We start from the raw sequence: 72,089 nt of genomic DNA, 5'->3' as shown, positions 1-72,089 counted from the left end.
CAAGTGACTGCCGCTGCTGTTATTGCCAGCTGGGACCTGCTCACAGACATTCTAGAAGGATAATTTTTTCATTTGTATCGAAGTGTATTTGTTTAGCCTACAACCTTGTCATCTCTATGGGGTTCGAAATTGAAGCAGCTCAAGGAATTGAAGGGTAACTTCTGCCAATTTCGACATGCAGTTGTAATGCTCACACTACTCTAGACTTGTCAGTAAGTGAGATTTGTTTTTTATTCAGCCTTTTTCCGAGATCCTGGTCATTGTAATGGGGGCAGAGTTTGTTTACATTAAAAAAAAAACATCTTGATTTATTCCCAAGAACATCCAAAAGGTTATGCAATATCAGCAGACAACTAGCGAACAGCGATACCTTTTGGGATAATATTTTGAGTGGGCCTATGGTAGGATGGTTTTTAATTTATACAAAGTCTGCCCCCATTAGAATAGCTCAGATATCAGAAAGGGCTGAGCAGAAAAATGCAGGATCACCGGGTACTGACAAGTCAAGGGTAGCATGCTGCATGACCAATACAACAGCATATTGAAATGATCAGAAGTTCTCCTTTAAAGGTTTGTGTCTGGTGCTTTCAGAGAGATGCAATGTGTGAATACTGTGTTGGTTAATGGCATGCTTAATTGCAGCCAATTTTAAACCAGATGCCTGCGTGGTTACTGACCTTCTCCTACTATAAATGCAGGTCTACCCAATGATGCTTAGAGGCTAACCTGACCACCCACCATGACTGTGCCCACTGAACAGACTTTCTCCACAAAACTTGCGTGAATGGACCAGTGTCTTGGTCAGAACCTGAATGCAGAGGAGCATCAGGTTTTGGCTTGGTGTGAACTGCCAGCAGCTGCTGCTGCTGTCTCGTCATCAGGGGTGCTGACAGGGGGGACAAAGGGGACAGTTGTCCCGGGCCCAGGGAGAGAGGGGCCCCAGAATTGGGTCCTCATTACATTGTATGCATTGGGCTGGGGGGCCCATTCAGATTACTTTGTCCTGGGCCCTGCCAAAGCTGTCAGCAGCCCTGCTTGTCATCACCACCCACCTGTGGTCACCAGAGACTGGAGGTTGAACTCTGACCCGACAGCGCTGCCGCCACCACCACCACCACCATGAGGCTCCCCTCCTCCCTGGCCCGTGTGCCGGTGCCGGTCTCCTGGCTGGCCCTGGGCTCCATGTGGGCCTCCATGGTGGTGGTGTCACCGCTCCTGCTGGACAACCTGACCATGGGCTTCAGCGGCGACGAGGGCATCAGCAGCGGCCTCATGCAGTGCGGCGAGTACAGCAACGAGGTGATGCCCAACGGCCAGTGCCGCCTCACCGCCACCCTGCCCCAGATGGCGGAGCAGCGCTGCCCGGACATGTTCCGCTGCACCGACGAGGTCTCCTATTGGCTGCACGAGAACGAGGAGCGCAAGCAGCAGGTGCAGGACCTGAAGGAGATCATCTCCGAGCTGCTGGAGGAGCTGCGAAGCCACCGCCATCGCATCAAGGTTCTGGAGATGCAGGTGTGTATCTGATACGGGGCCGCTCAGGTGTGTGTGTGTGTACAGTATGCGTGTGTGTGGTCCTGTTGTTGCATTAAGGTGTTGAACATGCAGGTATGCACATGGGCCCATTCAGGTGTGTGTGTGTGCGTGTATGTGTGTGTGTGTGCGGTCCTGATGTTGCATTAAGGTTCTGTGTGTGTGTGTGTGTGTGTGTGTGTGTGTGTGTGTGTGTGTGTGTGTGTGTGTGTGTGTGTGTGTGTGTGTGTGTGTGTGTGTGTGTGTGTGTGTGTGTGTGTGTGTGTGTGTTTGACTATAACTTTATTTCTGTAAGTGCTTCATGCTTGAAGCTCAAAGTGCTTATATTATTGTGTTCTGGTGCTCACATCATGTGGGTATCAGGTACTGTAGGTCTTCTCTTGTCATTCAAAGATGGCAGCTCTGTAACTCTCAGAGGGTTGGCGTCAGCAGGTCTAAAGCCTTGTGCAGAAGTGAAAAAAAGACAGTGTGTTGGAGATGGATAGCACGTACTGTAGTGTCAATTTTGTAGGATACATGCAAAAGAGTCAAGACTCTGCCAGGTTGGTGGTTGAAGTAATTAACCAGTGCTCTCCCCCATCCTCCTCCATGACTGAGGTACCCTGAGCATGGAACCGTCCTGCTGCACTGCTCCCTTTCGGGTTCCGTTGGGGGCTGCCCCATTACATGGGTGAGGCATAAACGCAATTTTGTCGTGTCAAGTGTGCAGTGTTCACTTAGGCAGCTGTGGAGTGCTGTGTCACAATGACAATGGTTGGAGTTTCCTAGTTGGGCTGTGACTAATTGTCTCAAACAGTCCTCTTATCAGTGAATTCTCAATTTTCCTCGTTCAGTAAGACATGCAATAGGGGCCTCAAAATCAGTTCTACTAGAAGGGCACAGGCCCCCGTCTGGTTAGCCCGGAAGTTCCCAAACTGGGGGTCAGGAAGTCAATTTGAGTCGCAAAGGTACTGAAGGGGGGTTCGAGGACAGATCTATGATAGTTATATTTTTTTCAATATCTGTTTTAGTGTTCCACTGGTGGAACGGAGTGCATTATGGGACTACAAGAAATCTGATCATGAAAAGAGCGCATCTATTCATAATTTGAAACAAACAACATAGGTCTACTGTGTTTACTTCACTCCTATGAGGTAGCATGGTTCCACATGCATGTTATTTTTTGGGCAGGACTTTTGCTTTTTTTAAACAGTGCATGCTTCAGAGACACACTCCTCAACCAACCAACAAACCGACTGACTGACCAAGCGGCACGGCCAGTCGCTTCTTCCCTAATGCCTCCTTAACCCCTGGACAATAACTGGATTAGTCTTGAAACCTGTCCCTGTACTGTCCCACGTGCCTCCCCCGCTATGGGAGTCTGGCAGAGCGGACGGCAGGTGGCCGGCTGGGCGGGAGAAAAGATGAGTTGGCTTCCTCCTGACACAGGGCCTCCTCTGACATTTCCAAATGGCCATTTCACAGATGCTTTGCAATCACAAAAGAAAAGCTTGCTTGGAATATGTCACGCTCGCTGAGCAACTGACAGCGGTTCAGTTTCAGGATGGGCTTTGTGGCGATGATTTTAATTTGGTCTGCGTCATACGCTCAAGACCCTCTTTGGAATAGTTTCTGCTGCTGCTGCTGCTGAGTATATACTACATATGAAACTCAACTTAAATCTCACTGTCTTGAAAGACTCAAATATTTCCCTTTAGACAAAATATAAACCAATATCTCAGCTAAAAGGCTGAGCTATTTGATTAAATGTTTGGTAATTGGTCATTTGATTTAGTTAAAATTTCTGCCAAGTTACCTCAGCCCAAGGTTGCATTTTCCAGCCACGTTGCTGAAAAGTTAGCCTTGTGCGGTAACACATTATTTTAGCATTACATCTATAAGCACTAACACAATGTTAATGTCTATATAAGTAACTTCTAAGGCATTTACTAAGCAAAATCAAACATTTGTTAGGCATGTATTTGCAAATGTCTTGTTCATGCACAATTAGGTATTTATTACCAATACAACCTTAATAAGGACTAATAAACCTAGATTTCTATGTATTAGTAAGTACCGTAGTAAGTGCCAGAATACAATGTGTATAAGCTCCCGACACACTGTGTGAACAAACCCTGAACAGTGTGAAAACAGATGTGGAATAAGGTTCCCTATTCTAAAGTAAGGCAATGCTCAGATAAGGTGGATTAGAAATCTAGGCACTCGACACTCACCTTGTAATATGGTCATGGCGAGTGGGCTCATTTGCATGAAGTTGGAAACTACTGAACCTTTAGACATGCTGCTGCAAGAATGCTCTGTGGGGGCGGAGTTTGCTTCATATTGTCTCTTGATGACCCTACTAGTGACCATGGTAACACGCCTTGGGAAATGTCATGGAATGTTTGTTCATTCTGTTGCTCATTGAATTGCTAATGTTCATTACCTCTGCCAAGGAGGTTATGTTTTCGGTCATGTTGGTTTGTCCGTTTGTTTGTCTGACTGTCTGTCTGTTTGTTTGTTTGTCTGTCTGCCAGTAGGATAACTCAAAAAGTTATGAATGGATTTGGATGAAACTTTGTGGAGTTGTTGGAAATTACAATAGGAACAAGTGATTGGATTTTGGTGGTGACCTGGATCGTTTTTTTTAAAGATTCTTCACCATTGCAGAATAGGGGGAATTTTGACATTCCAGTTTTTAACTCCACAAAAAAGTATTTAAAAAAATAGGGTGTAACTTAGTCAAATGTTCTATCAAACAGCTTCCTTGGCGGAGGTCTGCACTCTCTGAGTGCATTTCTATTGCTAATGTGTGTCTGTCTGTGCAGCACCAGGCGCGAACAGGCTGGAACTCCTCTCTGGAGCACCGCTTCCATTTCCTTGAAGAGAGCTACGCAGAGTCTACACAACTGTTGAGGGTACACGGCCCCCTCATCTACAACATGCAGCGGCAGGTGAGCAGAGCTGTCCAAAATTAGCCTGGGAGAAAGCCGACTGTTGACTCCATGAAACAGTCTATCGAAAGCTAAGAGGAATCCGTCTCCGTGGAGGGTGGGAGATGATCAAGTCAAGTCAAGTCAAGTAGGTTTTATTGTCAATTTCTTTACATGCACTGGTCATACAAAGAATTTGAAATTATGATCTGATCTTACTCTGCCATTTAAATTCTTTTTAGTTCCGAATTCAAATTAAAACCCATATTGTGCTTTATTAGCATGACTGTTACAGTGTCGCAAAAGCATATACAAGACAAAGGTGTGAATAGTGTTACCTTAACCAATCAGTAACGCACTTTGCAGGTGAGTTCTGCATCACCACTCTCAACTGTTTGCTGATTGGCTAAACAGTGAGCGAACCGAGCTAGGAGGGTTTCGCCAGACTATGTGCGGAGCCAAAATCTTTGGGTGGAGAACATACTGGTGTCGCCAGGCTAGTCCAAAGTACAAGCAGGCCTACAAGTCAATTAATGATGTAGTACAAGGCTACTTGTTTTTTGGCCTAAACCAGGGGTGTCAAACTCAGGGCCGGGGGACAAATTTGGCCCGCAGAGACATTTTATTTGGCCCGCCAGATCATTTCAAATGTGTATTACAGTTGGCCCACATACACCATAACTGTATAGAGTATTAAGATTTGAACATGAAAATTCGTATATCACAGGAATATGAGTGGGCCCAGGTCATTGAAACAACTTAGACTCAAATGCAACAGAATATGTGCAGGGCAGGCACATTTGAACTATGATGAGAATCTGTTTAGACATACATTTAAACGTGCAATTTTAGTCAATTTTTGTTAATTTTTTTTTATTGAGTTTGGCCCGCGACTGCGCTCCAGATTTTGATTTTGGCCCTTGGTCAATTTGAGTTTGACACCCAGATTCTTGTGGATTTTATGCCTCTTTGCTATTTAATTTCTGCTATTGTCTCCTTTATTTCAGCTCCATTTGTATCTACTTTAGCTCTCTTATCTATTTTATTATCATTAGACATTTGCAAATACATGCCTAACAAATGATTGATTTTGCTTTGTATGCCTTACAAGTTACTTATAATATACAGGAACATTGTATGTATTAGTGCTAATAGATGTATCCCTAAAATAAAGTGTTACCATCATTCTTTTGTCTTTTACTTCATTTCATTGTTTTTGTTTTTAACATTGTTGTTATAACTCTAACTGTTAAGCACATTGAGCTACATGTGGTCTCAACTGTTAGAAGGACACTTTGGAGGGACCATTTTAACTAGACTTCTACTTCTCCCTCTTCTCTTGACTCCTGTGCAGGTGAGTAACCTCTCCATGGTGGTGGAGCGGGTGCGGCGTAACCCCGGCTGCATGATCAACATAGTGCGTACCAGCCCCCTGCTCAACGCCAACGAAGTGCTGCACCCAGGTCAGTGGCCCACACGCACGCACACACACGCACACACACGCACACACACGCATGTATGCAGGCATGTACGCATGCGCACACGCATGCACGCAAGCAGGCACGCAAGCAGGCACGCAAGCAGGCACGCAAGCATGCACGGACACGCACACACAAAGACACAGACACAGACACTCCAGGGATGGATAAGGATTCCCTTTTGCTGTTGGTGGTTCAGGAATTTCTCCCCCGAGAAAATGTGAAAATATGGTTGTAAAAAGTGCAATTATATCCTATAGTGAGAGGTGGAAAATCTACTCAAGTAAAAGTAAACAGTCCTTGCCTTAAAATGTAATTTGAGTACATCTACATAGTAACTTTTAATTAGCTTTCCTCTCAAGAATGTAATGTTTCTTTTCTTGAATGTTGTGCTCCATGACCTCCATCTCTTGCGTGGCACGAGCCATCATCCAATACAGTACATGGATCCAAGATAGGCGGGACAAGTAAAATAGTGAAAATACTGTACGCAATTCTGCATAAATTCCTTTAATTTCCGGCAGATTGCTTTATTATTGTGCATGTCATGTTGTCTCTATCAGTCTAATTTTAACCAGTAGTCAGGCCTGGTTCCAGTGTAATTGGGTAAAAGTAAAAGTACCCAGCCACCCAAGTAAAAGTACTAATCTCTCATTTCTGACTAATACTAAAATCTACATTAACATTACAAAACACCCAAAAAAGCTACTCAATTACAATACTTGAGTAAATGTAATTAGTTACTGTCAACCTAGATATATTCTACAAGTATCCATTAATTTAAAAAGCTTTTTTTGTACTGTTATGCAGTCATATTGAGTACTGATATTTAAGAAACTGTGGTGTTGAGTCAGTGGTATGTGAATTAGTGAAAGCGAAAACGAAAGCCCACCTGGGAAACTCCAACTCCCATTGTCATTGTGACACAGCACGCAAGTGTTCACTGTATACTGCACACAATGAAATTGCATTTTATGCCTCACCCTTGGAAGGGGGCAGCCCCAAATGGCACCCCAAGGGAGCAGTGTGGTGGAACGGTACCATGCTCAGGGTACCTGAGTCATGGAGGAGGATGGGGGAGAGCAGTGGTTAATTACTCCCCCCACCAACCTGGCAGGTCGGAAGTCGAACCGGCAACCTTTGGGCTACAAGTCTGACGCCCTAACCGCTAACCCATGACTGACTTAACTGCCTGACACAGAGAGAGCCATTACTGAAACGAAAATATGGCTTATGACTCCATCAGTCATGCATGTACGCTAACTGTGAAATGATTGAACTAGACACTGTGGACAAACACATAGGAATAAACCAAGATTATGCACTGTAGACCTGACTCATTTTAATCCTCTTCCACAGTGGCACAATTGACACAGTACTGCACTGTCTGCCTTACAGCAGAGAACTTGAAATGATAGTTCTGAACTACCAATTTAATAATCCTCAGTCGTTACTTTTACTTTACTGCTGACTGCTGTAATCTTTGTCTTTAGATTCGTCCTAGCATCTCTATGAGAGGGTATGTCCGTCCGTCGGCCTGTCTGTCGGTCTGTTGGTCGGTCTGTCCGTCTGAAATGCATTCTTGAAATTGTTATGCCCTCTTGCGTCCACAAGACGGCAGTGCATAGACGGACGCATCTTTGCCCGCCTGTCGGCCTTGTTTTGTCGTATTCGGTCCAGCCTCAACAGTCTCAATAAATCATGTTGCCGTCTTGTCTGCTTTATCCTTCCAGAGGTGCAGCACATAAGGAACTGCCCCATCGACTGTGCCTCTCTTTACTACAGTGGAGTCCACCGCTCCGGAGTCTTCACCATCGTCCCCTCACGAGGAGGCTCACCCCTGGAGGTCTACTGCAACATGGAGACTGAAGGTGAGCAGCTGGTGGTGCAGTGGCAGCCACGACCAGGAGGGAATGGAATGCCCAGGGATTGGGAACTAGTGTGGATGGGAGGCAGTATGGGGGGCAGCCATGGCTCAGTGGTTAGAGTGCTGGTCTTTAGATCAGAAAGTTGCAGGTTCAAATCCCACCATTATCAGCACCTTCATCCATGGCTGGTGCCCTTGAGCAAGGCACCTAACCCCACATTGCTTCAGGGACTGTAACCAATACCCTGTACCTAAAAAATTGTAAGTTGCTTTGGATACAAAAGCATCCGCTAAGTGTAATGTAGTATGTGTATTTGAAAGCACTTTGAGTCAACTGTTTACTTGTGATATTGTTCTATATTAATACATCTTACATATCGGATCGCCAGCGACCCTTCTGCAGTAAGAGGCTACGTATTAATGGGCACTACCTAATTACGCCTGTCTCCTGTTTCGATCCTTGATGGCTCTGTGTTTTATCCTTGACTCTGACTCTGACTCTGGTACTGTACATGTAGGTGGTGGGTGGACGGTGATCCAGCGGAGGCAGGATGGGAGGGTGAACTTCAACCGCAAATGGAGCGAGTACAAGGAGGGCTTCGGGGACCTGCACACGGAGTTCTGGCTGGGGAACGACCACATCCATGACCTCTCCAACCAGGGGGCCTACTCACTGCGCATCGACCTGGAGGACTGGAATGGCAAGCACAAGCATGCATACTACGACACATTCAAGTAAATTGATAAATGTTCATTCAACTCTGATTTTAACTTTTTTTTCACTAGTTCATGTCCAGCTCTCGCTGGAGAACGGGCTTCTCCTCATCGTGTGGCTCTCCCTGGAGAGCGGCTGTCCGCACAGGTGGACCAATCATCAGTGCTGCACAGGGTCGCTGGACCATGAGCACTCAAGGACAGTGCTGTACTGGGGGAGAAATAGAGCCCAGGCACTTTTGGGGCCCCTCATAATATAACTAGCGGCGCAGAATTGACTCAGAGGTGGGCTCTGCACCATGTGGGCCCCTATTTTCAGAAATGTAAAAAACAATAAACAACAAAAAACAACTTTTGGCTTAAATTGGCCCCTCTGGTGGTGCAGATTTTTTTAATTAATTTTTTTACATCTCTGAAAATAGGGGCCCACCAGGAAATGCCCGCTATGCCAGATGGCCAGTCCAAAGCTGCTCGAGGAGCTTGCAATGAGTTGGATTACGTGGTGGTGGGGTTGTGCATTGAGATCACTGAGTCCTCTTCCTCCTGAAATCCACAACCAGCTCCTTGGTCTTGGTTGTGTTCAGGAGCAGGTTGTTGGCTCTGTACAACCCCAATAAATGCTCCACCTCATCTAGACCCCCCTCCCCCCCCCATGAAGTCCTTAATCCTAGGGGTCAGGTGGGGTGTGGTATGCCAATGCCTATTAGTTTGTCCACCGGTCAGTTGGGGATGGTGGCATTAAAGGCAGAGCTTAAGTCTATGAGAGCATAACTCCCCTGCGACTCCAGATAGGCCACCACAGCATGGAGAGGTGTGGGTCGGGAATAGAACCCGGGTCGCCCGCGTAGCAGTCCAGTCCAGTCCAGTGCCCAGCCGACTAAGCCACAGCTGGGCTGGATTAAGGACTTTTTGAACAGGCCTCACCCAGCACCCACGTGTCAACACACCGCACCACATCCTCAGTAGCCCTCTTCCAGTGGTGTAGTCTACTTTTTTATGGTGGGTATACTGTATATTTGAGCATTTTCTGAAGTGGGTATACTGTATATACTTGTGCTATTCAAAACAATGGATCAATCAATTTTAAGTGGGTATACTGAAATCCCCGAAATTTAGAAGTGGGTATACTCCGTATACCCGCGTTCTACGTAGACTACACCACTGCCCTCTCCCCCCTGTATTCAGCATGGAGAGGTGTGGTCACTGCATCTCAGTAGCCCTGTCCCCCCTCTAAGCAGCATGGAGAGGTGTGGTTACCCCATCCTCAGTAGCCCTCTTAACCCTGTAAGCAAACTGGTGTGGGTCAAATGTGGGGCAGTGGGTATGAATGGCAGGATGTGCTTTGTTCTGGACCCGTTTTTCAAAGCATCTCATAACCACAGGAGTGAGTGCTACTGGCCAATAGTCATTTAGGGAGGCAATGTTTGTCTTTGTAGGCAAGGGGATATGGCTATGGTGGAGGACGTTAGACAGGATGGCACGGTGCACTGGGAGAGGCACTGGTTGAAGATCTTGGTAAAGACCCTCACCAACTGGTCTGCACTGTCTTTTAGCACGCACACACACATATCCTATCAACCCCACCATCCCCACCCGGGTTTTGGGGTATTGATAGCCTGCAGCACGTTTCTCACCTCATGCTCCTCCACTGCAAAGACAATGTTGTTGTCAGCTTTTGGGTGTTGAATTTCTTCCTCTAATTGATTTGCCTACAAACGAGTGTAGAAATGGTTCAACTCCCCTGCCAGTGAGACATCCCCCTCACCACCCATACATGATTTCACTTGATATCTGAAACTGATCTCTCACTAATTATGAGTTGATGGTAAAAAACAGAAAGTTTTCTCTTGTACCATTTTACAGTTTTTTTTCTCATCTCCTCCTTTAGAAACTGTTCTAATATGCTGTGAGCTGTTCACGGCATTACACCGCAATGATATATAATTTCTAACTCGTCTCTCACTGATTAAAATGTAATGCCTATTTTCTCTTGTGCCATGACCATCTTTTGCTCTCCTTCTTGAGAAACAGTCCCGAGGTGTAGTTGAACACAGCAGTATGCAACATTATTTCTCAAGCTTATTGTGCATTGATTGTTAAATAAATAAAATAAAACAGTTTTCTCTTGTCTCATCATCATTAGATTAGATTACATTCTTAATTGTCACATAGGTATATTTGTTTTCACATCAGACTGTTCAGTTCCATCAGTCTCAGGACTGTTCTCAGACTGTTAAGTTCCATCAGTCTCATGACCGTTTTCGCTCTTCTCTTCTCCTGTTGGGCAGGACGGAGGATGAGGACCACCAGTACCGCTTGCATGTGACGGGCTTCAGTGGCACCATAGAGGACTCCTTCGCCTGGTACCACAACAAGCAGAGCTTCGCAACACCCGACACGGGCAACATCTGTGCTGAGATCTCCCACGGGGGGTGGTGGTATAACCAATGCTTCTTCGCCAACTTAAATGGAGTTTATTACAAGGTGAGATGAGGAGAATGATATCAGATTGATAATACTTTAGAGCACTGATTCTCAAACTGTGGGCCAGGGCCCACCGAGAGGAGAAATCTCTCTTTTTTTTTGTAAATGAAAGGCATGAATGAAGGGAAAGGTCTATGTTTATCAAAATACCCAGGTATGTAAACAGCCCCTTAAAATGTCTTTTAACACTTTTTATGATACTTTTCTATATTCAGCTTACTGCAACAACTGTCCAGACAGTCTACATTTCAGAGCCATTTCAGCATGGTGTAAAGCAGTGGTTCTTAACCTTTTTCTTTTCTTTTTCTTACCTTTACATGGGGACCAAAACATGTTTTAATGTGGTTTTGATTCGGCCTAATTATAATGTTTGCTAGCAGAATTTTGGTCACAACCTCAACACAAACAATATTCCGTGCACTCCATGAAATCTCTGGCGCACCCCCAGGGGGTGCCCGCACCCCAGGTTAAGAACCACTGGTGTAAAGCATGCTTGCATTTATAATCACCTACTGTACAATGAATGTGAATGTTAACACAAAGAGAGTTGAAAAGAATTTTGGAATTTAATTTGAAAATTCAGAATTTTGCATTGTTGAACATTATTCTAGAATACTGTTTCTCAACGGGGGTGTTACAGCCCCCCAGCTCTAGGGGGGCGTTGAGAAGGACACAGCTGAGAGGGGGTGGTGCTTAGTTGCCATTGGGGGGCATTAGTCCATTAGTACATTAGTCCTTATTTTTTCAATACTAGGGGGCGTTATGATGATGTCAAAGAGGCGTTGGGAGGCCTGTGATGAGGGGTGTTTCTTCTGAAAAGGTTGAGAACCAGTTCTAGAATGTTCAAAAACTCATGGTTTGTTTTGGCCACCAGGGGGGGCGCTACTCTGCCAAAAGCAAGAATCTGCTGGGCCCCGACGGCATCGTGTGGTACACCTGGAAGGACACAGACTACTACTCCCTGAAGAAGGTGAGCATGATGATTCGCCCACGGACATTCAGGCCACGCCTCTCTCCATGATGGCATGCATGGAAGACATAGTGCTCACCATGGGTTGCGGCGGCTGTGACGTCACAGCTTGTGTGCTGACGCTGCGTTTAAAGCAACCACCTGCCATCTCAGATACACACACACACCCCAAGGAAGCCGACAGGGGTGGGGGTGAAGGGGTCAGTTGTCCCGGGCCCAGGGAGAGAGGGGGCCTAGAAATGGCTTCTCATTACATTGTATGTTGGGTGGGGCGGCCCATTCAGAGGACTTTGTCCTGGGCCCGACCAAAGCTGTCAGCGGCCCTGCAAACACCAATGTATTCATGTGCAGGACTCTTTTTTTGTTTGTTATTTTTTGTTTATTTTGTTCGTATTGAGTTTAAATGTGATGTATCCTGCACCAAAAAGCCCAAACATGGTGCACATGAACTGTTATACATTGAACAGCATTGTTCAATTCAGTTGTTCTATACTGTGTATATTTCCCTGTACATGCTTAACTTGCTCTGTAATAATAATTACTATATGGGCATCATTAGGTCCGGATCACTTATGAAAGGCACACCTTATTCCAACATACAAGAAGTGTAATCAATTCACTACATCTTTCCTTATAGCAAATTACTTTTGTCAAAAGAGTAAAAGCTACACACAGTCACACACGCACGCACACACACACCCGTAAAGTGATGCACTGAAGCATTTGTATTTAGGACAACATGTAGGTGACGGCCATCTCACTCGAGGGGAAGCTATAGAAAGGCCACGGGATTCCCTCCAACTTTACAATGCATTCCATTCCACTATGATGTCACTCGTGTTTCCATGGTTACAGTCTGCCTCTGGGAAGTCCTCCTCCTCTTCACTTGATCCATGTTGCTGCTCTTTTCTAATGCATGAGGAAGGGAGGAGCAGGCCAGGCCTGTGTACGTACTGCACTGGGCACTGTACACCAAGGCTGGAACTTTACACTCGTACACGCTCACCAGTCACTTTGACTGGAGAAAACTTTCATCTCATCGCGAGCTATAAATAGCCTGAATGTCCAGGTGATTTTTTTTGTCCTATAGGATTTGCAATTCTTTACCCTAAATTGATTAGAATGCAGGAAATTGCATGTAAAAATACAAAATAATGACAATGATGATGATGACGATGATGATGATGGTTATTATATGACTTGACTGTTAAAAATGGCAAGTGACTGGTAGATTTTAAAATCTACCTGCTACAGTGACTGGTGGGAAAAAAACGTTCACCCCTGCAGTACTCATTAGAAGGGTTAGAAGACCACAGGCAGCCCACTCTCTACTGTCAACACAACTTGTAATGTCTGGGAAAACTGTTTACATTTTTTTTTCTCCATGTGTCACTGTACAGTAAAACCTGTCTACTGTTCATGTAATAAAACAGTCTGTTTGCAAAGAATTATATTTGAATTGCTGTGCTGTCCGCTTTCTGTAGAAATGTCTTTGTCTGTGTAAGCTATCCTCACTTTGCACTCATGTTGTACAGTACATGCGATTTCTGTGAACTAGTTTGAGGCGTGCAGTAGTTCCCGCCCTCATTATCTTGATCCCGAGGAGCCTCTCGGCGGCCGCTATCTCCTCAGCCCAGGGTCGGGTGACAAGGTGGGTCAACTCATTATCCACACTTCCCTCCTCCATTTGTGCTTGTGCTCAGGGCCGCCACTAGGCATAGGCAGAGTAAGCAGAGTGCTTAAAGGGACACTGTGCAGGAAATGGTCCAAAAAAGGTTCTGCAACTATGCCGCTCATTGAAACTGGGCTGCCTATTGCCAAATTTGATCTTTTCATGAAAGTAACTGATATTTTATAGTATGGCCCAAGTATAGTCATTTTTGGAGCTAAAAATGTTTATTGCTGGAAATTCAAAATGGCGGACCATGGAGAAGATCCCCAATTTTCATGTATGAAAAGTGCAATTTTTCCAGTCATAATGAATACTTAGAATTTGATGGTGGTGGTAAGTATTCATGAAAAAGGTAACATTAGTGAATGGGTAGCATAAATTCTGGAAATAAACAGCTAAAAATCTCACACAGTGTCCCTTTAAGGCCTCAGAAACTTTGCCCACAAAATTGGGGCCTCCTAAATTGAGATTGACCCAAAAAAAAACTGTGTTATTTTTATTATTTAATTATGAGGAGGGCCTCCAAAACCGTTGTGCTTGTGCTTGTGGCCTCACGCTTTGCTGACGCTCCGCCTCCATGTAGAAAACAATAAACAGTTTCCCCACTGTCAGCCTAGGCACAACAACAACTAGGCACAACAAACACCCTGATTGCAAATGAGAAAATGACCATTGAATTGCACTTTTGCGAGATATTGAGTTAAACGTGTATCGTCAATGACGTTTTGCAATGTCAGCACAAGGAGGATGGGAGATTACATATGGAAATGAACCCAAGCAGGAAAAAAGGTGGCAGGGAGTTACCCTTCTCCTTGCCACCATTTTTTTCTCCATGGGTTCAACAGCCCTCTAGTGAATCTGTGGGACATCTCTTCCATTTTTACACAGACTAAGAATCTGGAGATAAGACAAATACGTGGCGCTAGACATGCCATGTTGCTGATGATCCAACCATGCACCTGTACTGTGCAGAAAATACTTCAGACAGGACAAACCACATCAGCTCAGCTGATGACAAACACCTACACACTACACACACGTGGTCACGCGCGCGCGCACACACTACACACACGTGCTCACGCATGCGTGCGCGCGCCCGCCCACACACACACACACACACACACACACACACACACACACACACATACACACGCACGCATGCACGCGCGCACACACATACACACACACACACACACACACACACACAGATAATTTCTGCTCCGTTGGTTAAACCTGCAGCTCGTTTCCTTCCCTTGTTGGCAGTTTCCTCTTGTGGATTGTCTCTTAGGCCACTTTCCTCACATACACAGCCACAGCCACAGCCACACACACACGCACGCACGCACGCACGCACGCACGCACGCACGCACGCACGCACGCACGCACGCACGCACGCACGCACGCACGCACACACACACACACACACACACACACACACACACACACACACACACACACACACACACACACACACACACACAGCATTCTTTGGATTCTCAGTGAAATGCACTTAATCTTCCTGTAATATCTTTATGAAAAATGAACAAAACATAAACATATGTAATAGCACAAACATCAAGGTTCATCATCTCGTAGTACAAATAGATATTTTTTATTATTTTATACAATATATAAAGTTACATTCATTTAAGTCAACTGTGTGTATTCAGATAAAGGTGAATATTGCAGTCACACATTACTAGAATGACATTGGAATGAGGACACATTTTACACGATGAAAGGGATATCGGTTACACTTAACTTGACATGTTCCTGTATAACACATTCATAGCAGCTGTTATAAAGTCTGCACGAAGCATTCATGATTGTATCATGACCCATTCATACAGGGACGGATCATGACTCCATGGGCCCCTGGGCCAGACAACAAGAAAGGGCCCCCTCCAGATGTTAGAGACCCTATATTGTTGGGCATTCAGGTGTTTTCCCCCTGAAAATATGTGAAAATAGAGTTGTTAAAAGTGTGATTTTACACAACATGAGAATGGAAATTTAGAGGATTGGGCTTCAGGGCCCTCTGGACTCTTGGGCCCCTGGGCCTGGGCCCAGTAGGCCCTTGCAGTAATCCATCCTTGCATTCATACCAAACCTTTCATGAACCTACCAGAGATTCTTTAAGTATAGAGATATGCCAACATAATAGGTTTCTATGGGCACCTAACATGACCAGGTTCCGGTCTGCCTAAAGGGGCGTGTCATAATGCTCCTAGCATTGAATAGAACAGTCCTCAGGTCTTCCTAGGTCTGCCTAAAGGGGGATTTCCCCCCCAATAATAGAACCCGGAAACAATGGGCCAATGGAACCTCTCTCTCTCTACTCTCTCTGAACCTACTGTATAGCGATGGGAAGGACAGCAACTTGTCAAAATAAAAGTTAAACAAAGCAGCATTGCAGGCTTTGTGCTGAACCCTCAATGATTACTGATTTTGACAAGCAACTGTCATTTTGTCTACCATGTCTATGAAAGGTTTGGTATAAATGTCTTACGAAACAGTCTTGAATCCTTCTTGCAAAGTGTATTACAGCTGCTATGAATGTGTTATGCAGCGACATGTCAAGTAAAGTGTAACCAGGATATCATGTGTAACCTGCGGTATGTATCATATCAACTATACAACATAGATCATTTGGATGACACAAGAGCCCTTTCAGGATAATAAAAAAACGTATTAGGGGACACAGCATAGGACACTATTAGTATTACATTAGTTTTAAACAATTGGTCACATTGAAGTCAAGGACCAGCCTCAGTATCTGTAATCAGTGGAAATGACATCAGGATTTAACATAAGACTTTCTCTAATGTCTATGTGACATTAGGATTTGACATACTGTAAGACTTCCTCTAATGTCTATGTAATGCTGCCTTGTAACCACCATAAGGATGACAAGGCACATGTCAGATTTATATTTTTAGGATTCTTGCACACCTCCTTAGGCCAGGTGCGTAGGAGTAGAACCACTGGGTCACCAAAGTTGAGACAGAAAAGGCTCCCACACACTGTTGGAGTTTTACTTGCGACGTTTTGGTCAAATGACCTTCTTCAAACAATTCAAGCACTCAAACAATGTCAACGTGACACTCCAAAAGCCAACAAGGAATGCAAAAGCCAACAACATTAAAACAAATAAAAAATATATAAATTATGTGTCATTATTGCTCCTGACAGGCCATGCCAATCTTATGCCAGTGACACAATGTCTTTATGTAGACCGACCCCTTCAAATGAAGTGTTACTAGACTTAGCTCATAATGAAGATGACCATGAGGGAATGCAGCACTTTGCAGTAAGAGGGCAAACTTATAGACCTGTCAAATTGACCCAAGGAACACAGATGTACCCAAAATGTGTACACCACTTAGGGAAAACATTTATGTTGACATTTAACTTTTTTCACATTGACCCAATATATTTAGGAAAAGTCATCAAATATGAAGCAAAATAAACATGTACTTCATACATTTTTCAGACGTTAAACATTGAATGGGGTCAAATAGACCCCATGCATAACAGGAGGGTTTAAGACCTGTGAAATGAATCACCTTCTGGAGTCTGGACGGACGGAGACATTCAACATGGGAATGGCAGGAATACCTGGTGGTAATAGCATCTCTGGAAGGAATTCCAATTGGCTTTTAAGAAGGCTGGTTTTTGTCAGAATGCCTAATATCCTAGACACGTTGACATATTGAAAAAAAAACGTTTTTGTTTGCTTGATGAATGTGAAATGATGCGCGTGATGGCAAAGAGGAACCAGAGTTCAAGAAATATCAGTGGTATCAGTGGTTGTCTCACCATAACTTCCTCTTTCGAAGTTCAAGTTCCTTGAAATAGTAAGCCAAAATGTCCACAAAATTCAGGTGCAATTTGTTATCTTCTGGTTTTAAAAATATACCGTAATGTGATGAAATGCAGTAGTGTGTTATAACTTCTGCTTGTACATTTGAAAAAAGATAGCCTTTAGTTAATCTCAAAGGACACTTAAGTGGTGTTATGCATATATAATCCACCTTACTTCATAACTCTTGATACTGACTGAGTGCCTGCCTCAGTTTCTCAGCAATCTAAAAAAAGAAAACATGCAAAGAGTGGAATAGAATCAATGTATTTTAGTGATGTGATTTTGTATGAACAATAATGAAGTACAAAGCAAAATGTAATAAACAACAGTAGTTAATATAGGGTTGTCATACCCACAATCTAACAATCCATTGGGAAAAATATAAATGTTTACCGTAAAACTTAAACAATGACTATATGGACTATACAATTCAGGATTAGTAAATCAATGTAAGGTTTTTTAAATATGAAATGTATCTTTTTGCAAAATTGTGACACTACAACATCTAACCAAGAATGTGTAAAGCAGTCATTACCGTTTCATAGAATGTGACCTGCCGCTCAAGGTAGAGGCGCATGACTCTATTGTAGTCATAGATACGGTTGCTATGGAAGTGGTTCATCTCAGCTGGGGACACAGGTGGCAAGTTAGGGGTGTATGGTTACACCAAACATAAGCAACTGCATGCACGCAAGCATGCAAGCCCGTACGTATACACGCGCATGCACGTGCACACACGTTACACACACATGAACAAACAAGCTAACGAGACCTGGACTGAGCCATGCCATGCTTTCATCAGCAACTAGCCTGTTGCTGACGGCTAAAAATGCACACTTTTGCCAGGTGTGACCGGGGCATATTCCAAAAAAATAGTTTAGTTTCTAAACCACCTTAGTTAACCATTGGGGAGTTGTAAACCCAATGTAATAGTCTTGCAGGTTCCTTCAATCAAAATAAAGCCACAGGCCTCCTCTGCCTCAAGACCTGCCTCTTGCTCAGAGTTAAAGCAAGAGAGCTAAAGCCTGCTCTCTGGAATACCCCCCATTTCGCATTATGTTACATTAAATTAATAACCAGTACTTACTTAGCTGATGTTTTTATACACGACTTGCCGTTATTACAGTTATTAGTACAGTACAGGGTACTAGTTACAGTTACAGTTACAGTCCCTGGAGCAGTGTGCCTTGCTCAAGGGACACCCAGCCATCGACTGAGCTAGGGAATGGAAGGGCGGAATTCCAGCCGGCAACCTTCTGATCTAAAGCCCATCTCCACTTGGCCACAGCCCCCACCCCCCAATTTATTCTAGCACAAGTTCAGCAACAACACACACACACACACACACACACACACAGTAGGCTAGTTGAAGCCTTACCCTGGAGTGAGTAGGACATGGTGCTCAGTCGCTTGGCCATGGTGACCTTCTCCTGAGGCGTGATCTTATTCATGGCCACCAGACGATCGGCCTCCTTCCACTTGTCAATGGCCGCCTGGGGGCCACATTACATTACATGACATTACATACACTTTTCATTCAAAGCGACTTACAGTTATTTTAGGTACAGGGTATTGGTTACAGGCCCTGGAGCAGTGTGGGGTTTGGTGCCTTGCTCAAGGGCACTACAGCCATGGATGATGGTGCTAGTAAGGGTGGGATTTGAACCTGCAACCCTCTGAACTTGCGTCCAGCACTCTAACTATTGTGCCATGGCTGCCCCCATATACACATATGACATTAGGCAGTGATGAGCAGTCAGGCTTCAGAAGCTACTAACCAGGATGACATACTAGGTCCTACTGCATTTAGTCATTAGAGTGTAACTACATCCGCTCAGTCTAAAATAGCACAGGGGTGCGTTTCTCGAAAGCGTAGTTGTTAGCCAGTTAGCAACTTGGGTAGTTTTCGATGGGAAATTGCATCGCAAACAAAGTAGCTAACATAGTTAGCAACTACAGTTTTGAGAAATGCACCCCAGCTTTGCAGCGTTATTGTAGCTGTGCATCAACCCTTTAACACTGTGTTTTGTATAGTTCTACGAAACGATTAAGCATTTAATATTCAATATACACTGAACCTTTCAATCTGTGTATTTAGTTGACTTGATGCTCAAGAGTGATAGGATAATAGGAAATATCTCATACCAAAATGATTAGATTGTAAAATCACAGTCATGGAGTCTGCTTACCCGCTGCAGTTCACCACTCTTATCACATCAAGGTGAGCAAGAGCAGGGGCAGTAATTAACCTAGAAGGCTTTTACAGCCCATATGATGAATGTAGACACTCTGTGCTAATGGTCACACACACTTGACAGCGAGTGTGGTTTGTCATGCACACACTTTACTTTTTTACCTTATGGACTCCGATGGTGTCTGGGAAGCAGCCCAGCAGGCCTTTGTATTCGTTGTTTGTTTCAAGGAGGAAATGCAAATCTTGCTTGGGCTGCGATAAGAGGTAGAACAATACAGTATGTTACTGATATTGATAAAGGACCATTTTTCTTTCACATCATTGGCAAATACGCATCAACAAGATCTACGGTTATCAAAATACCGGGGTATGAATAAACAGCCTCTTAATTCCTATCTGCCACCCCCCGCCCCTTACAAGCGATTATGTTTTTTTCTGTTGCTTCTACAAAACCTTGAAGATAAAAACTTTTAAAAATAGAGCCTAGCTCTAGAGTTGAGCTGGTGTTGTGACATGGATTGGAGTGTCGGGGGATAGAGAGAGGAAGAGAGGAAGTGTGCTACAGGAATAAGTCATGGGGATGAGGAGGAAACGCCTGTGTTTTTCAGCTACGGACACCGGGTTCAAGGCTTCGAGGCTGCACACAGGATGCACACACAGGCACCGCAGCGTTGTGTGTGTGTGTGTGTGTGTGTGTGTGTGTGTGTGTGTGTGTGCGTGTGTGTGTGTGTGTGTGTGTGTGTGTGTGTGTGTGTGTGTGTGTGTGTGCGTGTGCGTGTGCGTGTGCGTGCGCAGGGGTGTAGTGGGCGTGGTACGTGGGGGTACGTGGGGGTACGCAATCCACCCACTTCTCCTGAAGTGGATTTTTAAAAAATCTTCTGCACATGTTTGATTACAAAAAGGAATAATCACATAGCAGTATTGCAGGTGATTGACCAAACAGATGAAAACGGAGAAGCAATGACGGTAGATTAAGGACAGTTGGGGGGTTTGACATGACGTTAAAAATCGCATACCCCCACTTTAAAAATCCCCACTACACCACTGTGTGTGTGTGTGTGTGTGTGTGTGTGTGTGTGTGTGTGTGTGTGTGTGTGTGTGTGTGTGTGTGTGTGTGTGTGTGTGTGTGTGCGCGTGCGTGCGTGCGTGCGTGCGTGTGTTTGTTTGTTTGTTTGCTTAACTTGTGTTGGGATAAATGACAAACAAAAGCACAACACAAACAAAAGTATAGTAACACTAGTATAATATGAATGACTGTATGAATGAAAATTTTAAATAAATATTTCTTCTGTTAACTCAGTGGAGTTTAGTGTCACCTGTGAAGCCACGATTTCAGCTATTTCTTCATAGGTTCTCCCTGTTGCAGTTAAGGCATCTGTGAGTGCACTCTCCCCTGTGTTGAAAAAAGGGAATAAAAATCATCAAACAGTTTAAAATGGTGCAGCAATGTACTGAATGTACTAATATGACTAGACTGCCTTTGCGCATATATACTCTACCTGTATATCCACTGGTAGTGAAGACACTAGAAAGATTCTGAAATGCTTTCCCAATCTTTTGGTATTCCTTCTGTAAAGCTTTGAGACAGAGAAAATGTTAGGTATAGAATACATATGGTGCTTGTCATAGGCATATACAGTGCATCACAATAGTAAGTACACCCCTCACATTTCTGTAGATTTTTAAGTATATCTTTTCATTGGGCAGCACTGTGAAACAATGAAAAGTAGTCAGTATACAGCTTACTGTTTCAAGCCATTGTTATATCAAAATAGTTAAAAATACGGCCATTAATGTCTCAACTTCTGGCAACAAAAGTTATTACACAGAATTTACACCCCTATGTAACAATACATAGGGACAGAGCCGGATTAACTGACGTTTTGGAGTCCAGTTCCAACCATTTCCATTATACAAAAGACATTGCTTACTTTTTGACAAATGAGAGACTGGCTGAAGGCTAGTGTACTATACATGTAAATCAATACTCACGTCCTGTACACCTCTTCCAGTGCAAGTTCCCAACATTGAGCAGATCCTTCACCCCATCGTCCATGGTTTTCGTGAAACGACTATACATCTCACACTTCTGTTCTCTGTGATCGAGAAGAATTAGCCAATTAGCCAATTAATATATTACTATAGGGAAACCCTAGCCTAGAAATCCAGACGCCCCTAGTGGCCGCAAGTTGAGCTTTCAGCTGTAGGGTGTTACGTAGCTCGCTAGGCTAGGGAAACCCAGCTGTTGTTGTCAAAGAGCTTGCATACCACTTCAAGCTCTTTGATGTTATTTTGGCCAAACAAACAAACAAACCCTTCACACCTACACAGCCATTACCACATCTGCTACAATTACTCATTAAAACCTGTAGAGCTGCATTTTTGGCTAGGATAGTCACGTGCCTATGCACCAACTGTGTAAGCAGGGTAAATGGCATTATGGTGCATTCTTTTGAAACCTCGGTTGTCGGAAACCCAGACCTCTGCCTCGGGAAAGTGCAAAAGAACGGGTACTCAACTCGGGATTCCGAAACACAAACTCGGAGCACTTCGGTGTACTCCGAGTTCGTTTAACATTAGTGTTTTCGGACATATGTATTGTCCCCAGCTGTTGCCATAGAACACATTTACAACGGTTGTCGGGAGAACAAACTCGGGTCTACCAACAGCCTAGTTTCAAAAGAATGAGCCATATGTACTCCAATGACTGTCTCTGTATTCTGTCATTGTTGTTGTTGGTAATATTATGATTATTGCGAGACTTTGAGGGAAACTAACACTTCAATAGGATCCAGATCAGGTGCCTCAGGTTCTACTGTGAAGAAGATCATTGGACCCATGACCTCATCCTTCTCTGCTTTCCTCTTGCCCACTTTCCAGTCCTAAAGGAAGAGCACAACTGAATTAAACGAAGCACAGATCAATGACAAGATCGAATAAAATGAATAAAGTTGAATCAAAGCATCCACATCTGTGTATTCAATGTGACTTTGTCCATGGTAAATAACACACCACCACCATATCATGAACCAATTAACACATATAATGTTACACATCTTGTTAAACTGTACTTTATGATTTAGTGTAGATACACATGTGACAGGGACTGGAGAGTAAAGGACAATCAGCAAGTAGAGCATATAGTTATCTAGTCTTTGGCTTGATAAATGACCAGTGGGAAGCCTTTTGTCCTGTGACCTTACCCTTTCGTCCTTGTAGTTGATGAAAAGCTGGAAGACGTCACTCTCACAGACGACGGGATGCCGACACATCCGACTCATCCAGCCTTGAAGGCGCTCCATGCGCATCTTAATAAAGTCGTCATCGAAGCGTCCTAGACAATAGCAAGCATAGATCATGCAGATGAAAAACTACAGTTTGTGTTGATTTATCCCCTTAAGATACGGCTTAATAACTTAGCTGTTACCAGAATGGCAATGACCAAGACCATAGTAGTGTAGTACTATAGTAGTTAATTTTCAATGTCTATTACAGCGTGCCACAGGACAGGAGGTATGGCGTGCATTAAGGGGTTAAATAGAGTTTTAATAGAATAATTCAGTAATATCACAGATGGGAAGGTACATTTGCACAAAAGCAGCACATTGCCTAGATTGTCTAGCAGTGTGTGTAAATACAAGGTCAACACAGCTCCAAAACTGTAGCCCACTTTGAATAATTCAAAAACTTATATTTTGACTAATCTATTGAATAATTAAAGTCCTGAGAACAAAGATTGTTGCATTATATAAGTTATTATCATCATCATTATTATTGTTATTATTACTATTATTATTGTTAGTATGCTTGCCACCGTCTTCAAACAGGAGCCAATCAAAGTTGGCGGCGAAGACCCCAAACAGGAAGTGAGCTCATATCTCGGCAACGTCTGCTTGTAAAGAACCCAATTTTATACCCATGATCAACACTATACCCAGAGGACACACAACAATTTGCCAATCCGCACTAGGGGCCGCTACAATAAGCAAATATGTGTTTTTGCCCATATTGGCCCGTATTGACCTCAGACCATCAAACGGTTGGTATCGCCGAAATCCTTGGGTCAAGCCGAATCCAACGCATCCTATGATGTCATATTCACCATTATGAATTTCTTGCCATTTTGACATATTCAAAAATCAACAAAAATGATGCTCCACCCCATTTTTATCACACCACCATTGGACTATTCTGCATCTACGTTTTCATTTTCAGAGCAATAACTGAAAAATTGGCAACAAAGACAATCGCACCATTCAAACAGGAAGTTAACTCATATCTCAGCAACGGCTTTGGTGCAAATCGGCCATTGGGGGGCGCTACAGTTGGTGAAAATGTGTTTTGGTCAATATAGTAGATGCCAAACAGGAAGTTAGCTCATATCTAGATGGTTACAGTAACTGCAAAGAAGGTGGATCTAACAAGAAGCGTCATTTTGTTTCTTTTCCGGTATCCACTTTATGTCGGGTGAACGCCCCTTTAGGAGACCTTCGGTTAGGAGACCTTCGGAGTCCTGAGGTTGAGAATCAATGAAATCCCCTTAGCGCTGTAGATGGCGGTAGCGCACGTCTTGCGCAAACACCTCAAAAAGAGAAGAAGTGGGGGACAACGCCCCCTTAGGAGACCCAACTTCATCACACGCTTTTACATTGAGTGGGCGTGTTTTGCGATATCTTGGTTTGATTCAGTATTTTTGGTAACTGTATGTTGTGTATGCATGAAAGGCAGCATATGCATGAAGAGCAAGGCATGCATGAAGTGCAAGGCATGCATGAGGGGCAACGAATGCAAGACGGGCAAGAATACTCTAGCATTTTCTGTGAGGAAATGCAATCTAGTTGTTTTTGTTGTTATTATTATGGACTGAACAAGATAGATACGTATTCCAGACCTGTGATCTGCTTGTCCGGTAAGCAGGGTATGGGGACAGCTGAGCCAAACTTTTCAAGTAGTCTTTCATACAACCAATCAAAGTGTTTGTATCTGTGGTTGACTGCTCTGTTTGTGGTCTGGAAATAAACACACACGCACGCACGCACGCACGCACGCACGCACGCACGCACGCACGCACGCACGCACGCACACCAAATGGTTATTATGGGAAAAGGTAGACAGAAAATTGTGGTTAATGTACACTTTGTGACACTCTATTCTACAGTGTAATTCTAACAAATCTTACTTAGTAAAAAGGCCTTACTGCAGGTCCATATAACTAATGACTGAATTAGGATTCAGTTATTGTCTCAAATATGCGAAGTCAGACTTACATTTGGTGTCACTTGATATTCAATGTAGCTTTTCAAGCCGTACATTTTTGTGCCCTTTTTAGGATCAGCAACGACACAGTCCAGCGGCACTTGGGGGTACAGCCAGACAGGACCCACCTCTCCCATCTGTGGAAGACAATGACAACATCTATATTATACTGTATATTACTGTAGGCCTATGGTAACATCCATATTACATGTTACTGTATGGCAACATCCATTACTGTATGTTCATCCATATTACATATTACTGTATGATAACATCCATATTAGTATGTTAAGGCTGCACGATCATGGAAAAAAAATCATAATCACCATTATTTGGGTCAAAATCAGAATCACGATTATTAAACACGATTATTTTCGCTGAATTTTCTTTTAAATTTTAACAAAACAAAATATGACCAAGAGTGAATTATATTAGCCTGGTCCTGACCATCCCATCCTTGGGCGGAAGTACGTGGATGGCTCGCGAGGCTAGAATTATATACCGGACAAAACTGAATTGTAATAATTATATAAGAGGCAATGGCATGAAACTTAGGTGGACAGATTTCTGTCCAGAAACTGTCAGTATGTTCTGGCTTCAAGGACGCTCGAATTTATTACTGTATGTTAACATCCATATTCTGTCCAGAAACTATTAGTATGTTCTGGCTTCAAGGACGCTCGAATTTATTACTGTATGTTAACATCCATATTACATGTTACTGTATGTTAACAGGCTGTCTGTGTATGGTGTTTGGCAAGACATACTTACATATATTGGCAATGACTCTTTTCCTTTGTTAGGAGATTGTCCAATGAGGAAGACCTCTGGATTAGGGGTCTTAGAAAAGGAAAACCTGTGAAAAATAAGTGCATATCAGGCTGGAGAAAAAAGAATCAGGTCTAATGTCTAACTTGCGTGTCATTAAACATTTCCAAATCACCTTAGCATTACAGAAGTCATCGAGATGTTTAACCCAAATTAATTGACTAAACCCAATAAGCCCAGAACAGAATGATTAAGGCGTGTGTATGCGTCTACTCTATTTAACCCTGTGCTGATATGCTTGAAATATATATATTTTAAAACTAACCCTACTTGGAATTTGCACTTATTATTCTGTATATTGCAAGTGCATTTTTTATGTGTAAGTGTTGTATGCTATGATTATATCCTCGATTAGGATGAAAGCGTCTGCCAAATGTAATGTATTAGGCGCTAGCTACCACCTACCAGCTCATACAAGAGAACGGCTGGAAGTACAGGAGACAGATCAAACTCAATTCTTTAACTCAAAGTAAGGTGTAAAATCAGCTTATTTCCAGAACGACTGGTCGTAGTAAGCTTACATCACTGGTCGTGATGTAGATTACTTCACCAGGGCTTGACATTAACTTTTTTGCTTGCCGTCCACTGTGGCTAGTGGTTTTCCCGAGTCACTAGCCATCCAGCTATTCTACTAGCCACAATTTTTTTTTTATCTTGACGCTATACATCTAATCTCAGAAGATGAGGTGCTTAAAGCAAGAAGATGAGTGAGTGTGTTACATGGAGATAAAACAAACAAATAGAAACTGAGCAACTGAGCTTTTTCTTGAACTTAAATGCAAACAATTGATACACAAGGTCAAAGTGCAGAATATACGCTAGCCTGATATGTCATACCATAGAATTAGCTACCTGCCAAATTGGCTAGTGACACTGAAATTGTTACCAGCCACAGCCAAGTTTTACCAGCATTTGGCCTGTTGGCAGGTGCCAGTGTCAAGCCCTGTACTTCACACTGAGGCAAAAATAAAATAAACTACAGGGTGTGTAATTAACGATTATCTTTATTTAACTGTCGAATGTCCTTACAACAGGAGTTGGTGCTCTTGAAAGCACACCTTTTCCAAAAGGCCTATTTGCAGTTCTGCTTAACCCAATGTTGACATAAAGAAACAACAGTAGGCCTATTTATTAATAATGAGAAGTCAAATGCTTTGGGGCGAAATAGAAACCCATTACCCTACCCCTTTCACTCAATCCAACGTTCCCTATTTTCCAGGACATAGTCCATTCAGCTGTGTTGTAAACCGCTTTCACTGGCCTCGTTTACATGGGATGTTTAATTCAGAATTAATTCCGCTTTGAAAACATCATGCAAACACTTCACAGTTTAGAATGAAAGCTATTCAGAGTTAAACTTGAATCTTGATCTTATTTGACTAACTTGGTCATGGAGATCGTCATAGAGGGGTGTGGGGTGTTACAGTTAGTTGCAATTACTTAGTGTAAATTGAAAACACAGCGTTGCATTGTCTTAGTGTTTCACTAACTTGTTGAGGGAGATCTTCATAGAGGGGTGTAGGGTACCCCCTCGTTGAGCAGTGCCCCCCTCCTCAGCATGTCCATAGCCACCCGCTGACCTCCCGTCGTCAGATTCATCATCCCACTCATCGTCCTCTAGGGACCCTGCAATGCAAACACATACACGTAATAAATATAGACTACATAAATACACTACACTAGTATATTGTTGTTACACTTTTAGCTTTGATTATGGCACACATTTGCTGTGCCATTGTTTTTCACAAGATATATTTCCATCCAGTGTTGCATTCATTTTTCACCAAGATTTTGTATTGATGATGACTATGGAGTCTGAATGCTGTGCAAGGCCTTCTCCAGCACATTCCAAAGATTCTCGATGGGGTTATGGTCTGGGGCCTGTGTTGGACTATCTATGAGTGTAAATGATGTCTCATGCTCCTTGTCAACATGCACCATGTCAACTTTATTTAGAAGAACAGTGAAAAGTGGGACAGGAAGCGAGTGGGAGAGAGAGACAGAGGAGAATCGGGAAATGAACCTGCGTCGCCCACACAGCAGTCCGGTGCCCAGCCGTTTAAGTCGTGAGAGATCATTTTCACACATGCATCGTCCACCAGTCCAAACCTTAATCATAATGATAATCCTTGGCATGAACTGAAAAAGGCTTGGTGCAGTGGTCAGACTACTATCATTATTAAGTAAGATCTTGTTGAAAAATGAATGCAACACTGGACTGAAATAAACCTTGTAAATTGAAAACATTTATTGAAACAGTACCACAGAAAAAAGATAAAGGAGCTCCAACAACATATTAGAGTGTTTGATCATGTTTTGGTTGTGATTTTTGTTGTTGTTGCCCAGATAGAATCAATCTAGGGTGGAAATTGATAATCTAACAAGCATTTACTAACATCCTATAAATTGTTCTATTACGCAGTGTTGACAGTCTGAGCATATCTGATATACGGGCATTCACATCCCCTGTTTGTTAAATGCGTAAAGGAAGGTAGAGATATCCGGCACCAGATTTGTTGTTGCTTCTTGATTTAATAGTGCTTTATGAGAGCCATGTTTGTTTGGTAAACTTTGAGCCATTCTCTCTTATGTGGCCATTCTCTTCACACAGCCAGCTAACCCTCAGCAGCCCCAACCAGGGAAGCCGACAAGGTGGGACTATTGGGTCAGTTGTCCCGGGCCCAGGGACAGAGGGGGCCCAAAATTGGGTCCTACTTGCATTATATGTATTGGATGGGGGGGCCCTTTCAAGTGGATTTGTCCCGGGCCCGGCAAAAGCTGTCAGCGGCCCTGGCCCCAACTCCCTCCCATTCATACAGTGGCTCCCAGTGACCCCTTGTCTAATCTGTTGCTGGGGCGCTGGACACAGACAGGAATCAGTGCATGAGAGAGAGAGAGAGCGAGAGAGAGAGAGAGAGAGAGAGAGAGAGAGAGAGAGAGAGAGAGAGAGACCAGGGGCCAGAAAGGGGCTTGCCTACCCTCCTGCCAGACAAGAGCTGTGAGTAAATCTTCAGTCTACATTGTAGAAAAGCAGGGAAATAATGAGTACTGTACAATAAGTGGATACGGTTGACCTGGAACACAAAGTTTTATTTTTTTCTTCTCTTATAGTTCTCTGTTGTGGTAGAAATTGTGGTCTTCTTAGGTGAAAAACAATACAAAGACTGCAATGTGAGTGCTACGCGTAGCGGGTGTAGGGGTGTAAATCCCAGCCTCCATGACGATACCATACGGTATCGATTTCTTAAAGCAGGGATCCGATTATGAAAGAAGTGAAAGTGAAAGTGAAAGCCCATTGGGAAACTCCAACTCCCATTGTCATTGTGACACAGCACTCCACAGCACACAAGTGAACACTGCACACAACGAAATTGCATTTATGCCTCACCCTTGCAAGGGGGCAGCCCTCAGTGGCGCCCCATGGGGAGCAGTGCGGTGGGACGGTACCATGCTCAGGGTACCTCAGTCATGGAGGAGGATGGGGGAGAGCACTGGTTGATTACTCCCCCACCAACCTGGCGGGTCGGGAGTCGAACCGGCAACCTCTGGGATGCAAGTCTGATGCCCTAACCGCTCACCCATGACTGCCCTTTATTATTTTTTTATTGCCCTTATTTTCGATACTTAAGAATTCCCCACGATACAATTCGGTTAGATTCTTTCCAATTACTTTTCCACTTCTATTATGTTCTGGAGCTAGGGCCAGCAATTCGATTATTTTCGATACTTAAGAATGCCACACGATACGATGCGATTTGATTAAATCGCCGGCCGATACATTGATGCATCGATGCATTTAGATTATTATTTACACCCCTACTCAAGTGAGCGGTGATCTTACCCTGCTGTTGGTAGGTGGGGGGTTGCTGATGGGTTCTCTTACCCTGCTGTTGGTAGGTGTGGGGTTGCTGATGGGTTCTCTTACCCTGCTGTTGGTAGGTGGGTGTCTGTGCTGTTATCTTACCCTGCTGTTGGTAGGTGGGGGTTTAGGTATCTTACCGTGCTGTTGGTAGGTGGGGGTTTAGGTATCTTACCCTGCTGTTGGTAGGTGGGGGTTTGCTGTTGTCCACTATAATCACAGTTCCCAGAGGAGTTCCCATGGTCGTTTCCTGACCATGCTGTGGCAGGCCACGCTCCACCGCCGTTTGTACCCTGCAAATATTCACACATACCTTATTGGCAACAGCAGACTCAGAGATAAACAGTGAACAGTTTCTGAACTTTTTTTTTCTTCCAAAAAATCCTTTCTGGGCTTTGGAAGTTGAATGCAGCTAGTGCATTATGAGGCATTTCATCTTAGTGAAAGGTCTACATTGAGAACATTTACTTTTTTATGGAAAGACAACAATTACAACAGTTCTCCATAGCCTACCCCCACCGTCCCACCCCCTCCTCCACTTGGAACTGGACAGCTTAGATCCGCAAATGGCCTGCAACTTAAAAAAATGTTCCTGTAGGCTTTTTCAACAACTTCAATATTGTACTCAATGACCATAAGGACATTACTGAGATGTGGCTAATTCTGCTAAGGACGAACTATACGCCACTGCTCTTAAGTCCCCACTTCAGAAGGCCGGCGGTGAGACTGATGCCGCTTTAATGAACCACTGGACTGGCCATCTGGCATAGCGGCCATTTCCCGATGGGCCCCGCATCCTAGTAGGCCTCTATTTTCAGAAAAGTTTTTTTTACATTTTCTGAAAATAGGGGCCCACAAGGGTGCGGGGCTCACCAGTGATTCAGTTCTGTACCAGTAATTATGAGGGCCCCCTTAAGGCCAAAAGTGCCCGGGCCCTATTTCTCCTCCAGTCCAGTCCTGCTCTTTAATGGACCGCTCTCTTGCATCGACATGTTTGACCTTGGGGCTGCCTGCCTAAAAAACGAGGCCTCCAGGCGGAGACGAGATGAGAGCATTTCCATCCCTCTTTCCATTAGGAGTGGAGTGAGTCATCCTGCTGGTTTCTCCTTTAGTGCTGAAACTTAACTTGACCTAAGCAAAGAGGATACTCGTTTCTATCATTCTTCCTACATGATTCACAAAATCTTATTCTACTTTTTTAAAAGTGCCTGAAGTTTTTAAGTGAATTGCTATGTATTGCTACTACCACACTGATGAAAAGTCAGACTGAAAAGTGGGAGAAAAAAATCTCGAAAACCATCATCTGTCGCTGGCTTCCTCTCTAGAGATAGATAGAGGGAGAGAGAAAGAGAAGAAGACGGCAAAGAAGAAGAAGACGATGACGACGATGACGACGACGACGATGACGACGACGACGACGACGACGACGACGACGACGACGATGACAACGACAACGACAACGACGACGACAACAATGACTACGACGAAGAAGAAGAAGAAGAAGAAGGAGGAGGAGGCTGAAGGCCAACGTAGAGAGTGAGAAATCCGAGTAGAAAAGGTAGAGAAGGTAGAGTAATAGGTTTTTTTGCTGTTGGTTTGCTTTTTGGTCAACTTAAAAAGAGGACTGAGTTTGGTTCACTTATAGGGGACCAGGGGCCTCATGTACTAAGAAGTGCGTGGATTTCCTACCAAGAAAGTACGGACACGAAAATCTCGAAAATTGTTTACGGACAAAAAAATCCGGATGTATCAATAAGTGCGTAACCAGGTTTTGCCGTGAAATCTTGCGCACATGCACAAGCACACCCGGGCCCAGGTGTCTCCCTTGCCTCATCCCTTAAATACTCTATAAGAATATTCTAATTAGTATGAACAGACCCATTCGTGTGCATTCATTGGTTGAAAGAATGGGAACGGGAACGAGGGAAGGGGAACGCGGGAAAATACATTTCATGATGCAAGGTGAAGGCGCTGTTTCGGAGGTAGTCAATTTAAAAGGAAAAAGGCTGCACGCAATAGCCTTACAAAATTACTTTGTCGTGTATAAATCAGGCATTGGTAATACTTAATGTGAGAACTGCAGACAAAAAAACATGTTCATGGCTTTTTCTAGGATTTTTTGGCATGAGGGAGTATCATGGCAGGTTGCGGGGTGGTGAAGGGGGGTTCCCCCCCCCGTGGTTGAGAAATTTACTAGGGGCGCTCAAATATGTATATATATTTTTAAAGTATGAGGGAGCACCCGTGGAGGTATGAGGGTGGAGCGCCCCTATTTCCCTGTTCAGAAAAAGCCCTGATGTTATACTGCAGTACAATGCAGGTTCCCCCCCAATTGATATTTATTTTTACAAGCATTACATCAAAACACAGTCACCAAGGCTGCCGAGAAATAAACGTTTATGTCGGGTATAAATATGAAAGATGACGCATGTACACATGAGTGATTAAACCTAGTCACAAGTATAACTTGTCAGGACTCATAAGCGAACCGTACTGAGACCATGTCAATAAAGGTCTCAGTACGGTTCACTTCCAAGGGGTCTGGGTAGGTACACTTTGGTGCGTTCACATATGCACAGAAAATGCATATGTGTCACAGGTCTGAGTTCACTTAAATGGCTGAAAGGAACCAGGTGTGAAAACCCTATTAGACAACTTCAACTTCAGTCATAAACAGACTTCTCCATGGGGGCTTCTTATTCAGTCTTCTTGTTGCATTGTGTGGAGAATGCAAACTAAGTTAAATGGTTAAAATTGTGTATGTCCAAACAGACTTTTAAAATCCTTATTCACTCTTCTTGTGTAAACTGGGTTGAGAATATACAACTGGTTTATACAGTATGAAATCAAGCCAAATGCTAAACATGGATGTGTATGACGATGAGGAACACTAGATAATGTTTCGGCCATTATACTTGGGTGCATCCAAAATGGGATGACAAATGTCTTAAACCGACAGAGCGACTGAACGACTGCAGATGCAATCATAAGTATCTGGGCCAGAGGCAGTAGTCATTGCTTCCTTTCACATTTCCATAATGGTCCTGCAGCACGGGACAGACAGGCAGGGCAGGATTAAGATGGCCCAGGGCCCCTAGGCTACAGGTTGCTGTGGGTCCCCCCGGAAGGCAATAGAAGGCCAGAATATTACAAAGGTAGTGTCATAATTATGTCATAATTATGGGCTAGGAAATAAGGATATGTCTGCCAACTATGGAGAGGAGTAATATAGTAAGAGTTAAAACTATACTTGACACAACATATACATTTTTCAATATGTCAATTGCTTAGACTTTTGTCCATTGGGGCCCCCCTGGCAAGTGGGGGCCCCTAGGCTTCAGCTTTATCTAGGCTGTGCATTAGTCCGGCCCTGGGGACAGACAGTGCTTTCGGGAGATCCATTTCAGGTTTTCTCCTCTGCAGTTGGGTGTTGCTGCTGCTGCTTCGCTTGGGTTTTCCAAATGGCCTCTTAGCGTTGCCAATAACAACTGCTGCACTGAAATATCTAACTGCAAAGTGTTTTACGGAGAAACCAGATTGTTTACAACCTTTATCCAAACACTGAAGGCACCTGAAATATGGTGTGCAACCGTGAAATTTGAGCAATTTACGCATGCATGTTGTTGTTGCATTCAAATGTTCGCACAGTACTGCATGTCTATGCACGCACGTACACACACACGCACAACCGCACATACACCCACACACACACACACACGCACACACGCACACACACACACACACACACACACACACACACACACACACACACACACACACACACACACACACACACACACACACACACACACACACAGTTTACGGTCTGCACACAATCTTGGACCTCAACTTGAGATGCAACATGTGACTGGCTAGCAAACATGCTGAGAAGCCGTGAAGAGAGATTTAGAGTGTGTGCAGACAAGGCGTGTAATCCGTCATCAAGACAACAAGAGGACTTATCTCACATTTGATACCTCAAACACTACACAAACACAGGTTAACTATCAAGAGTGCAAAAAACACATCTGACAAAGTTATGCGAGATTAGGCAAGGTAAGGGGAAAAAATCCATGAATGGATGAAATAGCCATGAGTTATTTAATTGATGAAAAATATCCACTGAATGAAATGACTACTAGCAGTAATGTATACATGGCAACATAAACCAAAGCATGTGTGTGTGTGTGTGTGTGTGTGTGTGTGTGTGTGTGTGTGTGTGTGTGTGTGTGTGTGTGTGTGTGTGTGTGTGTGTGTGTGTGTGTGTGTGTGTGTTCAGTGACTGTACCTGAGTGTGTGCCGCAGGCTCAGAGTTATAGGCATCATAGGATCCTACAGCTTGGGCTGGTGGTGCACTGTGAGTCGAACTGTTGACCTAGGAGAATAAAGTAAAGACACTGAGTAAAGAGGAAATTTGGCATCTCTGATGAAGACATTAGTTCACAACTACAATGCATACACCATTACAATGTGTGTAAAATATTTAACCTTATTATTGTCAACAAAATGGTAACGACCATGTATTAATATGTTACTTAAGACTCTCAATGTATCGTAGCAATTCTGCTAAGGTGTAGTTAACCTGTAGTAATTGAGAATAGCGCAGGCAGATTGTATCGTAGAGTCAATTTTAGACAAGGGGCCTATACTACAAAGGTGGTTCAGGATAAGTTAAGGTTAGGTTAAGAGGTAAGTCATCTAATACAAGAGCCTTTCTTAAGAAAATGAGGACTCCAGGCTCTTCTATTAGGTGATTTACCTCTTAACTGAACCTTAACTTATCCTGAACCAGCTTTGTAGCATAGGCCCAAGCTCCTCTGAACATGCAAAGTGTAAACGCCTTAAAGAGACAGCATGAGCCACTGTGGAGCATGTGGAAGTGATCTGTTATGTGCCGCCTGGAAGCATGTGTGAGTCGGAGTCGGGGCCCCTCCACTCTCCCTCTGCTTCGGCAGCCATAATTGATAACATCTGCTGCTCTGTGCACCGACTCTGGCGTGCTGGTGACGGCATTCTTAACATTTTTTATACAGGACACATAGTTTACACAGGGTTAGGGTTATTGATGTTCAGCAATGACAACTAGATGTGACGGACATTGAATTCCATGAAATGTCTTTCTTTTACTGCTTTATCATCGTCAGTATCAGCAATAATGGCTTTGAGGCTAAAAAGGTTCCTGACTGAATAAGCTATAGTTGGTGAAAAATTAGCCTGGCCGTTCCCTTCTAGTGACTCGACACCTTCAGCGTTGCTCAGGTCAAAAGCAATGCAAGTACTTTCTGAGCTCCCGAAAAATCGGCAACTCCTTTCACTTTGTAGGGAAGCAAACAACCATTAGCAAACCAAGGGAGGCTTGTAAACCATGCCATTTGGGAAATGTTAATTGTTATGCTCTTGGTGAGACCAATTCTCGAAGAGATTTGAAAGTCGATGATAATCAGGCTAGTGGAAAAAACGTCAAAATGACATAAACAGCAAATATCCCATTCTAGTCTATCTAGTCCAGCTCAAGAAAACGGGAGAGTCCCAGAGTGCAGCCCGAGTTTGAATGAGGCTCCAGTGCATTGTTGCCAGATTGGGTGGTTTCCTGCCCAATTGGGCTGCTTAGGATGGCCGTCTGCGGGTAAACATGGCATTTAGCAGAAAAAAACTGCCAATTTTTGGCCATAGAAATCAATATAATTGGGTGTGATTTAGTGCTTCCAGGACCAGGCGGGTTCTGAGTTTTTTTGTGGGGCTGGAAATCATCAGCTCCAGTGGCCCATCTGGCTGACCCAGTATTCTTCCCAACTCCATCTGAATCAATCTGGAGATATCACAATACTGTATAGCCTATGCCTCAGGAGACAGATATTTAATTTGCTTATTAATAACAGTCTTGAAGATTGATGTTGAGATGAAGAAGAACACAAACAAATATCCCTCATGATCAGATTATGGTGTATTTGGCTCTGATATTTATTCCAGATCAGAGTTACATCTGTTGCAGAGTCAGGTGATTTGTGTTCGACACCCGCAGTGAATTATGGGAAACGCCTTTTACAAACTCTGGCCAAAGACACACTAAAAGAAGATGTTTTCTTTCTTGGATCTATGTTGACCACATTTGTTTCTGGTAAACAATGACAGAATTTAATGAAATGTTACATGACATGGGCATTATCAAGTATCTAAAGGCAGAATTGCCTGTAAGATCCTGTGCTTACACTTGAGCTTATGCTTTTCAGTACACTCGCATGAAAAGAATACACACAGCTGTCCTTAGGTTATATCCAAGTGGCTCTACAGTCAAATTTCAGAAAGAACATAGCCAACCAGCACTGTCAAACATGTTTTTGCAAGTGGTTTTTATAGACTTTCACAGTAGCAAGTATCAGGAGACTCAGTCACAAAACAAATAAGGTGTTATGGATGGTCAAAGAAGACTAAAATGTCCCTCAAAAAAAATCAATCAGTCAAAGTAATTTTGGCTTTGTAGAGCGGCCTGTGTCCTTCTCCTACCTCGATGTAGTCCTCCGGGACGAGACCTACATTGCCACTGGAGTTCTGAGCTTCTATCCAGCCACCGCCCACATTCTTGAAAAGAAACATAGAAGGCGTTTTTAGAAGAGGGCAGCAATACAATGAGTGAATGAATGACAACTACTGCTTCACAGCTACCGTACAACCTTTTATTTTGAGTTTCCTGTAGTGTTATAACAACATCTGAAAAGGTCTGCTTTATCTAGCCAGCTGCCATCTACATTGTTGTAAAGACACACAAAACCGCCTTTTTAGGAAAGGCCAACACACTGAGCGAATGGCAACTATTGCTTTATGACATTAACTTTGTAATGTTAAAATTAGTTTCAGTATAGTCTTACTGTGGGGAAAAAAAACTCCTTTTTGTAGTACAATAGCAATCACTGGCAAAACGAGATCTGTGAGAAGACGCTGTTCTAGAGAGGTGAAAACTTATGCAAGGATAAGGATGAAATTACTCAAAAGTGTGCCCTGATGAAGACTGATTGCAGTCGAAACGCATAGATGTTAACCATTAAAAAGGATTTTTAACTTTTTTCTCCAAGATCAGTGTGCCTCGGATCATTAAGACTACCACCTTCAACAAGGAGCCTACTTTTTGGGCCTTCACATTTTGGAGATAGTCACAAGCCAAATACTGAAGGATTAAAATATGATTGTGGGCATTTTGTACAACTGCATTGTACCTTACTGAATACAAGGCGTGTCATTTGACGTAAAACTATTTACTCAATGATGACTGTGGCTATTCATTAGTATGATCCTGGCTTACAATGTGTAAATGTGCCAGAAAATAAGAGTTGCGAACAATTGGGAATAATGTGGTCCTCGGTACATGTAAAGGAGGAGACTCTTTAATATCTCTTTATCCTGGGCCTGTCACCGGCCCGGTACCTGCTTATACCATTTGGGTTTTATGTGTATGTCATAGGTACAGTTACGTTATAGTCATTGCCATGGTGACCAGCTGAAACAATAATTAACCCCTTAGCGCAGAGTCTTGTTATGTTATAACCTTACAGTGGCTATGTCTTAATCTGTTACTTAAGGCTCTCTGTAATGTCATAACAATGTTATGATCTAGTTGAGTATTTCAGGCAAATAGTGAATAGGCCCGCCGGCAACCCCATCTGCAGTAAGAGGCTACATTAAGTTCCTGGGAATAAGTTCCTGTGCTTAGATTCCTGGGCCGCTGGCCCTCAGTCCAAACGGGGCTAGTGTGTCATCATACCTGGTTGAGGATCGTGATAGTCTCCCCCTCTCGCACTGACAGCTCGTTGTTTCCCGCTTCAGCTATAAACTCATACAAAACTTGGGCCTGCAAGGATAAGAAAAACATCATTTTAACATGATTACAGATTTCTTTACAGCGTTATTTGATTTTATGTCAATACTGTTATGGTGTTTGAGAGGTGCAGATAAAACACATTCAACATGCTCAACTACCTCAAATACCTCTATTTTTTGACATATGTTCTCCATATTTCAGTCTTGTCCGTATGTCTGAATGCCTGTAAGTCTATGTCTACCCCTATAGTATGTCTATGTCTGCATGGGAAAGCAAGAAACATAATAATTTCAATTCTTTGTATGACCAGTGCATGTAAAGAAATCGACAATAAAGCCGACTTGAACAAAGGCAAGCCGCAAGACAAAATTCCTTCATTTCAAGCAGATATCAAAAAGTTGAAAATGGTTTCTCAAGTGTCAAACGTCCTGGTGCCCTAAACCTAAGTAGAATAGCCACGATGCTTTCAAATGTCACAAGACAAAACCAGCACTTTGCAGGGCAGGACGTTCACAAATCAACCTGTTAAAGGACCAGTTCAGTCAATTTCAATATGCTGTTGTATTGCTCACGCTACCCTTGACTTTTCAGTACCCGGTGATGCCACATTTTTCGTCTAAGCCCTTTCCGAGATATGAGGTATTCTAATGGGGGCAGGGTTTGTTTACATTTTAAAAAAAATAACATAGGCCTACTCCAAATATTTTCCCAAAAGATACCGCTGTTTGCTAGTTGTCTGCTGATGTTGTATAACCTTTCGGATGTTTTTTGGAATAAATACAAATCTTTTTTTGAAATGTAAACAAAGCCCTGTCTCCCTTACAATGACCAAGATCTCGGAACAGGCTGAAGAAGAAGAAAAAAAAGCTCAGGTACTGACAAGTCCAGGGCAGTGTGAGCATTACAACTGCATGTTGAAATAGACTGAACTGGTCCTTAAAGACACGGTGTTATAAATGATCTGTTACCAGAATGGCAATGACCAAGTCGTAGTGCATTACTAAAGGCCCTGTGTTAAGTTATAGTCTTGTAGTACTATGGCAGTTAACTCAGAGAGAGTAGAGAGAGAGAGGTTCCATTGGCCCATTGTTTCCTGGTTCTATTATGGCCCCCCTTAAGCAGACCTAGGCAGACCTAAGGACTGTTCTATTCATTGTATGAGCATTATGACACGGCCCTTTAGGCAGACCGGAACCTGGTCGCGTTAGGTGCCCATAGCAACCTATTATGTTGGCATATCTCTATACTTAAAGAATCTCTGGTTAACTTTTCAATGACTATTACAGCGTTCCACTGGAGGTACAGCGGGCATTAGGGGGCTACAAGGTGTCCTTATACGTTCCTGCAGTATACAGTGGAGGTACTGAGGACTGAGGGCTGAATTCTGGAATGTGATCCTGTAGTAATATAATTACCTTGGGTGGCTTAAGGTTTATGCAGATCATCTGTGTGTGTGTGTGTGTGTGTGTGTGTGTGTGTGTGTGTGTGTGTGTGTGTGTGTGTGTGTGTGTGTGTGTGTGTGTGTGTGTGTGTGTGTGTGTGTGTGTGTGTGTGTTTGTGTATGTGTATGTGTGCGTGTGTGTGGGCCTATGTGTGTGTGTGTGTGTGCATGTGCATGTGTGTGAAGGCCTATGTGTGTGTATGTGTGTGTGTGTGTACGTAGGCCTGTGTGTGTGTGTGTGTGTGTGTGTGTGTGTGTGTGTGTGTGTGTGTGTGTGTGTGTGTGTGTGTGTGTGTGTGTGTGTGCGCGTGTGTGTGCGTGCGTGCATGTGTGTGCGTGGTCTGTTTAGATGAAGCTCAGCTGTTGTGACATCACAACATGGCAAACTGGCCAGTCAGGGTTTATTTACATCAACACAGACACTAAACTACACCCATATCATGGAGGCAAAGTAGATAGAGCGTACAGTAGCTGGATGATGAAGCCTAAAAGATAAATAAAAAAGAGAGAAGTACAAAAACCATGCGCAGAACGAATGTGGGCGGGTATGCTTGCATGTATCTCAGTGTGTGTGCATGTATTTGTGCATATGTATGACACCATACAGTATGGATGGAGTGACGCTTCCTACTGTTCAGACATGACACTCAGTGTTTACAGAGCTCCCTCCACATTTGACACACATTTCTATGTGCCGGACTGAGCAGTGAGTGAGGAGAGGGGAGACAATGAGGGGACTATCCTTGAGCTCTCTGTTCGTTACCCCTCTGTTCCTGACAGACCGTTTCCTTTTCCTGCCCCACAGAAATCACAGCTGGCAGTGAGCGGACAGCACACCAGTGTCTGTATGCGTGACTGTAGATAGGCCAACGACATGTAGGCCTACATAGTCTGAAAAGTCTGAAATTCGTAGTCATTTCTGTTGCTCCTGTACTTTCACTGTGCAGCGTGTATTATGTTTACATCTGACGATGAGTAGTACTACTGTATATGTGCCTCTTGTTCTTAACAGTTACACACACACACTTGCAACACAGTTACAATATGACATTTTAAGCATGTTTACACTTTCATAACTAGCCTATATAGTATGTAGGCCTACTAGTATTTTCTTGTGGGCCTGAGCATACTGATCAATCGCCTCTTACAGTTACTGTACAAACACAATTCCCAAAACAGTTAGTGTGTTATGGTTTTATCATCTGTGGCAGATATGAATGACATCACTGACAATGGAGTACTTTTTGAAACACCAGACTTGCATAGACTGCAGTGCTTTCTTTGGCTTTTTTGCAATGTGAAGCCTGGTGTGTAGGCTAATTAAAATCCAGTGTTTTGTTATTCTGATATACAATTGCATGAGGTACAATACATATATAACATAAATTCAGCAAAGCCAGGTTCAGTACAGCAGACAAGGCCTAGATGTTAGAACACCAAAGGTGGCAATTCTGAGAAAGTTTTGGCATGCCACATGCCGCACTGAAACATCCATTCTGTATACATTATAATGGTTATTATAGTTTTCATCTTTTACTAACAACTTTGTGTCTAATAGACTGTAATCCACATGGTTTGTTTACAAATATAGGCCTTGCCTTTCAACATACACCCACAAAGTAAACCGTTCCTTGGGTAGTTACGGCTGATATTATCGTCCTATTCAACACAGTAGGCCTATGTCCTTGTAAACACCGGATATTTGGCTAACACACGCATGATATGGAGTTGCGATGGGCCAGCTGGTATCTTCACATGCATCACGTTGCCTAAACAACACAATCAAGCGCAAAACGCGCAGAACATCTGATAAGACCTTTGGTGTAACACTGGAACAAGCACTTAAGTACATAATACGCGCAGACAAACGCTATAATAGAGTACAGATAAAATACGTCACCTTGAGCCCTCTGGTCGCCGTGTTGCTCTTAAACTACTACGTGGAAAGAAAGTTTACCCGGTCGGATTCGGCTATGTAGGTAACAAGCAGCGACAAATGCGCACAAGCCAAAACATCATCTAAAGTACACCTACTTACCTTGATTGCCATTGTAACACCATGTATCGTTCTGGCGAGATGGACCAACAAATAGCCGTAGGTGCATAGGCTGTATCCGCTCGAAACTATATGGAAAACCACGGGAGCGGTAAGTGAAACGCAGTTTGTTGTCGCCGAGCAAATATTTACTGCTCCAGCGGAATGTACCTCCCGTCGGACAGGACAACAGCAGCGCAATTTACAGTAGCTGATATATTTTCCCTTTAAAACTCCCAGCAGTTAAAGCTTGCAAGCGGGTACCCGGAAACCCTCTACAGGCGCGCCCCTAAACTGACAGGTCGGGATTCTAATGTTACCAACGTATTCACTGGGGCTGGTATTCCACCTAGGTTTGGCTTTAAGTAGGCTATCAGTTTGCAGTGAAGTTTCTCAACACTTGGGTGCACACTAGGGCGTAAATGACACAATGGGTGTTTGGTATCCTAAACTATTGCGCAGACAAAGGAATGCTGAAGGGAAAAACACGGAGCCCCTGGCAAATGATCAGTTTATTGAGAAAATGGTTGGAAAGAGTAGAATATGCTACTGAAACCCAATGGGCCAATTCAGCTAGGTGGTAGGCATAGGCGTACTCTATTTTAGATACGCACTGAAGTGTTCATCATTATTGTCCAATTCCACATTTTTTTCTTCAACTACTCGTTAGTCAAAGGAGTTACGTAAAAAGTAGGAGTGTGCCATCTCTGATCCCCACGAAAGTCGTGAATGAGTCATTGAGCGCCATCTAACGTCTCTAGGTGTGGGCTGCAATGTGACGCACAACAACAAAGGCCCTTTCATAATGAATACGCACAAAGTTGTAATAAGAAGATACATTGTTTTACACCCATGAAAAGAGGCTTTGAGAGAAGAGCTCAAGCAAAAAGAGGAGTCCAGTCCTCAGACAGACATTCTGTAAGGTTTATTCAATATGCGCGTCTTTTCCATAGGTTAGCTGGCTGGTGCGTTTAGGTACGGTATTAACAAACCATAGGCCCACATAGGCCTATTACAAGACCAAGAAGCAGGCCCGTCACTAGGTTTGAGAGACAGGGGGGGTTTAGCCCTAGAGGAAGAAAATGAGCGCGCCAAAAAAATTCAGCGCCCCTGCTAAGGTTTTGTCTATGAATTCATTATTTTAAGAAATCCCGCACACTCCATTCCACCAATAAACTTTAATACATTGTTTCGGTCATCCAACCTTCTTCATGTTGTTTTAAAGTTTGTTGGTGGAATGGACAGTGTGCAGGATTTCTTTACACTTGAATGACAACCCCACTGGGATAATATCCTACGCACCTGCCCACCTACAGAGGTGTGCAAAAGCGTCTTCTTGAACAATTATTTTAAGAGCACCATACCGATTTTTAAACACTAGTTACAGTGGATTTTTTTTAAATTCACATTTTAATGAACATTCCTTATATGTAAGCTAAACAAAACATTTCAAAATGTTTCAACTGATGAATATTATTATGTTATGTTATGAGTATTATGTTTCCCCCCCGCATAACATATTGCTGTGCACCCTGCTTTTATTGCTGTGCAATAGGATATAAGTGGCATTACACAATAAGCTAACAGGAACTTGTATTCAGATTAACTTGCCTTCTTGGTGGTTCATATTCAGTGCTTTACTGCATTTGCTTTTGGAAAAATGTAAAATAAATAATAATAATAATAAAAAATAATATATATATATATATATATATATATATATATTATTATTATTTTTTTTTTTTTTGCTAAATCGTTAAAGGGGGAGCTAATACTAATGTAGGGCTAACGACGGCCCTGCCAAGAAGTATGACTTTGAAAATTATTAATTACAAGCTCAGTTAGTTCCAAATTACGTAAAAACACTATGGAGTAGCCTACATTATACGTTATTGCTTGCATAGTGTGACTGATAAACTCACAGTCTGTAGATTTGAATTCTGTTTCATTCCATCCTTATGGTATCGAAATGTTGAAATTGAAAACTTTTTGTCTGTATTTTCTCCCATAGTGTTCATTTATCATTTCCCAAAATCTGCATAAAGATGGCAAAGATGATGGGGATAATTATTATTTTTATGGTTGTTGTAGTGGTAGTGTCCGTGTGAGTCCATTGTCCTTACTGTACCCTGCCCTCTGGCTTACCAGGGCATGTCTTTGTGCTTCTCTGACACATCCATTCTTCTTCCATGGTCTTTGGTTATGCTCCTCAGGGTGACTGTGTTGTTTCTTTTATTGTATATGTTTGGTAGGCCTATTAGTCTGCCATTGTAAATGCCCAAGTCTGACATCCTCCACACACCTCAAGGCAATGAAATATTGTACACTTGACAGCTATGTTTTGGAAAGGCCACACGTGCCTGGCCTTTTTTGGGAGGGAGGAGGAGACGACAGAGGGGGAGGAAACAACATTATCATTTGAATGACATTAGAAGATGTGCAGACAGTAAACAGTGTGTGCCTCTCTGTGTGTGTGTGTGTGTGTGTGTGTGTGTGTGTGTGTGTGTGTGTGTGTGTGTGTGTGTGTGTGTGTGTGTGTGTGTGTGTGTGTGTGTGTGTCCATACAGGTGATTTACTGTTCCCCTTGAATAGAGCAGCCCTTGCAATAGCCGAAGGGGATTCCCGTTTTGGCGAAGGTTATCTGGTAATTTGCATGGAGGGTGGGGACGAGGAGGAGTGAGAGGGTGGGGGTGGTGGTGTTGGGTAGGGGGGGGTGAGTTGAAGGAGATGCAGAGAGAGAGAGAGAGAGAGAGAGAGAGAGAGAGAGAGAGAGAGAGAGAGAGAGAGAGAGAGAGAGAGAGAGAGACTGTCCATTGCTCAGCTGATCTGTGTCCCACTTTCTTCCTCCCCCCAGAGTCATCAAGATCATCTCACTGGAGAAGGAGGAGGAGGGAGACACCTGGAGGAGCACCCCCTAGTGGCATTTTGCAGGTATAACATGCACTGCTGGAGCATCACGGTGTCATTTTCTTATGCACCCCCCCCCCCACCACCGCCACACACACACACACACACACACACACACACACACACACACACACACACACACACCCCCACACACACATACAGTATATACTGTATGCGGTGTCAGTGCATATTGTACCTCCAAAATGCCACTAGGGGGTGCTCCTCCAGGTAAGTATAATCGTATGCTATTAGAAAACTGTACGGGGAACAGTACTATGAGTCAAGTCAAATCAAGCCTTTTTTTCTTTTTTTACTGTAAACCCAGATGGCCAAATGTTGCAGGCCCAGACAACACCACAGCCATCACTACACACAAAAGACAACACACACGACATACAAGACTTAAATACAGACAACTTAAAAAGAATAGGATATGACATGCAGGATTAGAAATAGGTATTTGGGAAAAAAATATCAAATTAGATTAAAAAAAAGCACCAGACTAATGGCTTGGTATTAAGATAATTGGATAAGTTAATATCTAATGTCTAATAATAAATAATAGGCCTACATATAAATCAGTTTTATATAGTGCTTTGCTATAGAAAAGCACAGAAAAAATAACCAGATAGGCTAGATAAAGGGCAGCAAGGTGGTGTGATAATGTCATATGCAGACTTGAAAATGCTTAATGCTTAATGCTTCACCCACTAAACTTTATGTAATGCACAGTCATTTTTTATTTTCAGATCCAGTGATTTGTCTGTAATGCCATTGGATGTGTTGCGGACACGTCACAAATGGGTGTCTCATCTATCCTGAATGAATCACATACACTATTCTGTAAATATGCACATTGCTGATCTATACAATATACTACATAATATATGAGTCGTTGCAGGCTGTGGGTCTGTAAGGGAGCAATGTTTGGGGGGGGGGGGGGTGTTAAATTCTCAACTCTCCCCATTTTATTCACAGCTCAGATGCCCTTGAACGAGGCATATACTGTACAATAAGTGTAACTCCACATCCTGCATCTAAGAGAGCCGAGTCAGTTTTTCCAGTCTCTTATCAGATTTCCAACACATTTCAAAGTCTCTAATGCCTCGTCATTAAAGAGGTTCAGAGTATTTTGATGCAAAAACACACATATTTAATCTTTGTTTGGTATGTAATGGTTCTCTGTTAGTCTCCAGGGAACAGAAAGTTGCTGTTTAGAAATATTTTAATCTATGTGAATCACATCACCGACCGACTTCCTGGTCCCTGGTTGTCACAACTCTCTTATTAGACGGCTCTGGGTAGGCCTATATATTATGACTGTATTTACACAGCATTTCCAACAGAGGTCTCTGTTGCATCACTTTGCAGTGTTTTTCCCTCAGTGAATAGTGTATTTGAATTAGTTTGAGTTGTATGTATAATTTATGAGGTGTTAGTAACTAAAAAAACAGATGAAGTATGCACTTTAATTTGATTTAATGAACTGTTTCTAGTTTTAATGTGTCACTAACTATCTGCATATTGTTTATTAATAAAAGATTGAATGTCGCTTAACCTCTATTATCACAATAAATTGCCCAAAAAAGATTGGACAGTCAGTTCATTAAGCTGTATGTGGCAGCTGAAATGGCATTACAAATATCAAAACCTCTCGTGATTAATTCTGTAATTCTAGCTGCAATGATAGTCCAATGCTGGAAAAATGTTTTCTTTAATAAAAAGAGTTCTCAATTTCCATTGAAACATTTTAATACTGAACTCATATTCAGAATGAATTTGCTCTATATATCTGTTTTTGATGGTATATAGTTTGCCACTAAACACTTGTCAAATACCACCATGACAACTTTTTGTCAATTTACATTTTAAATGTATGGTATGACTTTTGTGTCAATTTACACATTGAAAATCAGCAATCAAGAAGAGACTTATTTACAGACTTATATACAGTGTATTTGACCTCACATTTCATTAAGTATATAGCTTACAGTACTTTTCTCTGTCCATAGTGCTGTTGATATTTGCCATCCATAACAAAGCTGCGTTAACTGTTGGCACATTTTGGACCTGTGATGATTATTTCTTTTATAAGTTCTATTTCTTAAGAGGAATATCTGTTTGTGAGTTTGAGTCTGTTCTCAACATTTTACCGTGATGGCTCACTTTCCAAACTTTTGAAAGCATAAAGAGCAGGTGATGATGATTGTCTCATTTTAGCGGTGACTGTGAAGTGAACCAGAAAGAAGCCGAGACGGTGACAGATGATTTTGGTTGGGAAAAAGTGTAGTTGGAAATAGTGCCTTCACCATTAACATAGCACTCTCACTTTCCCTTCTCTCTAATGTGGCGTAGTCACTTTATTGGTTTTAATGACAAATTGTTTATATATGGACATGTTCTGTTTTATATAACCATTTTTTTATGTTTTGACCTGTGGCAGGAGGTATACACCAATTCAAATCATGGGGAAAAAAATGAGAACAAACCCAAACATTTGTTTGTTTAGAACACTGGACTGCTAAGACCCTGCAATCCCTGAACACTAGTTGTATATCTGTGTTTGTATTATGTGTATCTCTCTCTCTCTCTCTCTCTCTCTCTCTCTCTCTCTCTCTCTCTCTCTCTCTCTCTCTCTCTCTCTCTCTCTCTCTCTCTCTCTCTCTCTCTCTCTCTCTTTATGATCAGGTAGATGTGCTTGCTAGTTGGAGAAAATGTATATGTGACATGTATGTGTATGTGTGTTTAACGTTTCGTTACATCTATCAGAAGGGGTTAGTGTGTGTGTGTGTGTGTGTGTGTGTGTGTGTGTGTGTGTGTGTGTGTGCGTGTGTGCGTGTGTGCGTGCGTGCGTGCGTGCACACGCATGTGTGTTTTATCAGGACATAGTGTGTTACTTTAGTGGACTGCCCAGAGGACGAGACAGACAGCCATGGGCAATCCTGATGGCCATGGGCACAGTGCATGGGACTCTCAGAAGGAGTGTGATTGGTGCGTATGTGAGTATGCATGCATGATGTGTATGTGTGTTCATATGTGCATGTGTGTATGTATGTACGGTAGGTGTTGCATTGGTGGCTTGTGTTGACCTCTCAACAAGACTCCCCCTTCTGTCGTCTGTGTTTTTAATTTCCTCTCTTGACCATGTTCTTGTATTATTTTCTTCTTTCTTATCCTTTGTTTAATTTTCTCTCTGTTCCCCTCTCTCTTTTTTCCTCTCTATATCTGTTTTTGTTTTTAGTTTGTGTGGACCTGTGTCAACCTCAAGCCATGATCAACAGCATTAGAGAACATTGAGAAATGTATACAACAGATGTCTCACACCTTAAACTGGCAGGTGCGTTGGAAATGACCATGTGAGTCTCTGATCAGAAAATTCGCCTATAGCATATAAAAAAGACTGCACACTGGCCAATTTGCAGCAGCCCATTACAACAGCCTATTTACAATATATTAATATATATTAATATAGGTCTATATTGCTATTAATATAGGTCTATATTGCTATAGACCTATATTTACTATAGAGTAGACCTTCAGCAGGTACAAATAAAATTGAGAAAAAATCAGGCTTTTAAGACAGTTAGAAACAATGTAGTATAATGTTGTGAAGTTAAGCACACGTTCCTGAGACATAGGCTACTGTAAACTGCACCTGTGTGGTACACAAATATCTCACTTTGGTGATTGTCAGGCGAGAGTCTTTGGGTTTGAGATTCCTACTTCCTCTGAGGTACCTCTAGCATGCTGCTCTCTCCCTGTTCACAGCTCAGTCAGGGGCCATAAAAATCAGTTTGAAGTGATCATGCGCCTAAACGACTAAATTATGGACTTTATTACATCGCTGTAATGTGCCCAGGCTTCATTTTCTGGGGCGTGATAATCAGATGAAGGTAGCTTTCTGCGGAGAAATAGTTTAAGATAATCTGTTAATTCCCCGTCGTCGCCCCGGCACTCTGCTCGAAGCCTCCCCTAATTAAATTCACTGCCATGTTTATGAAGTGTGTGCTAGCTGATTGGAGGCTGTTAGTGGGGGATTCACATGTTGTCTAAATATGCCCAAGCAAGGAAGCATTTAAGGGTGGCATACAGTACAGTATAATATGGGGTAAAATATCTTACATAACTATTAGCTGGATGTCATATCAGTATTCTTAAATCTTTTTACATGTGTTTATTATTACAGTAATTGGACAATATTGTATTCAACATTGTACTAACTCACCCATGCAACACACAGCTTCCTTGGACATCAATGTGATATTTTTGCCTTTATCTGCTAGTGCGCTACAATACATCTACATTATTTGTCATGAGACGTTTATTATAATGTAATACATTTTATAAAATCCAGCATCCATTTGTTAGAATAAAAAAGAAGTGATTTGGCATCATACTGCACTGGTCCTCCCATACTGATTTGTTTGATTTTGTTTACTTGTCTCAAGTCCTATACTTTCTGTGGAGTGAGCGACTGAGTGAGTGAGTGTACACAGGGCCGCTGACAGGTTTGGCCAGGCCCAGGACAGAGCATTCTGAAAGGGCCCCTCAGCCCAATACATACAATGTAATTAGGATCCAATTCTGGGCCCCCTCTCTCCCTGGGCCCTGGACAACTGACCCCTTTGTCCCTTCCCTATCGGCACCCCTGAGTGAACATGCTGGCTTAGCGGAGAGCTACGAGCTACACTGCGTCGACTCGCTCCAGTCCCCGGCCGCAACTGGCAGCAGTGTGTCCGTGATTCATCTCCTGCGTAACTGTCTTTGACAAACACGGCTCCCCTAAGTGTTTTTGTATTGACTCGGAGCTCTTCATTAAACCAACAGAGCAGATTAGCATTCGCAGCACCTGCATTAATATATGAAGTCCCTCACTCCAGCGCTGACCTCCACTTTAGTGCTCTAACACGTGTAATTTATGGACGATGCCGAATTATTGGCCCTGCATTAATTTGCTGGTCACCTGCGTTATTTTGTTTTTTTGTTGTTGTCTTGCTTAAAAGATGAGCGACAGCGACAGGAGTCCCTGGAAGAATGTTTGTTCTCAAAGTTCTTTCAGTACAGGAGTGAAGAAAAGAGGAGAGTGGGAGTGGAGTGTCGTCAGAGGCGATTCAAGGGTATGCTGGGGCCCCAAGCGAAAATGCGAAATAATGAACATTCACAACAAATCAACACTTCTGTAGTTGCAAGTCTTAGCTGTTATTCACCATGTATAGGATTGGGGGCCCCAAGCGGCTGCCTGCCTAGCCTGGTAACAAGATGCGAATCTGAGTGTCGTGCCACTGCCACAGCCGTGTGCAGCTTGCAGTTAGCTATTCGCTCGGTGGCTAATTATGAAATCAACCGATTGTGTAGGGCATGGCGACCTGTGCAGACAGAGAGGTCATGCCCACTGCATTTGGAAAAAGAATAATATCACAGCCTCTGAATTAATCAACTCTCTGCCAGAGAAAAAAAAACATTGTTAAAAGCCTGCCTCATTTCTTTGAGTCATTTATTTCAAACTCTTTTATTATTTCCTCAATTAAAAAGTTTAGGACATTTTGATGTTACCAAATTGCAGAAACCTTGTCACACAATGCACACAAATTATGCTCATGCATATTCAGGTATTCTCTCTGGAGCGGTCGAGGCTCTCAGCTCAGCCATTGCTATTGTGTTATGAGCGTGCTGGCTTTTGGGTCTTAATGGAAGGCCATTTGTGTTGAGGAGCTGTCCTTCACTGGGCAGCGGCGGGGCGGCCAGTGAGGAGGTCAGTGCTGCTCACAGGGCTGGACTGGCCATCTGGCATACCGGGCATTTCCTGGTGGGCCCTGCACCCTCGTGGGCCCCTATTTTCAGAAATGTAAAAAAAATACAATTTAAAAAACACCCACGAGGGTGCAGGGCCCACCTGTGAGTCAGTCCTGCTCTGCTAATTTTGAGGGGACCGTTTAAGCCAAATGTTTTTTAAACATTTCTGAAAATACGGGCCCACGAGGGTGCGGGGGCCACCGGTGGGTCAGTTTTGCGCCGCTCATTATGAGACGGCCCCCTTTAAGACAAGAATGCCCGGGCCCTATTTCTCCCCCAGTCCTGCCCTGGTCCTGCCAGAGCGCCACGCTCTTCAGACCAGCAGGAGAGGAGATGAGATTAGGGCAACACACACACAAGCTTTGTCTGTGATGTTTATCAAAATTCCTCAAGGTTAGACTAGAGACAGTTAATGGGCAGCTCTCCATCTTTCTCTCTGTCTCGATCTGTCTTTTAGCCCCATTTTTAATCTGTCTCTCTCAACTCTGTGTCTACTGCAGATATGTCAGAGTGTGATTTTTCTCCTCTTAAGATGTGTTTCTGGATCAAGTACTCTTATTTAGGTAATAACAGACAATAAGAACAATCAGATTGCCACCAGCACTAGATGCATACGACGTGTGTGTGTGTGTGTGGTTGTGTGTGTGGTTGTGTGTGTGTGTGTGTGTGTGTGTGTGTGTGTGTGTGTGTGTGTGTGTGTGTGTGTGTGTGTGTGTGTGTGTGTGTGTGTGTGTGTGTGTGTGTGTGTGTGTGTGTGTGTGTGTGTGTGTTTGGTGCCCTCTGCAGACATAGTCCGCATAGTGGGCGAACAAACCTGGACAACTCTACTATTGTAACTCTACTATTGTAAAATTATCTTAATCTGTGGTAAAATGGACTCTCTCTCTCTCTCTCTCTCTCTCTCTCTCTCTCTCTCTCTCTCTCTGTGCTCTTTCTTCTGCTCTTTCTACTGCTCTCCAACTGCCCCAGCACTCCCTAGGTAAGGTCTATTACCAAAGCATGAAGCATACATTTTCTCTCTCTCCCACTTGCTCACCCAGCTTTAAGTGTGCATGCATGTTGTTTTTTGTCTGGCACTGCTGTCTACACACATATCATGTTTACTGTATGCCACACACTTGCTGTACGCCACTATCTCTGACCACCCAGTCTCTTTTGATGTCTTTCGATATTGCTGTCTTCAGGCACCCGCCGACATGGTGAGGACAAACGGGTATGTTGTCCCAGGCCCAGGGTGATAGGGGGCCCAGAATTGTGTCCCCATTACATTGTATGTATTGGATAGGGGGCCCTTTCAGATTACTTGCTGTCAGCAACCCTGGCTGTCTCTCACTCTTCCACTCTCCACTATACAGTCGGCACCGTATATCTCTCCCTCCCTTTCATTATCTCTCAGCACCTCTCACTATATTTCTCTCTCTCTCTCTCTCTCTCTCTCTCTCTCTCTCTCTCTCTCTCTCTCTCTCTCTCTCTCTCTCTCTCTCTCTCTCTCATACACAGATCACAGGCAACATACCACCACACCACCATTTCCAAACTGTGCCTCTCACTGTTCTCCCTCTCTCCTCCTCAACTAAGTTCTTCCCCTCCCTTCCCTTCCCTTCTCTTCTCTTCTCTTCTCTTCTCTTCTCTTCTCTTCCCTTCTCTTCTCTTCCCTCCCTTCCTTTCCCTCCCTTCCTTCCCTTCTCTTCTCTTCTCTTCTCTTCTCTTCTCTTCTCTTCTCTTCTCTTCTCTTCTCTTCTCTTCTCTTCTCTTCTCTTCTCTTCTCCTCCTTTCCCTCCCCCCTTTCCTTCCATTCCATTCCCTGGTCCTTCTGTTGGCTCTGTATCTGGGCTGGCCTACTCCTCTCCTCTCCTCCTGTACTCCTCTCCTCTCCAGTCCTGCTGACCCACTGGAAGGGAGCCTCTCTCCTCCTCTCCTCTTCTCTCCTCTCCTCACCTCTCCTCTCCTCCTCCTCTCTCCTCCTCTCCTCTCCAGTCCTGCTGACCCACTGAAAGGGAGCCTCTCTCCGGGGACCTGGCTGCCTCGGATTCCGCCGCTCGCTGCTCTGGTCAGAGTGTCAGCATGTATGTGTGTGTGTGTGTGTGTGTGTGTGTGTGTGTGTGTGTGCTGAAGGTGGGTGGTGGGTGGTAGAGATGAGGGCCTGCCCATCCTCTCCTCTCCTGTCCTCTCCCCTCCTTTGCTCCACAGCACCACAAGACCATGTGGCTATTGGCTATTGAAGCCGGCCGGGCTTTCACACTTCACTTATCCGCAGAGAGGGGGTGAATGGGATATGGGATGGAGAGGGGGTTGGGGGTGTGGGGGGTGTGGGTGATGGGGGGGATAGAAGATGTTAGGGAATTAAACAGAAATTCTGTGATTACACTTTTCATTAAAACACACAACAGAAATCTGCCTGGAGGTATGGTAGCCAACTCTGTGGTACTGTACTAAAATTGGCTCATTGTTTTACTGTAAAATAAAAAATGCTTCCAATGTGTATTGAATGTGGAGTGAAGCTGTTTCATTGTTTTCTTTTAGTTGTATAATATTGTAGTGGTAGGTCAGAATGGTAAACTGTCATTGACTTATGTGGGTGGGCGGTGTTAACATATTGAAAAATAAATACATAAATAAATGGATTAATATGAATAAAAATCATTTCATAACAGCTCGTCATACAGACCTTTAATGTGTAGTTATCAGGTTTTAATGCCAATTGAAAGAAATGAAACAAAATGAGAAACATTTTCTATTACAGTAGCCTATATCTTTAAGTTGGGGGGGTGACATCCGGGGTCACGGCGAGGTCAGCCTGGTGCATTCTGCACCCCTACACTCAATCTGTCGCGCTACGCCTGGGACATCTGTGTGCCATACCCCTCTCTTTCCAGTCTGTCTGTCAGTCAGTCTGTCTGTCTGTCTCTCGGCGTGCCTGTCTGTCAGCGTCTCGTCTCGGGTGGGTGGGCTCGTGGGCAGGCAGCCCTGGTGTTGCTGGCAGAGGGGGCGGGTGGCGAGCGCGGGTGGCGAGCTCGGGTGGCGAGCGCGAGTGGGCTTCCAGGCGTACAGTACGCAGGCATGCAGGGAAGGGAATGCTGTTGGACACCAAAGTGAGCGAGGAATTAATGACTGCCCCCTCCAGGCTCCCCTGTCGAAACTCCCCTTGTTTACTTGTTTACACTGTTAATTATTATTTTTATTTGTTTTCTCTCTGAGGGGAGCAAACAACAGAGGCTGCAAGAGGGCAGGCGGGCATCTCCTCTGAGACAGAGCTGTTACAGCAGGGCGACCAGAGAAGAGAAGAGAAGAGAAGAGAAGAGAAGAGAAGAGAAGAGGAGAGAAGAGGAGAGGAGAGAAGAGAAGAGAAGAGGAGAGGAGAGAAGAGAAGAGAAGAGAAGAGAAGAGAAGAGAAGAGAAGAGAAGAGAAGAGGGACCACACTTTATTTTCAGTTTATTTAAATTTTCTTGGGCTAGTTTTCTCCGCAGTCTCTCTCTTCCTGTCTTTTGACACACACACACAATTAAAAAATCTATATTTTTGTGCCTTTTTTGATAGGAAAGTGGAGATTATGACAGGAAGTGAGTGTGGAGAGAGATGGGGGGGTTGGGACATGACCCAGGCCGGACTCTAAACCTGGGTCCCCATGGGCATGCAAGCCCAAGTGTGGGGGGGCTTAGCACGCTGCACCACAACGACCCCCCACAAACACAGATGTTTTATATGTGTACGGGTGTATATAAATATCTACATACTCACAAATGTATACTACACACAGACTGTGTGATATGTACCATTACTGACATATCGGCATAATGTGATTGATATTTTAGGTGTGAATTCTATTACTAGTATATGCCATTTATTACGCCGTTGCTGTTCACATTCTATTAATTTATGTAATCTTTAATAATTATCTATTATCAAAGCACCCGAAGCAGATAATGTAACATTTCATCAAGAAGCCTAATTGCTTTAAAAGAGTCATTTAGCTGACTGAATAGCATATGCTCGTCGAGGGCCGTTGTCAATTTTCTGTTCAGCGAGCGATCACTGCAGTGGTAAATGCGTCTGAGCACACTCCTCACAAATAACCACTTACATGTTACATGAGGCATTATCCAACAAGTAATCATTTCCAAGGGTGTGTGTGTGTGTGTGTGTGTGTGTGTGTGTGAGAGAGAGAGAGAGAGAGAGAGAGAGAGAGAGAGAGAGAGAGAGAGAGAGAGAGAGAGAAAGAGAGAGATGGGGTGTCATAATTATAGTCAGTGAAGCATAGTCTCTATGTAAAACACATTAGTTTGGCGTGACACATTAATTACCTGTTTTTGCAGATGTTTTCCGACATTGTTGTGCAAACAGTTCAGAGAATAATTACTGGAAAGTGAGACGAAAATAAAATAAGTGGGAGGTGTCTTGCAGATTTACCTTCCAGGCGTGCGGGCAGGCCGGCTCTGGGCTGCAGCTGGAGCAAATGGAAGGGCTGAGAGTGGGAAGCAAGCACCCAAGGTTGTCATTAAGACCCGATGCGGAGCGGCCCCATCATTTTTCACCACATGCATCAATTCGGCTTTCTTCTCCCTTTTTGTTTGTTTGTTTGTTTTTTTCCTCTCCTGTTTTTGGTTTGCTTTGGTCTACGTATTTTTTTTTTTTATCTGCTGATTGGGGTTGCGTTAGCAAAATGAAATGGTGTGTTTTTGTGTGTTTGTTGAGAGTGTGTGAAAATGAATGTGTTGAAGTGAGAGAATGTAGAATGGTGGACTGCTTGTATTTATGTGAGTGTCTTGGGGTTAGGGGGTGGGGGGTGTGGGGTGTTGAGGCGATGTGTGTGTGTGTGGGGAGGAGTAATTTAATGGGGCTTCTGCATTTAAAGCTTCACACACAGCTATAATTGTGAAGATAAAGAAATAAACACATCATAGACTTCAAAAACAGATAATGGATTATTTGTTTGCTTCTGGGCTTATTTGTGTAAATCGTAGAATGCCTGAAAAAAAATCAAACTGTTTGTTTTCTTAATGGATATTAATTACAGTACACACAAACAACTTCATTTTTCCCCACCCTATCCAAATGGCAGAAAACCCCATTGTCTTTGTATTGTAGCTCCCAATGGGGAAGCGATTATACGTTTTAGCCGTTTGCTTGTTCTTGTGTTTTCAGAGATTCATTTTTGTTCTGTGAATATGAAAGGATTGAAAGGACAAAGCGTTTAAAACCGTGTGCTGAGATGTGCTTGTTGTGTTCAGATGAGGATCACTGTAACAGCTCCGCAGGTTCACCTGGGCTGCCTAACTCTTTCACTCACACACACACACACGCACACACACACACGAGCGCGCACACACACACACACACAAACTGACACGCACACACACACACGACACGCATGCACGCACACACACACATACACACACACACAGACACACGACACGCACGCACACATACACACACACACACACACACACACACACACACACACACACACACACACACACACACACACACACACACACACACACACACACACACACACACACGCACACACACACATGTCTAGAGGCACACATGCACACACACATCCACATTTGTACACATAATTGTTGTCTGTCAGGCAGTGAATGGAATGCTGATGTCTTTGCCCACTGATGCTCACTGGCAGAAGAGCCCACGGGTACCCAAACTGGCAGAGAGGTGTGTGTGTGTGTGTGTGTGTGTGTGTGTGTGTGTGTGTGTGTGTGTGTGTGTGTGTGTGTGTGTGTGTGTGTGTGTGTGCGTGCGTGCGTGTGTGTGTGTCTCTGTGTGTGTGTGTGTGTGTGTGTGTGTGTGTGTGTGTGTGTGTGTGTGTGTGTGTGTGTGTGTGTGTGTGTGTGTGTGTGTGTGTGTGTCTCCACGGGTGGGCTCGGGCCCACAAGGAGGGCCACCATTGGCTCTTTGCTCCAGCCAAAATAATCTTAGCTGCTCCTCTGCCCAAGCCTGCCACTCTGTGCCCAGTCGGCCAGCCCACCACATCTTTGCTTTTGTTCTTGGTTGTTGTGGATTTGCACATCTGCGGCCAATTTATGAGGGGATTTTTTTTTAAAACCAAGAAATGTGTCATTAAAGCAATCAGATGATGATCCAAGTGAATATTTGAATCACAAGGAATGGGTTATTGAAAAGGTGTTTGTATGCTTCCCATATTCCCAGTGATTATGTCATGGTGGATAAGCAGTGGAGAGCAATGGGTAAAGCAGAGTTATGATGAGTATGTCTGCTCAAAAACAACAACGAAAGAAAACCATCACTGCAAATGGAGGCTAAGGCTGGCTAGAATCATTCTAAGAGTTAATAATTTGAAGCACTAAAATGAAAACGGTTTATGGTTTTGCTTAAACTAGGAATTTAAAAGGGATATGGTAATTCAGTTCAGTCGATCTGTCAGGAAATTTGCTCAGTTTACATGATAACAAACAGCCCATTTAACCCCTTTGTGCAGAACATATGTTATAACCTACAGTATATCACGAAAGTGAATACACCCCTCACAGTTTTGCAGATTTTTGAGTATATCTTTTCATAGGAAAGCATTACAGAAATGTAACTTTGACACAATGATTAGTGACCTTTTAACAACATATTTAACCGCTTAAATTTCTTGTTCACTCAGAAAAAAACAAAATTCAGCCATTAATGTTTGAACATGTACTCACAAAAGTGAGTACACCCCAGATTAAAATCCGGTAGAGAAGGGGCTATGTTGGCTCGAATCGTCTCGAAATGAAAAGGGATGACAAGGGAGGTCATCAGTGTGCGTTTTAACCTTTCTTTGCATTGAACTTTTACATTTTGAGTCTGCATCTGGCTTAAATAGATTGGTGTGAGATTTGAATGCAATCCTATGGAGAATATCATGATCTGCTTCAGTAGTCACAGTGCATGTTGACATGCATGTTTCTTTTAGGTGTATTTCAGATTGCCAATGTTGACAGCATTCATGCATCCCCAAACCATGTCAGTCCCACTACCATGCTTGGCTTATGAGAGCATACACCTTTTCTGTAAAAATCACTTGTTTACCACCACACATGCTTGACACCATCTAAAGCAAATTTGTTTATCTTGGTCTCAAGAGAGATGAACAGACCAAGGATATGGATCACTGGAACCATGTCGTGTGATCTGAAGAGACCAAGATAAACAAATTTGCTTTAGATGGTGTCAAGCATGTGTGGTGGTAAACAAGTGAGTTTTACAAAAAAGGTGTATCCTCTCATAAGCCAAGCATGGTAGTGGGACTGACATGGTTTGGGGATGCATGAATGCTGTCAACATTGGCAATCTGAAATAGACCTAAAAGAAACATGCATGTCAACATGCACTGTGACTACTGAAGCAGATCATGATATTCTCCATAGGATTGCATTCAAATCTCACACCAATCTATTTAAGCCAGATGCAGACTCAAAATGTAAAAGTTCAATGCAAAGAAAGGTTGAAACGCCCACTGATAACCTCCCTTTTCATCCCTTTTCATTTCATTTCATTTCGAGACGATTCGAGCCAACATAGCCCCTTCTCTACTGGATTTTAATCTGGGGTGTACTCACTTTTGTGAGTACATGTTCAAACATTAATGGCTGTATTTAGTTTTTTTCTGAGTGAACAAGAAATTTAAGCGGTTAAATATGTTGTTAAAAGGTCACAAATCATTGTGTCAAAGTTACATTTCTGTAATGCTTTCCTATGAAAAGATATACTCAAAAATCTGCAAAACTGTGAGGGGTGTATTCACTTTCGTGATATACTGTAATTGTCACGAAAATTGAAACGTTCAACTCTTAATCTGTTACTGAAAGCTCTCTACAGTGTAATGTCATGGCAATGTTGTTATGATGTAGTTGGCGACACAAACAAAACAAACAAACAAAAAATAAAACTCTCTCTCTCTATATATATATGTATATATAAACGTATGTGTGTGTGTGTGTGTTTGTATACAAAAGTCATTAAAAGCATCTTCTGAATTCACAAGTTTTCGTGAGAATTGGCTACTCACTATTTGTCAATTCTTCCACTCACTTGCATATACACAGAGGAGTCTTATTCACAGCTAGTTTCCACAGTTCATCCTATTAAAACTTCTCTTCCTTTGCAACCCCTGTAGTGCGATCTGTACTCTGTACATGCATGCTTCTGTTTACATCAAAACCTATATGAGTAAGTTTACAGTAGACATAACATTGAAACAGATTTCAATGTTGTGCGTAAACCTAATACAGATATATTTTAATATACAGTATCTACTACTAGATCTACATCTGTGTAACAGGGGAGGAGGCATGAACGGTCACAACCATATTTGCTTTTTGGCCTCATTCATCGCATGCTCTCTTCATGACAGAGGCGGACTTTCCATTAGGCAAACCTAGGCAATTGCCAAGGGCCCCGACCAAATCTGTCCTCCATAAGGATCCCCAACTGTCACACCAGTCGTGGTAAACGCTAAAAAATTTGGCTTGATCTTAATTTGTCACTCATGGAAAGTGATGAAAAATATATGTGACACAAAACAATAACATAGCATTAAAACACAACATTTTACGTCTATATAATGACTTTGGAGGGGACCAATCTTTGTATTTTGCCTGGGGCCCAAAAATGGGTAGATCCGCCCCTACCTCATGATCAAATAAATGTTTGGTTTGAATTTGCATGACTGATTTCTGTCTGCTTGTGTTTGCGTACTACAGCACTGGGTTAGATTGTGTGTGGCGTGGGGGTCTGGAGTTATCGGATGCGCTCGCTCTCGCCGGCCGTCACCTCTAGTCTTGGTGGCATATTGTGCCATTTCGCCGTTTGGCTCTTGCAAGCTGCTCATCTTGGCCCTTGCTGCCAGCAGCACTCTCTCTCTGCCACTGTCTGAGTCGGGAGCGATGTCCAACTGCCCCGCATGCACGCGCACACAAACGCGCACGCACGCACGCACGCACGCAGGCACACACGCACACACGCACGCACACACATGCACACACATGCATGCACGCATGCATGCACACAGGCACACACACACTACCACTCATCCATCCACACTCACACTCCTACTGCAGAGGCCGACATTAACTTTGTCTTCACAAACAAAGCACAAACAATTCCAAACATTGTCAAGTCATTTGGATGTTGACGGGGTGTTGAGCGGCCTTTTTTTTGTGTAAATTTTTAAAAGTTAAATAGAATAAAGATGTTTCATGCACAAATTACAATTTTGGAAGTTGATGTGGTGCTGGGTTACCTAAGGTCATCAACCTCTTAAAAGTTGAATATCATAGAAAAGATAGGCACGCCTATTTACAGTAACCACCTGCATCTCATTCTCCACTCAGCCATCATTCTGTGGAATTTCAGCGAAACGAAATTTGGAACGCCCCTTAGTTTTATTCTCTACTCAGCTGTCTCCAGTCAGGAATGTGCTTTCTTGCTCGCACCCACCACCTCCCCATTCGCCTCTCTTCCACTGATGTTCAATCGATTCGTCAGGCGTCCTGCCCTAGCTCCCTCTCCAGTTCACCTTGCTCCATTGCTCTCTGACCATCATTTAACGATTACTTCATTCATGGTCCTTTTGATATGTAATATTGTGTGAAACTCAATAAAAGGAATTGAAATATAAAATGAATAGCTACCTGTAGACTCTCACGATTGTTTGTTTCTGTATTATTATTGTGTTCACTTATCTTGGTCTTTGTACCTTACATTAGTATATAGAATTCAATAGTAGTATATAGATTACATTAGTATATACATTACATTAGTGTATAGATTACATTGGAGTTACATACTATTCTGCTCTTGATGTTTATAGTTTTTGGCCAGTTGTTGGAAAACAAACCTAAAGGCACGGAATTCATAACTATATGAAGAGTTCAGATGCAAAACCCCCTAACTCCATTTCTGAAGACCTGCACTTGGTTTGGTTTACATTCATGTACTTGATAATACATTTAAATAGTTATATTACATAAATAAAATAAAAAAACTAAGCAATTTTGATAGCTTTATATTAAATAAAAATTAATTAAGATTATTTTCTGAAAAGGCACTTAGGGGGTTTTGCATCTGAACTCTTCATATCTACAAAACAAGCTTAAAATCTGCCCTCTGTGATTTAAATTCTGGACTCCTTGCCTGTGTTGCTTCCTAGAAATGTTCTGCGTGCATTTTTCACTATCTCTTTCACTATTATCTTTCTTTTTGTGTTACTACTTCCACCACACATTTTGACCTAATTTGTGATTGGTTTATCAGTTGAAAACACAGAAATGAAAAACAGATTACATTAAAAATTATGATCAGACTTTCCCCCTCACCCTTGAAGAACACGATTTCAGCATTTCATGTGATAAATGAAAACTTAGCATACATTCACACATGAATGGACAAACAGTACTCTCAATACCTCCATGATCTCCACAAATCAGAAGTGCAGAGTGGCGAGTGCTCCCCAGCCCGTGAGCTGCTTATGGAAGGAGAAAGAAAAGCTCGAGGGGGGGGGGGGGCTTTAGTGGAGGAGAGAGGGCTGTTGTGAAATTTGACCGTTGGCTGGACACACACACACACACACACACACACACACACACACACACACACACACACACACACACACACACACACAAATGGGGATTGGCACCGGTGTCTGTGTGTGTGTGTGTGTTGAGTCCCTGACAATGTTATCATGACATTGACAGAAACTCCAGGGGAGCAGGAGGAGGTGACAAGATTTTTTCCTCCAGATGAGAGAGTGAGACAAGGAGAGGCGGACTCACCAACACCCCCACGCAACACACACACACACACACACACACACACGCACGCACGCACGCACACACACACACACACACACACACACACACACACACACACACACACACACACACACACACGCACGTCGCACACACACAGACATACACACCCATAGACACACACAGACACATTTCTAACTCCCAGACCCACCCCCTACCCCCACCCTCCCCTCCTGTCTCGCTCGTCACCAATGACACCATGAAGGTGCTTAGAAATGTGCTAATCTTAGCATTTCAACCCCATGCCGCAGTACTGTACCTGCCTCCGCAACGCTGCGGGGAGGCACCAGGGGCGGCCATCATACACCTCCTCGCCTTGCTCCAACCCCCCCCTCCCCTCTCAACCCGGCCTTGACCCCCAAACCCAATCCACCCACCTATCCGTCCCGAATGCTCGCCGGCCTGTCCTTCACTTCAATCCACACCGCTGTGCTACTGAGACGAGACACGTGGCCGCCAGCGACAAGACAAAAGGGCTCGAGCATTAATGGGCAAACGTTCACACACACATGCATACACACATGCATAAATACCCACACGCACACACACTCGAACGCACGTGCATGCACACAAACACACTCACACAAACACAGATGGGTGATCCTCTACAAAGCCTGTCCAGGCCAGGTGAAAAGGTATGAACTAATCTACAGTGCCAGAGACCAGAGACCCTTTGTATTGGTGCCGACCAAACACACACACACACACACACACGCACGCACGCACGCACGCACGCACGCACGCACGCACGCACGCACGCACGCACGCACGCACGCACGCACGCACGCACACACACACACACACACACACACACACACACACAGGCACACGGACACATACACACACATGGACACATACACACACACACCTACACGCCTAGAAAGAGCCGTGCCTATGCACAAACACAGACACAGACACAGACACACACACACACACACACACACACACACACACACACACACACACACACACACACACACACACACACACACACACACACACACACACACACACACACACACACACACACACACACACAGTAACAGAGATGAGCTGAAGGGCCAGCGACTCGGAGGCATAATTATGTGTGTGGAGATGGGTCTAATCAGGGGCCCATCCTCTTTCTCTGTTGTGTTCCAAGCTCTTGGACGCTGCCGTTTTGCTGTTGCTCAGGGACAACTTTGAGATAAAGCAGGCGGGCGGGCAGACACCAAGGCACTGAGAGGATTGCACTCTTCTTACCGCAAACAATCGCCTTTCTCTCAAAGATGTAATCCAGCATTTTAACTCTCTATCTTCTCTTTGTGTGTGTGCTCCACTGCCGACGGTGTCTTTTGTTGTCGGCCATTTGGGTGCGGGGACGGACTAAAAGGGGATCAAGCTTCCTTGTCTTAACGCCGCCCACCCCCCTAACCCCCACCCCACCCCAATCTCATCCACCCTTTCTGCTGGGAAGAGAAGACTGGGGCCCGTGTTGCCTGCCAGCAGGGCTGGACTGGGGGGAGAAATAGGGCCCGGGCACTTTTGGCTTAAAGGGGCCCCTCAAAATTAGAGGAGGAGAAGAGATATGGGCCCAGGGGGGTGCAGGGCCCACCGGTAAATGCCCAGTATGCCAGATGGCCAGTCTAGTCCTGCCTGCCAGTGTACCCAGCCAGCCTCTGCAGTCACAGCAGCAGCATTGGAAATGGCAGAATAGAATTGATTATGCTATGAGAACCAGTGTACAAACTGACAGCATTAGCTTCTCAGATATTCTCCTTATTTTTTGTGGTCAGTACATTGGCCTATTTATTTAGCTGTAACGGTACAAGCTTATTTTGCATTCAAGAAAAACTGGGCTACTTCACAATGACTAGACTAGACCCAGGGATGAATGGTCAGTCAGCCACTTTTTGCTCCGAAATAATACAAAACCTCACAAAAGTGGCTGAATGCTGGGTCTAGTCATTGTGAAGTAGTCCAGTTCCCTTTCGGTCGATTCACTCGGTACAACACAGATAGTATGGGATATCACGCCCCCGCGTGGTCTGGCTTGAAGACACCTTTATTCACGCCTGAAAGGCAAGTCGCGTGGTGACGTAGCAAGCACCGCCTACGTGGTACTTAAGCGCAGTCACCAGCGATGCTTCCCCAGTTCAAGCTTCTTCACCTCGCTTGGGCACCTAACTCTGAAACACCGCCTGTCTAGCCCGCTAGCTGGTTCTAAGTGTGTACTACTTGACGTGTAGATGTGTGTGTCTCATTACAATGAGCTCGCCAAAACCGTCTCACTCTGCTAACCCCGGCCCTAGACCGTGTCCACAGGGTTGTGGTTTTTCCCTTCATGAGAGGGATCACCACGACGCCTGCCCGGTCTGTCTGGGGATCCTCCACGCTCGCAGAGCATTGAACGACCCTGAGGCATGTGCGTTTTGCCGCCAGCTTAGTTGAGCGAATCCTCGGCGAGGCTGCTACCGCCGCCCAAGACCCTCTCCTCTCCGATTCCTCCGACCCCCTGCCGGGCTCCGAGGACGACCTAGAGGGCTCTGCTGGTACGGTGGTCAGCTGGGCGGACCAAATGGAGGAGATCAGTGAGTTGGAGCTAGCTGCTCAACAACAGCTAGCTGCTCCGCTAGCTCCGATAATCGATGCTACCGAGGACGGAATTTTCGACTTGGGTCTGGATGAACATGGTTTTTCGGAGGACGAAGACCAGACCGACTTACAGGCAACTCAGGCTATACCCCCGGTTGAGGCGGATAACACGTTTTTCGTCTTATATCGCCGGGCAGCCCAGAAGCTGGATGTGGAGTGGACCCCCACCCCCCCTGCTCAGAAGCCGACTAGATTTTCGGGTTTTTCCTGCCTCAAACACCAACTGCAGCGAAGCCTCGTCTGCCCTTATTTCCGGATTTTGTTACAGAACTAACAGCCTCCTGGAATAAACCCCTATCCACTCGGGCCTCCCTGCCCGGATATGCGCCATTTTTGGAACACGAAGGGGCAGATAAAGCGGGCCTTCTTTTTTTTTTTTTTTTATTAGAAGAAAAGACGTAGTGGTACAAAGGATAACATGGACAAAAAGAAAAACACTAACAAAAAAGCCAAAACAAACAGCAACAACCAACAAAAAAGAACAAGGACAATAATAATCAAACAAAACAACAACAACAACAAAAATAAAAAAAATAAAATAAAAAGCATACATACTCCATCAGAAAATATCTTAAATTAATCCACCTAACTTCTTAGTGGCCATAAACTAAGGAATATCCCAGAGAGAGAGAGAGAGAGAGAGAGAGAGAGAGAGAGAGAGAGAGAGAGAGAGAGAGAGAGAGAAACAGCGACATACAAGTGTCAAAAAAAACATTCTTATAGTTCTTTTTCCCATTCTTTTGTAATTATCAAGTCTTGCCAACCATCAGGTTGTGCCTGTCCTTTGCTTTTAGACATAATTTTAGTTAATAGATAATGATGTTTCAAGAACATAATAAAGCGGGCCTTCTTAATCCTCCCCCAAAGGAGCCGTCCCTAGCAGCCTACCTGGCCCCGGCGCAAAACTACGGCGTGGCCGGCCCCACAACGCTGCCTTCGAAGCACTGCTGGTTCTCGTATGCGCAATTGGAAAAATGCTACAGGTCACAGGCGACGACGGCTCGGGCGATGTCCTCCGTATCTATGCTACAGACCTACCAGGCAATATGTCTCGCGGAGCTAGCCAGCCTGCTACCCGAGGGAAGCACACTCAGGGAGCTACTCAACGAGATTCGTGTAGCTACTGACCACTCGCTACGCATGTCACGCTACGCTGCTCTATCTCTGGGAAGAGGAATGGGTACGACCGTAGTGGCACAGCGTCACCTATGGCTCACTCTGACGGATATGCCAGATAGAGACCGAGCCTCATATCTGGACGAGCCCGTTTCACCCGTGGGCTTGTTTGGGCAGTCACTCGATGCTATGCAGACATCCTTTGATTTGCGGAAGAAGCAAGCTGAAGCTCTACAGGATGTGCTGCCAAGACGTGATGCTAAGCCCAAGGCTAACCCAAGCAGCATCCTCACCCCCAGCCTCCGTTGGGTTTCCGACGCCCGGGTACCTCTTATCAACCTGTGAAGAGAGCTGCTTCAGCCGCCCCAGCGCCGCCCCAGGCCAGCCGGCTTGGCCCAGACCCCCCCCCCGCCTGGCCCACAGAGGCACGCCGCGATGGGGAAGAGGAAGCAAAAATCATCCTAGCTCTGGCTCCGGCTCCAGCTCCGGGACGGCTGTCAATTTTGGGAGACGCTGCAGCCGCCCTTCCAGTGCCACTGCTGTGTCACGACATGTTTCAGGGCCCCAGTCCGAAAAGGACTCGTTTGTCCCTACCCACACAGTCTCCCAAGCATTCCCACCCCCCCACACCACTTCTGTTCCAGCCCCACTGTTCGGGCATAATAAAAGAGTGCGTGTATGTTGTTGTGAAATCGCCTCAAATAAAAGATGCAGTTCATTCTCACACAATCTCAAAGGGGTACAAAACAGAGCTAAACAATGCTTGCCTTGCGCGAGTGCTCTACCAACGCAGCCACCGGCAGGTCGCCTCGCGTCTCGGTTATCTCAGTGGCGCGCATGCGCAATATCGCCATGGGTACACTCAATCATAGCTCAGGGGTACAGACTTCAGTTTCGCCTTCCCCCGCCTCAGTTCTCCACAATTGTCGAGACAAATGTGTTAGAAAATGCTGTCGGGGCTATGAGGGAGGAAATAAACTCTCTTCTCTCGAAGGGGGCTATAAGAATAGTTCCGCACACGGAAGCACAGGGCGGCTGGTACAGCCGGTACTTTGTTGTGCCAAAACGCAATGGGAAGTTTCATCCCATCTTAGATCTGCTTGTGCTAAACAAACGCTTGAAGGTATTCAAGTTCAGAATGTTAACTTTACGTCAACTTCTGAAAGTAGTCGGACCGGAAATGTGGTTCACATCAATAGATCTGACCGACGCATTTCAACATGTAGCTATTCTCCCAGCCCACAGAAAATTTCTCAGATTCGCATTCGAGGGCACTGTTTACGAGTATCTGGGCCCAATTCGAAACAGGGAAGGCAGCTGTCCTTCCAGTGAGCTAACTGGACATCGAGTCATGAAGTGTGGATTGAAACGAAAAATTGCTTTATTTCCTCCCTCGGCAGTTGACTGCATTTGTGGGCGTAGGATATTTCGAGGATACATCAGATGCTGACTTCGCTGCCTTGGTACCCAACATGCTGTGCGCCACCTCCCTCTCAACCGGAAACCTGAAAAACAAACATGGCTACTACCCAAGCTACTACCTTATCATACTCTTTATTCTGACACTTATGTATGTAGATATTGAAAATCGAATGGATAAATCAACATTGTAGTATCTAAATATGCTGTCGCTAGATCTATTTATAGCCTACTTTACGATTCCACCGTCTGACGATCATTCACTGTTCAAATAGCATGCGTAAGCTAAGCGCTAACGTAATGAACGTAACTCCCGCCATAGAATCGCCGTAACATCAAATGCGCAAGCCGGCGCACTCTTTGGTGCCGTTCGTAACGGCTGCCTCATCAGCTAACTTCACCTATCTGATTAGTGACATGTTTATGTAGGAGGAGAGTCATCGAGTCACTGCCTCCCGTTTCGAATTGGGCCCTGGTCTAGCGCTCTCTCCCCGTTGTTTTTCAAAAACACTGGAAGCAGCACACACGGCCATGGTGCTGTCTCACATTCAGGCTTTGGGGTTTTCAGTGAATTACATGAAAAGTTCCCTGACACCTCGTCAACGTCTGGAGTTTCTGGGTCTCGAGATTTGCTCACTTACGGGTCGAGCCTTTCTAACAGAACACAGAACAGCTGCATTCCACGAATGTCTAGCTCTGTTTCAATTGGGACGCAAACTCCGTTTTCGCACGTTCCTTCGCCTATTAGGTCTGATGGCCTCCATGATAGCGGCTGTCCCACCTCACGTCACCTAAACAGGCGAATGTTGGTAGATGCGGCGTGTCTAGCTGCGCTGTCGCCATGGAGACGGAGGGATCTCCTGCGCAGGGGAACTTTCATAGGCAGGATTTATTCCCGAATTCTAATAACGACAGACGCGTCCCTCAGGGGCTGGGGAGCCATATATGCGAGTACAGTGAGAGGGGTCTGGACCCCATGTCAGAGCAGACTCCACATAAACTATCTAGAGCTGCTGACTGTTTTCCTGGCCTTAAAATACTTCCTCCCCACGGTGGAAGGGCATCATGTTCTGATCAAGACGGACAATACTACAGTAGTGTCATACATAAACAGACAAGGAGGGACACGTTCACTCCCGCTACTAACGTTAACGAGGTCGCTCCTCCTGTGGAGCGAGCAACATCTCTGTTCAATCCGAGCGACGCACGTCCCGGGCGCTTTGAATCTGGGTGCGGATCTTCTCTCCAGGGGCGGGCCCCTTGTGAGAGAGTGGCGCCTCAACCCCCAAGTGGTGTCTCAGATTTGGGACCGGTGGGGCAGAGCCCACACCGATCTATTCGCATCCAGAGAAAACCTGCTCTGCCCTCTGTACTTATCGATGCTGGATCCCAGCGCTCCACTCGGGGTGGACGCGCTGGCGCACAGCTGGCCAAGGCGCTTGCTCTATGCGTTCCCTCCGGTGGAACTGATCAAGCCTACACTGGAACGAGTGCGTCGGGACAATCACTATCTAATTCTGGTGGCCCCGTGCTGGCCAGCGAAGCCATGGCACGCGGAAATAGTCAGCCTACTGGTGGACGAGCCGTGGCCTCTTCCCCTGCGGCCAGATCTCTTGTCACAGGCGGGGGGGCAGATCCTACACCCTTGACCGGAACTGTGGCGCCTGCAGGCTTACCTGCTGAACGGTCAGGTTTAGTAGCTAGGGGCCTACCTCCCAACGTTATTGCCACTATACATAATGCTAGAGCTTCATCTACGCGAAATCTATATTCGTATAAATGGCGTGCGTTCGAGAACTGGTGCCACAGCAGACGTATTGTGCCTTTTCAGTGTTCTGTAGTTGATGTTTTGACATTCCTGCAGGAGCTCTTCGAGCAGGGCCTGTCTTTCTCTACCATTAAGGTCTATTTGGCTGCTATATCAGCATGTCATGTAGGCTTTGAGGGCATGTCACTTGGAGCGCATCCTCTAACTATTTGTTTCATGAGGGGTGTGCATCGTCTAAGACCATTTAATAGGTCGTCTGTGCCCTCGTGGGACCTTCCTGCTGTTCTGGAGGCGCTGTGTGGCCCTCCTTTTCGAACCTCTGAAGTCAGTGGATATTAAAGTCGTGTCCTACAAAACCGCACTTCTGCTCGCATTGGTGTCAGCAAAGCACGTATCTGACATTCATACTCTTTCAGTACATCCATCTTGCACTCAGTTTGCGCCTGATGGGGCGAAAGTTGTTTTGCTGCCTAACGCTGCTTATCTGCCCAAGGTCATGCCTAGGTCTTATCAGTCTATGGCGATTGAATTATTTGCCTTTTCACCCCCTCCGTTTACGTCTGAGGAGCAAAGGCGTCTGCACTGTCTCTGCCCTCTGCGGGCACTGCGCACATACATGTCACTAACTAGCGAGTTTCGGTTGTGTGACCAGCTCTTTGTTTGCTTTGCGAGGCCAGCTCACGGTAAAGCATTGTCTAAACAACGTCTCTCCCATTGGATTGTCGAGGCTATTGCTTTGGCCTACAGCACAAGGGGCATGGCATTGCCTGTGGGTTTGCGCGCTCATTCAACTAGGGGGATGGCAGCATCCTGGGCTTTATTCAAGGGTGTATCTCTGGATCAGGTCTGCTCAGCAGCATCCTGGTCCTCCCCTCACACTTTTGTACGCTTCTACCGTTTGGACGTGGCGGCCCCTTCGGTGGCCTCCTCGGTCCTTTCCTCTGGGACGCCATGTTGATATGCGTCAGCCCTTGCTGTGTGTATATAGGTCCCATACTATCTGTGTTGTACCGAGTGAATCGACCGAAAGTCAGGTTATGAATATAACCACTGTTCCCTGAGGGAGAGGAACGAGGTACAACACCAGCTTGCCCCGCTCAGCTCATGCTCGGTGAAGTTCGCTGGGTTGAACTGGGGAAGCATCGCTGGTGACTGCGCTTAAGTACTACGTAGGCGGTGCTTGCTACGTCACCACGCGACTTGCCTTTCAGGCATGAATAAAGGTGTCTTCAAGCCAGACCACGCGGGGGCGTGATATCCCATACTATCTGTGTTGTACCTCGTTCCTCTCCCTCAGGGAACAGTGGTTATATTCATAACCTGACGATTTTCTTGATACTGCTGTCCTCGACTGTGAGCACCATGAAAGCTGAAGCGCAGATATTTTATTTATTATATTTTATTTAGAGATGCACCGGATCCTGATTTTTATAGGATCCTGCCGGATACCGGAGCCACTGCTTAAGATCCTGCCGGATCCGGAACCGGATACCGGATCTTACGAAAGGGTTGAAACACATAGCCTACTCGCACACGTGGGCCCTTTTTATTACGTTGGCTCAAACTATTTTTTAGACTCATTGGCTTACTGCCAAACTGCCTGCACTGGCCGCTTCCAAAGTTCTTTCACTCCATGCAGCAATTGGGATTGTGAAAGACTGACTGAAAAACCTAGGCTAGAGATGCACCAGATTCTGATTTTTAGGCTACCGGATCCATTGCTTAAGATCCTGCCGGATCCGGATCCTGTGAAAAACCCTATTATCCTGCCGGATCCGGAACCGGATCTTGGATCCTGTGCATCTCTAATTTAATTATATTTTATTTTTCTTATTTTGCATTCGTCTACATTTCATTACATCGCAATTATCATATGTTTTCATCCACTGCTTTCATCCACTGTAGTGTATGTAGTGTAGTGTATCAACTGTAGCCATTTTGAATTTCCAAAAATAGCCATTTTTAGCTGCAAACTATACTTGGACTATACTAGAAAATATTTGTTTATTACTTGGTAAACTTTCATGTAAAGATCAAAATTGCCAATAGGCAGCTCAGTTTCAATGAACAGCATAGTTGCAGTACCTTTCATGACCATTTCCTGCACAGTGTCCCTTTAAAGAAAACATCCAAGACAGCAAATGTAAAAGATTGCAAAAGAAGTACTCAGTATAAAGTTAAAGGTAGTATGATTGTGGCCAGAGTAGGCATTACAACTATGCTGCTCATTGCATCTATGCAGCCCATTAGATCCCAATATTAGATCTTTTCATTAATTATTGATCCGTTCATTCACTAAGGAATAAACTAACCAGAAATGCACTCAGAGAGCGCAGACCTCCGCTAAGGAAGCTGTTTGATAGAACATTTGACTATGTTACAGCTTATTTTCATTTTAAGTCTTTCTGCCTTCTTTTTGAAGTTAGAAACTGGAATGTTTCGCCCCGTCCCACAAATCAATTTGCGGTCACTAGGGCCGTCCAGATTGCTAGGATAGCAATAGTGATGGCTCTTTAAACAGGTCCTGGTTCCTGTTTGTGATCCGGATCACCACCACTTGTTCCTTGGGTCATTTCCAACAACTCCTCAGAGTTTCATCCAAATCCGTGCATCAGTTTTTGAGTTATCCTGCTGACAAACAGACTGACAAACAAACAGACAGACAGACAGACAGACAGACAGACAGACAAACCAATGCGACCGAAAACACAATAATTTCTGGTCTGACCAAAGTACAGTAATTTTTGCAGCTAAAGATGTCTATTAACAGAAATTCTAAATGGCAGACAAGGAGAAGATCCATCTTTTAATGCAAATAAATGGATGCAATGTCACGTTTTGATTTGGATATCTCCTTGTTCATCTTGAAAGTTGCGAAATGTAATCATCATGAGGATAGCAGGTGTTAAAGCATCAGTTATTTGTTGTGTAAAAGTGTGCAAAAAAGGGCGAAAACTATCCTACAGTGTTCATACTTCCATCTTCAGTCCACAAAAGTAGAGACAATTCTGAAAACTTCAAAGAGCCAAGGTGAACTGATTTTTACCTTTACAAAATGATCAGTTCGTCTTGATGTTTAGAATACATACTTCATTGATCAAGAAGGAAATTGAGGGATTGGAAAAGTCGTGATGGATTGTAACTTGCAAAATAGAGGCCTAATTATATACACTATGAGCTTATGCATCAACATGTAAGAGTAAAGACAGTGCAGTGCTCCACTTGGCTGTACAACATGCTATTCTCAATGGACCATAATTCCTCTTAACTGTTTTGATATAGTAGCAGGTATTATGTAACAGTTACATGCAAGGAATACAAAATTATTAAATCATACATAATGCAGTGTTAAAATTTTACTGGCATGCTATTAGATGGGGAAATGATGTCACTCATATTGCACAGTCATTGTGGAACTTTCCCATGATCCAGTGACACCTGCTGCCGGTGTCCCATTTTTCACCGTGGCCTTTCCTCAGCCTCAGTTGTGCATCCTTCAAGGGAACTTTGATTGATGTTTAATCTTTGATATCCTCCAGTGGCCCCCACAGACCCCGGGGCTTACCCCATTACCCCCTGCCTTGCCTCACTCACACACACAGCCCAGGCCCACACCTCCTCCCCACACACCCCCCAGGGGCAGACGGAGACACCTGTGGAGGAGCTGAAGGTCTTTGGGGTCCTGGCGGGCCGGGCGAGCGAAGCGGAGAGGTGAGTCTTGGGTGGCCTCTTAGGGAGTTCTGTGGCAGGGCGCGGCAAGGCTCCAAGCTCACGGCCTTTTGAAGTGGCAGATCTTAAGGACCTGAAACAAAAAAGAAACGGATTGAAATTCACGCCCCGCAGGGTTTAAGGGGAGGGGAGGGGGATGCAGGTCTGGGGGGGGGTGGGCGAGGGCGGGGGGTTGGGTGTCCGGGTTAGGGTGCTCCTGGGGAGGACCTGGGGTGCACAGGAGGGCGTGGTGGGTAGGCTGCCTGGTGAAACAGAAGAAGCGACCCCTTTAATCTGACTGTCTTGTAAGGTCAGGCAAAGTTCGCCGCACAGAAAAAGGTTGAGTCAAAGGTTGCGCTGATTTATTTAGTAATTTATAGGTCAGGCTTTCCACTGTGCACGCACAGTACACGCGGAAAGGAAAATGTGAAGAGAGAAGAGGGCCATCACAATTGTGACCAACCACAGACAAAATTCACTTAGGTCAAAAAGGAAGAAATCACAGGAACATAGTGGTTGTATACAAAGTTGTTTTTTTTTGCAGAATGTGCAAGTTGAGTTGAATTGCTGATGTCATCAACAAACAGTAGGCCTACCTCATAGTGGGCATTTTCAAATGCCGCAACATGTTGCTACGGTTTCCTACTTGAATTCCATTCCATTGTCTCCTCAGAGTACGATTGGGTGCAGTAGACCATGATACTGGTCTCATGTTTTCATTATCTATATAGATATCAATTTAAAATATATAATAAACATTAAAACAACTTTGCCATTTTAAATATAATATTTCAAGAGTTTATTTGCAAAACGGTGTATCCACCATTTTTGACTTTTGCATTTTATTATTGAAAACGACTGCTCAGAGTTCCTATCACTTATGTGTGAACTCTTGCCATTCAAATATTTTGAGTGAGAACATACTTTTTCAATCTATATAAAATGTATTTTGCAATGTAATGCAATGGAATGCCCAATACAAAAACGTCAATTTCCCAACTTTCT

At 44.1% G+C, this 72,089-nt stretch overlaps 2 protein-coding genes across 2 annotated transcripts; one reads left to right on the top strand and one right to left on the bottom strand.

Annotated features, from left to right (window-relative positions):
• Positions 1-1,119: 1,119 nt before the first annotated feature.
• Positions 1,120-12,105, top strand: LOC134469867 (fibroleukin). Its single transcript, XM_063223896.1, has 7 exons — positions 1,120-1,515; positions 4,341-4,466; positions 5,800-5,908; positions 7,657-7,794; positions 8,309-8,525; positions 10,793-10,988; positions 11,863-12,105. Exons 1-7 carry the CDS (start codon positions 1,120-1,122, stop codon positions 12,007-12,009), a joined length of 1,329 nt encoding a protein of 442 aa, XP_063079966.1. The 3' UTR covers positions 12,010-12,105.
• Positions 12,106-15,232: 3,127 nt separating this feature from the next.
• On the bottom strand, positions 15,233-42,023 carry snx9a (sorting nexin 9a). The gene is made up of 18 exons (XM_063184299.1): positions 40,925-42,023; positions 37,389-37,475; positions 36,137-36,211; positions 33,921-34,007; positions 29,808-29,925; positions 27,264-27,399; positions 25,717-25,801; positions 24,957-25,082; positions 24,581-24,698; positions 22,893-23,023; positions 22,468-22,571; positions 21,682-21,785; positions 21,189-21,266; positions 21,006-21,082; positions 19,852-19,941; positions 18,874-18,988; positions 18,031-18,122; positions 15,233-17,718 (listed from the first exon to the last, which is right to left on the bottom strand). The coding sequence occupies exons 1-18, from the start codon at positions 40,934-40,936 to the stop codon at positions 17,671-17,673; spliced, it is 1,683 nt and encodes a 560-aa protein (XP_063040369.1). The 5' UTR covers positions 40,937-42,023; the 3' UTR covers positions 15,233-17,670.
• Between the last annotated feature and the right edge of the window lie 30,066 nt (positions 42,024-72,089).

The sequence above is a fragment of the Engraulis encrasicolus genome, chromosome 19, assembly GCF_034702125.1.
Source record: "Engraulis encrasicolus isolate BLACKSEA-1 chromosome 19, IST_EnEncr_1.0, whole genome shotgun sequence".
In the NCBI taxonomy this organism is placed as follows: Eukaryota; Metazoa; Chordata; class Actinopteri; order Clupeiformes; family Engraulidae; genus Engraulis; species Engraulis encrasicolus.
The sequence above is the reverse complement of the archived record's forward strand: the minus strand, read 5'-3'. Positions and strand labels throughout refer to the sequence as shown.

Excerpts from the sequence above, each read along its gene's own strand:
- snx9a (XM_063184299.1), bottom strand. Across the intron at positions 25,083-25,716 it reads AAGAGTCATTGCCAATATAT|ATGGGAGAGGTGGGTCCTGT; the intron begins GTAAGTATGTCT and ends TGTCTTCCACAG. Across the intron at positions 17,719-18,030 it reads AGGTCACATTCTATGAAACG|ATTGCTGAGAAACTGAGGCA; the intron begins GTAATGACTGCT and ends TTCTTTTTTTAG.
- LOC134469867 (XM_063223896.1), top strand. The coding sequence starts at position 1,120 with ATGAGGCTCCCCTCCTCCCTGGCCCGTGTGCCGGTGCCGGTCTCCTGG. Across the intron at positions 7,795-8,308 it reads CTGCAACATGGAGACTGAAG|GTGGTGGGTGGACGGTGATC; the intron begins GTGAGCAGCTGG and ends CTGTACATGTAG. Across the intron at positions 8,526-10,792 it reads GCATACTACGACACATTCAA|GACGGAGGATGAGGACCACC; the intron begins GTAAATTGATAA and ends CCTGTTGGGCAG.